Raw genomic sequence first — 72089 nt, 5'->3', positions numbered from 1 at the left:
TCTAAACACCCCTAAAACCTCTATACTCCACCTCAATCACACTAATGTTGAGCGTCGGAGAGGTAAACAGGGGCACCCCCCCTGTTTCCCCTTTGTAGTTCACGTGTTCTCTACTCCTTTTCAGGTACTCTGACGAACTCAAGGGACATCCACAGCTAAGGGACGACTCGGGATACCGGGTCCGACACGCTCGAGTCAAGACGAGACCACTTGGTCCGGCCTTGGGTCTAACCGTCTTTGGCTCCTAAATAGTTGTCCGAAAAACAGCGACAACACGCGTGTTTGACACTATTAAACATTCGACGAAAGCGCGGCATTGGAGGAATGTACCATAACGACTGAAATATATTTAACGAAAATCAGTAATAAATAATGAATATGAGCTACATGTATTTCCTAATCAAGTGATGAAAATGTACGTACCTTAACTGGAACTCCTTTAACCCCGTTACATGGAATTTTACCCTTCTTCCACCGTGACTCTTTGCACGTCGGACATTCATCTAGATCTTCATACTCATGTCTATATAAAACACAATCATTTGGGCACGCATGGAATTTTTCGTACTTCATGCCTAATGTAACCAAAGTCTTCTTTGCTTCATACATACATAAAGGTACTTTATTGTCTTTCGGAAATGCTTCTTTCAGTGTTTCCAACAATAGAGTAAAACTAGTGTTTGTCCAACCCCCCGACGCCTTCAAATGAAATAATGTAACTAAAAATGACAACTTCGAATAGCTTGTACACCCTTCATATAATGGTGTCTCCGCGTCATTCATCATGGACTCAAACAATTCTGGTCGCTCAACAAAATCGTCCTCCAAATCATTCACCATTCCGCACATATCATCAATATCATCTTCAACATCATCCTCATTTGCCGTAGAACGAAAAACCTCACCATGGTAGAACCATCTTTGATACGAGGTCATTATTCCATATGCAAACAAATGGGTCCGAACGACATCAATCGAAAAATGTCTATGATTTCCACATTTAATACAAGGACAACGAATAGATTTCAAATCTACCATGTTCTCTCTAGCAAAATCACAAAACTCATCTACACCTTTCCGATATATCTCATTCAATCTATTCTCCCACATCCACTTTCTCATATTCATAGAAAAACCCTAATTATACAAAAAAATTTCAATTCTAATTAGTAAACTATCAAGAGAACAACAATTAGAACAAGTTAAAGAAGAACTTACAAGATTTGAATGTGTAGATGAGGTTATGAGAATTTTTTCGAGTGAGGTTATGAGAGAGTTCAAAGTGAAAAAGACCAGAAATGAGAATTTATATCACCAGTCTCGTGTCACTCGCCGCGGCGACATTTCTACTTCGCCGCGGCGAGACATTCTACAACGCTTCCAAAAGTGTTGTAGAATGTCCTCGCCGCGGAAAAAATATGCGTTCGCCGCGGCAACAAATCACGCCGCGGCGAGGTACAAATCCCGCCGCGGCAGAAGTCCTGCGCCTTATTTGGCCGTGTGACTCATGTGGATAAGGAGGGAATATTTGCTCATGAATATGTGATATTCTATAAAAGAGAAAACTACCTTATTGAAGGTGAAACCTCTCCTATAAATAGAGCCCTCATTCTTCACATATCATTCATCCCAAGTTTTAGAGATTGAGATCTTCTCTCTCTAGCTTGGCCGCCCATTCCCTTTCTCTCTCTAAGTTTTCTTTCATTATTGTTTTGGCACCTAGGTCCTCATTTGACCTAGTAATTTTAGCTCTTTGACTTTGAGACTTTTTCTCGAGTCGTCGTGTTTAAAAGTGCCCACTCACTAATTCCTTTTCTCTCGAGTGATTTTATTGATAGAAGCTTTCGTGGTTGCTCGAGTTGTCGAGGAAAGAAGAGAAACGTGCTGCGAGGGGCAACGAATGTTTTCAACCTTCCGAAGGCTCATCAACGTTCAAGCTTCTCAAAGGTTAGTAAATTCTTTAATGCTCATAATAGTTTTTATTTACATGTACTTTCTCTATGTCTAGGTTTGTAAAATCGTTTTACTCGTTTAAAAGAAAATTTTTAAATTCTGCCGCTTGCTCAAAGCGTTAAACTTTTTCTTAACCCTAGATCAATTCCAACATCCATAGGCCGGAAAATCGTTGATAGCCCACATTAACATTGCCCTTAAGTTGAACGAAACTCCACGGTAAGCGTCTTTGACTTCCATCCCTTTCTCCCATAACATCTTCAAATCATCAACCAACGGTGCCAAATAGACATCGATATCATTTCCTGGTTAATTCGGTCCTAAAATCGATAGCGTTAACATCAGGAACTTTCTCTTCATACACATCTTTGGAGGGAGATTATAGTTCACAAGTATAACCAGCCAAACAATGTATTTACTGCTCATCATGCTGAACGGGTTCATACCATCAGAAGCAAGACCAAGACGCGAATTTCGAGTATCAACACTGAAATCCTTATACTCTAAATCGAATGATTTCCACTGTGCAGCATCAGCAGGAAGCGGGAACACGTCGACGCCGCGGCGAAAATCTTACCGAGAGGACCATGTTCCAGACATATAGTCTCGATGCGGCATCATACATTTTACGCCGCGGCGAATGTATTCCTCGCCGCGGCGAAAATTAGTTGTCGCCGCGGCGAGGATTCTACAACGCTTGTTTAAGCGTTGTAGAAAGGTGTCGCCGCGGCGAGGACATCTAGGGTTACCTCGCTGCGGCGATGGTACATTTTCGCCGCGGCGAAAATTTTCTGGGTAACCCTCGCTGCAGCGAAAATTTGTTTTCGCCGCGGCGAGGATCCTACAACGCTTACTATAAGCGTTGTAGAAGCATCTCGCCATGGCGAGAAATATACATCGCCGCGGCGAGATCCTACTGTTGGAATCGATCTAGGGTTTAAGAAAATAATTAACGCTTCGGTAAGCGGCGGAATTTTAAAAATTTTCTTTTACAAGTAAAACAAATTTTACTAACCTAGACAAGTGCAAGTACATGTAATTAAAAACTAATATGAGCTAGAAGTTTACTAACCTTTCTTGAAGCTTGAACTTTGAAGAAGCTTTTGGAAAGTTTGCAACGCTCGTCTCCTCGCAGCACGTCTCTCTTTCTTTCCTCGGCACCTCGAGCAACCACGAAAGTTTCTATCACTAAATCACTTGAAATAAAGGAATTAGTGAGTGGGCACTTTTAAACACTACGACTTAAGAACGAGTCTCGAAGTCGCAGAGCTAAACACTAGGTCGAGTGAGGACCTAGGTGCCAAGACAAGAAAAAATCGAAAATAAACTAGAGAGAGAGAGAGGATTTTCGGCCAACAATGTCTAGAGAGAGAGTCTCTCAATCTCTAACTTGTGTGGAATGAATGGAATGAGAAGAATGAGGCTCCTATTTATAGGAGAGGTCTTACCTTTAATAAGGTAGTTTCCTCTTCTATAGAATATCACATATTCATGAGCAAAATAACCCTTATTTCTTATTCCATTTAGGCGCCCAAGGCAGCCTTCTAGAAGGCTAGGATTTGTTTCGTTTTTTGTTCCTTGGCTTGCCTATTACTCTCTTGGCCGAAATACCTTGTGCATCCTTATGCAAATTTGTTTCCTCTTTTTCTTTTGGCAAGTATCTAAATACATCTATGCACAAAATAATTTCCCTTTCTCTTTGGGTAGTGGGCGCCTATTATGTCTAGAAAAAGGCTTCTAGAATTTTCTTCACTTGTTCATGACAACATAAGAAAAGGCCCATTTAGAATTTTCAATAAAATTCTTATGAAATGAAATTAATTCACAAGGCCCAATGATCAAGTCATGGCCGAGTGACATTAAGTCATCAAATGAACTTGTCAAAAAATTTATTGACATTCATTTCATCCTTTGTCTCAAAAGACAAAAATACCCTTTTAACTATTTTCGTTCTTGTTTTGACTTAGCTTCCAGTTTAACTATTCCTATCGATGTGATTCGTGACAGTGACCTCATGGACCCAAATGAACAAAGCTTGAGCTAAACACTTGGACTCAAAAGTTCACAAACCTTTTCCAAGTTTAGCTTAATGCCAACTGACTCCACTAAAGAGCTGACACTGAAAATCTCTCGGTTCAAATGAATTTATTTTCTACTCAAGAATTCGACCTAATTATGATGAGCGGATCCACTGAATATTATCTATGTTTACCCTTCATGAATGTCATCAGCTAGTCGGGATTTACTAAATTACCATTTTACCCTTCTAGCTGTTATTTCCTCAACTCCTTTGTCGCTTGTGAATAAGTTAGAAACAATGTATTGACGAGGAGCTAACAAGTCACATTGTTTCATCCAAAAGAGTCAGGACTCAATTTGGACACTGGCCAGTTCATTTATTCACACTCCAAGGAACAAAGCATGAGGTGACATACATTGCGTTTCAGCAATCTTGTACATGAATTCCATATCTATGAGAACTTCACAAAGTTACTCATGACATTCTCACAACTTAGTACTTCACCAATAGGCCCTGTTCGGAATCACATAGTGAGTCCGAAATCTGACTTTCTCAAATGAGAATACTAAGGTGTGAAATGACATGTCTCATTTCAGGATTAAGGTAAGCATGATGCAATTCATACATAGTGACTTCGAGACATAAGAGGTTAAATGGTTTGTTCTTATCTTGTCTCTAGAAGTGCACTGGTCAATTCAGTACCTTCGGAAGATACCTAGAAGAACTATAGAGTCTCCAACTCTCAATGCCTCATAACCAGACATCATAGATTCTTCTAACAATCGTACTGAGGTCAATAGTCCTTTGACCCTAAGATTGCGAATATATCGTTTTAAGCAAACTACGAAGAGTTTGTTCATGCAAATCTACATTTGTCTCTTCGTAAGTTGTTAAGTTTGTTTATGGACTAAAATACTAAGGTTTTATCATAAAGCTTCAAACAAAGAAAGAATGAATGAACGTTTCAACTTTATTAATGAATGAATAGGCAATTACAAGCAAGAGTCTTCATGAGACTTTATTACATCAAATGTACAAAATAAAGATTACAACTCTTCTTGTGGGCACCATTGACAACAAACTCCCACTTGACTCAAAGAAGATGTGTGTAGTCTTTCATGCCTAATCCCTCACGATGTTGGTCGAAGACCTTGTTCGCTAGGGCCTTGGTGAATGGATCTGCGAGGTTGTCCACCGTTGAGATCTTATTCACTTCCACGTCTCCGCACTGCACGATCTCTCGAATCAAATGGTATTTCCTCTCAATATGCTTAGAGCGCTTATGGCTTCTAGGTTCCTTTGAGTTAGCGACAGCCCCACTATTATCACAATAAAGGGTCATGGGCTCGTCGACGTTTGGAACAACTTCCAAATACTTAAGGAATTTTCTAAGCCATACAGCCTCTTTGGATGCTTCACAAGCAGCCACATATTCTGCTTCCATTGTGGAGTCAGCAATGCAAGATTGCTTAATACTCCCCCACACAACAGCTCCACCATTAAGGATGAACACAGATCCTGAAGTGGATTTCCTGGAATCCTTATCCGCTTGAAAATCGGAATCGGTATATCCCGTCATAGTCAGGTCAGTACCTGAGTATGTAAGCATCAAGTTCCTAGTTCTTCGAAGATACTTAAGAACATGCTTAATAGCAATCCAGTGCTCGGGTCCAGGGTTGGATTGGAAACGGCTAACTACGCCAACGGCGAAACAGATGTCAGGTCTAGTGCAAAGCATAGCGTACATAAGGCTTCCTACGGCAGATGCGTAAGGAATTTTCCTCATGTCTTCAATCTCTTGTGCAGTCTTGGGAGACTGGTCTTTAGAGAGTGAAACTCCATGCCTAAAGGGTGTTTGGCCATTCTTGGAGTCTTGCATCGAGAAGCGATCCATTACCTTATCAATATAAGATGCTTGAGAGAGCGACAGGGTCCGGTTTTTCCTATCTCGAAAGATTTGGATCCCCAGAATGTACGCGGCTTCTCCTAGATCCTTCATATCGAATTGCTTTGCCAGCCAGACCTTAACCTCAGATAACTTACCCACGTCATTACCAATGAGTAGTATATCATCGACATATAGTACCAGAAACACAACTTTGCCTTCGTGTATTAACTTGTAAACACAAGGCTCATCTATTGACTGTTCAAAGCCGAAGCTCTTTACAGTTTCATCGAATCTAATATTCCATGACCTAGATGCTTGCTTTAGTCAATAAATGGATTTAAGCAACTCACAAACCTTGGTCTCTTGACCTTTATCCACGAAACCGTCTGGTTGAGCCATGTAAATGCGCTCGTCAAGATTGCCATTCAGAAAGGCTGTCTTGACATCCATTTGCCAGATCTCATAGTCAAGAGCTGCAGCTATGGATAGGAGTATTCGGATGGATTTAAGCATTGCGACTGGCGAGAAGGTTTCTTCATAGTCAATCCCTTCTTGTTGGGTATAACCCTTCGCCAAAAGTCGTGCTTTGAACGTCTCGACGTTCCCATCAGGACCCCTTTTCTTCTTGTATATCCACTTACACCCTACGGGTTTAATCCCTTCAGGAAGGTCTACAAGTTTCCAGACTTTGTTGACATACATCGAGTGCATTTCAACTTTCATGGCGTCAAGCCAAAGGTTTGATTCAGAACAAGCCATCGCTTGGCTATAGGAAACAGGGTCATCCATGTAAGAGACGGCTACAAGAGAGTCTCCATAAGACATGTACCTGTCAGGCTTTTGAGTAGCCCTCCCACTACGTCGAAGTACAACTTGACGAGATTCTGATGAGTTAGGTTGTGTTTCAGTTGGGGTAAGAACAGTTGTTACAGATGAGGTAGAAGCTTCCTCACCCAACTTTTCTTCAAGCACAATTTTGCTTCTAGGTTTTGCATCTTTCATAAAGTCCTCCTCGAGGAAACGAGCATTCGTGCTAACGAAAGTCTTATCGTCCTCGGGACTATAGAAAGTAAAACCTTTGGTTTCCTTCGAATATCCTACAAACAGGCATAATTCTGACCTACTAGCCAACTTGCTAGTCTTTTGCCTCAACACGTGTGCAGGGCAACCCCAAATTCGGATGCGGCCAAGATTCACTTTACGGCCAGTCCATCGTTCATAAGGATTACCAGGAACCGTTTTGGACGGAACTTGGTTCAGAATGTAGGCGGCTGTTTCGAGGGCATATCCCCAAAAGGAAGGAGGGAGTGATGAGTAACTCATCATTGATCTAACCATCTCCATTAGAGTTCGGTTCCTTCTCTCTGACACTCCGTTTTGTAGAGGTGTGCCAGGTGCGGTAAGCTGAGAAGCGATACCTTCTTCTTTAAGAAAGTCATCGAACTCTCCAGACATATACTCACCACCTCGATCAGATCGAAGGGTTTTGATCACTTTGCCAGTTTGCTTTTCCACTAAAGCCCTAAAGACCTTAAATACGTTAAAGGTCTCGGATTTGTGTTTGAGCAAATAGACAAACCCATATCGTGAGTAATCATCAGTGAAGGTAACGAAGTAATCGTATCCTCCACGTGCCTATTGGCTGAGCGGACCACATACATTAGAATGTATTAGTTCCAGCAACTCAGTGGCTCTTCGACCCTTATCGGAGAAAGGTCGCTTAGTCATTTTTCCTTCTATGCAGGACTCACAAGTAGGTAGTGAACCTATTGCAGAGGCTTGGAGTAGACCGTCCCTCACAAGTCTCTTAATCCTATCTAGACTGATATGACCAAGTCTCAAGTGCCAGAGGTATGTTGATTTTGTTAGATCGGAGGATTCAGAAAGTTTGATCCTCTTTGGCTCCCTAATTAGATCGTTATCTATTTCGGTGTCTAAAAGAGAAGGTTGAGTGGGATAGATGTAAAAAAGAGCATTCTTCATACACGCATTAGTGACAAAAGAATTATCAGGAAACGAAATACGAATTCCATTCTTAATAAACTTTAAACAATAATCTTGCTCACGAAGACGAGCAAAGGATATTAAGTTCTTCCCAAAGGTAGGAACAAAATAAACATTATTTAAGTTTAAACTGCGGTCTTCAAAAGACAGCGTCACGGATCCCACAGCCTTCGCGGACACCAGGCTCCCATCACCCCATTTGAAACAGAACTCGCCTTCCTCTAAGCTTTTGGTTTTCTTGAAACCATTCAAGGAACAACAAATATAGTTAGTAGCAGCGGAGTCAAGAATCCACGTTGATACATTATCAGCTACTAAGCATGCTTCGGTAACTAGTACAACACTATGTTCCTTTGCTTTGAGATAGGCAGGACAGTTCTTTTTATCGGCCTTGTGAGGTCTCTTCTTAGTTCCAGAGGCGGAGGCTTTTTGCTCAGTAGCATGTGCCTCTCCTTGATTCCTCTTTCTCTTGGTGAGACCTACAGCAGTGTGAAGTTCCTTCATAAGCTTGGTAGCAGTGTACTCTAGCTTGTTTATGGAGTACTTCATCTTGGAGGTATCAAGAGATGTGGGGAGAATTTCTAAGATCATATCTATGACATTCTTCCCATCACTCTCAGATCCTAGGATTTCCATTTTATTCAGAAAACTAATGATCAGTATCATAAAGTCTCCAACAGGAGTCCTAGCCTTCATATGACAGTTCATAAACTGTCGGACTGCTTGTAGCCTTGTTTGACGCCTTTGCCCTCCAAACATCTCAAGGAGATTGTAGAGCATGTCAGCGGCAGTCTCGATGTCACGATGTTGCTCTTTCAGCATATTGGTCATAGATGCCAAGATATAGCACCTCACAATCTCATCGGATCGAAGCCAGGCCGCTAAGGCGTCATTGTCCTCTTGAGTTGAATCATCATTCGTCAGAGGAGGACACGGGGTGGTGAGTACCCATTTGTGCTTGTTAACGGTAGGTATTATGTCGAGGTTACATTTCGAATCTACGTAGTTTTCGTTTTCGAGTTTATTCGAGGAAAGAAAGAAAGAGAGAGAGTTGGGAGACATATTGCCTATAAAAGTTGAAACAAGTTTATGATTAGTCTTTGGTTTAGGATTTAAGTTTTATTAAGACTTTTATAAAATCCAAAGGTGTTATAAACCAAACGATAATTTACTCCCTCAAGAGAAGGCCGCAAAAAATCTCCTTTTATAAGTAAATGACACATCATTAATGCTAAGCCAAGATGTCAATACATCTATTTTGACTAGCCACCTTGTAAATTGGTTTGATCACTCACATCCTTTCGCAGGGCCTCGAGGGAGGATTACTAGGGATTGAGCCTAAGTGTGCAACCAACCACTTAGTCCAAAAGATCAACTTTGAAAAACAATCCCCCAAGGGGAGGCCTTGCCATCATCGTCTCACTCTCGGACGTAGCTCATTGAGCAATGATCAGAGCAAAGCGCCCTTAAGTACTCTCATTTAAGAGAGGGCCACGAGGGTGACTCTTAGTCCGGCGACACTTGCACTTTTCATTAGTGTTGGGGATCGTGGGTTACAAACAACAAGTATAACCCTCCCACTTAGTTTTTGGAGTTGGTTCATCGACTCTTATAAGTTCGGAAACAGATTTCCTAGTTAGAGAGCGACAGAGCGGACAACTAGAAGAGAATCCTAGATCGACATGTTCAGAGTAGTATTAGTGCATAAAGGCACAAGGTACATACTCGATCTTTTCCTATTTTCTATTTCGGGAAAGTGCATGAGGGAAGTGTGAACTTCAACTCACTCGAACACTTGAAAGTTTGAGATTACACATCTTTTTATTTTTCGGCTTGTCTACAAAGAGACCTCCCACTCAAATTTTCAAGAGCATATAGATTTTGAACATATGTGATATAGATATAGTTTTGAAAACATTTTGAAAACTTATTTGATTTGGATGACAAAATATTTTCAAGTTTGAAAGTGAAAACGGTTTTTCAAAATTCAAACTAGTTTTGTAAAAACTCAATTTCAATTAATCTTTCAAAAATCAAAACTTTTAATCTTACACATCATGTTTATAATCACATGAAAAACATTTTTTCTCAAGAAAATTTTCTCATTAGAGTTCTATAACTCATGGTAGTGGGGTTTGAAAATCCGGATTTCTAAAAACTGGAGTTTCAGACAGCCGCGCACCTCGGAGTAAAATCGCCATATCTGGCGGCTCCGATGTCCTTTTGAGCCGAAACCGGTGGCATTGGACAGAGGACAGACAGAGCTTTAATTTGAGTCTATAATCATTAAATTTAGATTTCTGAGCAGAGAGTTATGCCACTTTTAATGCGGGTTTACTCCAGCTCAAAGAAAAAGAAATAATTAAAGCTTGGTCATTTTTAGGTGCGAAAAAGAATCGAGTGTAACGGAACGTTTTATGAAGGTTGTTAAAACTTTTATTTGTGTTTTATTAGCAAGGTAATAACAACGCATAAAAGAAATAACAACAAGCATAAAACGATTCAAGTAAAAATAAGAAACTAGCAAGATAACAAAACTAGTCACAAAATTTTTACTCGAAATTTCTCAATCCTTTAAAACACGTTTTTCAATATAAAAAATTAAAAACTTTTAGAACTGATTCTAATGTGTTTTAAAAACATCCCAAACTCATAGAAAATCAACATGCTTTTTAATTTAAAGACAAGAGCAATAAATTAAAAAAAAATCTAAGATTACAATTCTAACTTGTCACAAAATTAGTAAACTTTCGAAAACGATTTTCAAGCTCATAATTTTAAAATACATGTACATGCTAATCTTTGACCATAGCTCTGATACCATTTGTTGTAATCGATCTAGGGTTTAAGAAAATAATTAACGCTTCGGTAAGCGGCGGAATTTTAAAAAATTTCTTTTACAAGTAAAACAGTTTTTACTAACCTAGACAAGTGCAAGTACATGTAATTAAAAACTAATATGAGCTAGAAGTTTACTAACCTTTCTTGAAGCTTGAACTTTGAAGAAGCTTTTGGAAAGTTTGCAACACTCGTCTCCCCTCGCAGCACGTCTCTCTTTCTTTCCTCGGCACCTCGAGCAACCACGAAAGTTTCTATCACTAAATCACTTGAAATAAAGGAATTAGTGAGTGGGCACTTTTAAACACTACGACTTAAGAACGAGTCTCGAAGTCGCAGAGCTAAACACTAGGTCGAGTGAGGACCTAGGTGCCAAGACAAGAAAAAATCGAAAATAAACTAGAGAGAGAGAGAGGATTTTCGGCCAACAATGTCTAGAGAGAGAGTCTCTCAATCTCTAACTTGTGTGGAATGAATGGAATGAGAAGAATGAGGCTCCTATTTATAGGAGAGGTCTTACCTTCAATAAGGTAGTTTCCTCTTCTATAGAATATCACATATTCATGAGCAAAATAACCCTTATTTCTTATTCCATTTGGGCGCCCAAGGCAGCCTTCTAGAAGGCTAGGATTTGTTTCGTTTTTTGTTCCTTGGCTTGCCTATTACTCTCTTGGCCGAAATACCTTGTGCATCCTTATGCAAATTTGTTTCCTCTTTTTCTTTTGGCAAGTATCTAAATACATTTATGCACAAAATAATTTCCCTTTCTCTGTGGGTAGTGGGCGCCTATTATGTCTAGAAAAAGGCTTCTAGAATTTTCTTCACTTGTTCATGACAACATAAGAAAAGGCCCATTTAGAATTTTCAATAAAATTCTTATGAAATGAAATTAATTCACAAGGCCCAATGATCAAGTCATGGCCGAGTGACATTAAGTCATCAAATGAACTTGTCAAAAAATTTATTGACATTCATTTCATCCTTTGTCTCAAAAGACAAAAATACCCTTTTAACTATTTTCGTTCTTGTTTTGATTTAGCTTCCAGTTTAACTATTCCTATCGATGTGATTCGTGACAGTGACCTCATGGACCCAAATGAACAAAGCTTGAGCTAAACACTTGGACTCAAAAGTTCACAAACCTTTTCCAAGTTTAGCTTAATGCCAACTGACTCCACTAAAGAGCTGACACTGAAAATCTCTCGGTTCAAATGAATTTATTTTCTACTCAAGAATTCGACCTAATTATGATGAGCGGATCCACTGAATATTATCTATGTTTACCCTTCATGAATGTCATCAGCTAGTCGGGATTTACTAAATTACCATTTTACCCTTCTAGCTGTTATTTCCTCAACTCCTTTGTCGCTTGTGAATAAGTTAGAAACAATGTATTGACGAGGAGCTAACAAGTCACATTGTTTCATCCAAAAGAGTCAGGACTCAATTTGGACATTGGCCAGTTCATTTATTCACACTCCAAGGAACAAAGCATGAGGTGACATACATTGCGTTTCAGCAATCTTGTACATGAATTCCATATCTATGAGAACTTCACAAAGTTACTCATGACATTCTCACAACTTAGTACTTCACCAATAGGCCCTGTTCGGAATCACATAGTGAGTCCGAACTCTGACTTTCTCAAATGAGAATACTAAGGTGTGAAATGACATGTCTCATTTCAGGATTAAGATAAGCATGATGCAATTCATACATAGTGACTTCGAGACATAAGAGGTTAAATGGTTTGTTCTTATCATGTCTCTAGAAGTGCACTGGTCAATTCAGTACCTTCGGAAGATACCTAGAAGAACTATAGAGTCTCCAACTCTCAATGTCTCATAACCAGACATCATAGATTCTTCTAACAATCGTACTGAGGTCAATAGTCCTTTGACCCTAAGATTGCGAATATATCGTTTTAAGCAAACTACGAAGAGTTTGTTCATGCAAATCTACATTTGTCTCTTCGTAAGTTGTTAAGTTTGTTTATGGACTAAAAGACTAAGGTTTTATCATAAAGCTTCAAACAAAGAAAGAATGAATGAACGTTTCAACTTTATTAATGAATGAATAGGCAATTACAAGCAAGAGTCTTCATGAGACTTTATTACATCAAATGTACAAAATAAAGATTACAACTCTTCTTGTGGGCACCATTGACAACACCTACAACGCTTATAATAAGCGTTGTAGGAGCGTCTTAAAATCTGAAAATTTCAAATTTTTTTAACTACCCGCCCATTTCATATCTATACTTAGCGTTTTTTTTTCAATTTTCCCTCATTTCTCATTCCTTTCATTTCTTCTCATCTCTCTCTCCACTACTCATCTCTCTCGTCCCTCTCTCTCTCTCCGCCACTCTCTTGCCCCCCCGCCCCTCTCTCCCCAGCACTCTCTCTCTCTCGGCCCCTCTCTCTCTCTCCGTCCCTCACCTCGCTGAGCCCCCGCACCCTCGCCCCGCGCGCTCTCTCCCATTCTCCGACCCTCACCTCACTCATCTCTCTCGGCGCCCCCGCCCCCTCCCTCACCTCGCCGTGCGACCACGCCGCCCTCCGGCCCTCACCTCGCTCGCGCCCACCCTCGTCGCGCGCCCTCACCTCGCCGCCTTCGGCCATTACCTCTCCGGCCCTCATCTCACCACCTTCTCGTCGCCGCCCTTGTGCTCGTCCAACTCCGGGTAATGTTTTTGAACATTGTTACATGGACTTATTTAGTGTGAATTCGATATTGATTTGAAATTAGGAGATATTGTATTGGATTTGAGTTTATTGAATTTAAGTTTGATATTGATTTGATTTGAGAAATATATTTGATATTAGATTGAATTGGGATTGAAATTGTGTTTTTGTTTAGAATCGGATTGGATTTGTGTTTATATTGTGATTGGAGTTGAGTTTATATTGGATTTTTGTTACATTTGAGTTGAAATTTTGATTACATTTGAGTTGAAAATTGAAATTATGTTTTGAATTTTGTTTATTAGATTCAATGTCGTCCACCACTACTACTTCTAGCGGTAGTGGTAAAAGAAAAATTAGAAGACAACTAGCGCTTAACTCCAATGAACAAGGAAAACGAAGAAACACTCTTATGGGTCGGGTTAATAAGGCTAAAACACTTGGTAAAAAATCCCGGTATAATTTGATGATAAAGGGCAACCAATCGGTAAAGAGGGTGATGAGTTGTCGAGTTACTTTGGCGTGTTAGCAAGAGAACACGTTCCACTTTCGATGCGTGATTGGAGATGTAAAGACAACGCCCAAATTAAAGAACGGATTTGGAACGAAATGCAAGAAGGATTTACGATTCCTATCGAACAAAAACACGATTGCCTTATGAGAGTCGGAGAAGCCGCAAGGTTATTTCGTCATGAGATATACAACGATCTACTCAAAGACATAATCAACGAACCAATCGCCTTAAAGAGACCGGCTTGTATTTTGAAATACTATACAAGTATCACCGACGAAGATTGGATAGCATTTGTTAAGTATAGACGAACCGAAATGTTCAAACAAACATCGGAACATGGGAAATCAAATATCGGAAAAAGTGTGTACAAATCTCGAATGGGCCGAAATGGATATCGAAAGCTTGATCAAGAAAAGGTTAGATTCATTTTTTCTCTTAGTTATTTCAAATGTTGCAATTATTTTTTAATTTATTATATAATTACTTCTTACTAGCATGACGAAACGGGGGAATGGCCTACGAAAGAGGAACTTTGGATTGACTCGCGAATGAAAGACGTAGATAACTACAAGGATGAGAAAGACAAATTGATGGGAGAAAAAATTGTAAGTTCTTTACCTTTGTTATAACAATTAACCTTGTAATTTTATCTTCAAATAATTTTATGTGAAGAAAACGTTATCACAACAAGCATCGCAAGGGACATGGTTGCCGGAATCGGGAAAGAGTGTTTTGCAAGAAGCTTTGGGAACGTCGCGAGTTTGCGGTCAATCCAAACACACGTCGCGTTTTAAGTACTTTGTTCCTCCAACGCCCAACGAAGAAGTAATGAAGATGCGTCGGGAAATGAGCGAGTTAAAGTCTTTGGTGATGAAGGCCTTCGGTGGAAATGGTAGCATTAATGTCGAGTCGCCTAGTGTCGAGCAAGTGGAAGAGAATCTCAACGCGAAGGTTGTTGATGATAAAGAGATGGCAAATGTTGAAGAACACGTCAATGAAGCGGTCTCTTTAGGTATGTTTAATTTTTTTTTTATCTATTTATTAATGATAAATGTTTTGGTATTAAGTTATTGATAAAATTCTTGATTTGCTTAGAACACGACGGTGTTGATGATCGTCCAAAGATCGATCCTATCATTGTTGATGATCCTCCGAAGATCGATCCTATTGTTGTGGAAAAACCCAATAGTGTTCGTGCTAGTTGCTCTTTGAATCCAACCACGCCGGTGACACCGAGTTCGGATGAAAGCGTCGAGTGTCTTCTTTTCATTGATGACACCGAGTTCGGAGGCACAATTCATGTTGCAAATGGGCGAGCGTACATGAATGGAGGCGTAGTTCATTTCTCACATTTGGAGGAAGGAAATTTACGCGTGGCCGTTTTGGGGGTTTTGATTAAAAAAGCAAAATTGCCAATTCCCACCGAAGAAGCTCAAACCATTGAAGATGCTATAGGCGGGTTTGTCTCGTGGCCGAAGAGACTCATGGAAATGGACACGGGAATAGAGAGTCGCGGTCCGGTTGTCAAACAACTCTCAAAGCTCGGTTTTGAGAGTGAAGCTAGCATCGATGATGCTAAGAAGATTCCGTACAAGGTGATTAATCCCAAGTATCGATTGCTCGCTCAACATGCCAACAAAGTAATGTTACCGGAAGGGGATGTGATTATGGTCAATGTTAGTCCAAGTCTCGCGGCTATCCCGATTCCGGTGTCATTTGAAGACATTTCCGATTTTTTGCAATACTTGGAAATTGGCGCGGGGAGCATAACGGTTTATATGGAGTAAGAGTTTTCTTTATATGCGTTTTTTAATATCAATATTCAATATTTAGTGTTTTGATCAACTAAATATTTGTTTGTCATAGCTATCTACGCTCGAGGCTAGAAAAGGCGAAGAAGACTCGAAATTATTGTTTTATAAATCCGAGCTTAACTTTGTACATCGAAAATGAAGACGAGGAGGCTTATTTGTCAAAACGAGTCAAGGACGTTGGAAACGTGGTACGAGATTGCAAATTTGGTGAATTAGTTTTGATGCCGTATAACAAAGGTGCGCATTGGATACTCGTTGTCCTCGACCTTTGGAGAAATAGCGCTATGTTCTTTGACCCGTTGAGAAATAAAATCCCAACCGATTTAAATCGATTGATAAAAAGGTAATATTTTGATTTCTTGAATAATTTTTATTATAAATCGTTCTAGATGTTTTTTCTCTTATAATCTCCGTGTTATATAGGGTTCTTGTTGATTTCAAGCTCGAGCATCAAAACGCCCATAGTAACGGGCAATCAACGTACATCAAGGCTTGGGACGCTCCGAGATAAACGGGAAACACGGAATGCGGGTATTTTGTGATTTCTTATATGCATTATATAGTAGTAGGAGGTGTAGGAAAATTAGAAAATAAGAAATCCTATACAAAGGAGGATTTAGAGAGAGTTAGGGAAGAATGGGTAAGTTATGTACAAACATTTATTAACTGTGATGATTAGCTAGTTTTTTTTTTATTGAATTATGGATTGGTTGTAGATGTATATATTAGATTTTGAATGTTTTGAAGATGAGGATATTTGAAGATGAATGTATATATTAGATATTTTTTTTATTGAAGATTATTTTCAGGTGCTAGTATCATGTAAAAACAGATTTTGGATTGAAAATAAATGATTCTCGCCGCGGCGAACTATACTTCTCGCCGCGGCAAGTAATTCGAGCCGCGGCGAGAAATATTACTCGCCGCGGCGAGAAAAGATACCGAGAGCAGGCAAATTAGAAATCTTAGTCTCGCCGCGGCGAGATTTTTTCTTCGCCGCGGCGAGTTTTTTAAAAAAAAATTCATCGCCTTCCTACAACGCATAATTATCCGTTGTAGAATATGTCGCCGCGGCTAAGATTTGACGTCGCCGCGGCGAAGTGTAATATTCGCCGCGGCGAGTTGATTCTACAACGCTTGACAATCCGTTGTAGAATGTTGTCGCCGCGGCTCGGAACGTACCTCGCCGCGGCAACTAACTCGCCGCGGTGACGTATATTTCTCGCCGCAGCAACGTGATTCTACAACGGATTGAAGATCCGTTGTAGAATATGTCACCGCGGCGAGAAATATACTTCGCCGCGGCGAGATGTTTGAAAATATTTAAAAATTACACAATGGATTCTAACTGTTGTAGAAGCTTCTACAACGCTTAAAAATCCGTTGTAGAATCTTAGTTTCTACAACGGATAATTAAGCGATATAGAAAGCTGTTGGATTTTACAACGGATTTTTAAGCGTTGTAGAAGCTTCTACAACGCAGGATTCTACAACGCTTAAGAATTGTTGTAGAATCATTCTACAACTGTTTTTAAGCGTTGTAGAATCCTAGTTTTGTATTAGTGTATATTCGCAATATAAGGTGGGTCAAAGGACTATTGACCTCAGTACGATTGTTAGGAGAATCTATGATGTCGGGTTATGGGACATTGAGAGTTGGAGACTCTATAGTTCTTCTAGGTATATTCCGAAGGTACTGAAGTCACCAGTGCACTTCTAGAGACAAGATAAGAACAAACCATTGAACCTCTTATGTCTCGAAGTCACTACGTATGAATTGCATCATGCTTACCTTAATCCTGTAATGAGACATGCCATTCCACAGCTTACGTATTATCATTTGAGAAAGTCAGAGTTCGGACTCACTATGTGATTCTGAACAGAACCTTTTGGTGAAGTACTAACTTGTGAAGATGTCATGAGTAACTTTGTGAAGTTCTTATAGATATGGAATTCATGTACAAGATTGCTGAAATGCAATATATATCACCTCATTCTGTGTTCCTTGGAATGTGAATAAATGAACTGGCCAGTGTCCAAATTGAGTCATGACTCTTTTGGATGAAACAATGTGACTTGTTAGCTTCTCGTCAATACATTGTGTCTAACTTATTCACAAGCGACAAAGGAGTTAGGGAAATAACAGCTAGAAGGGTAAAATGGTCATTTTGTAAATCTCGACCAGCTGATGATATTCATGAAGGGTAAAAATAGATAATATTCAGTGGATCCACTCATTACAATTAGGTTGAATTCTTGAGTGGAAAATAAATTCATTTGAACTGAGAGATTTTCAGTGTCAACTCTTAAGTGGAGTCAGTTGACATTAAGCTAAGCTTAGAAAAGGTTTGTGAACTTTTGAGTCCAAGTATTTAGCTCATGCTTTCTTCATTTGGATCCATGAGGTCACTGTCACTAAGCATATCAAGTAGGAATAGTTAAACTAGAAGCTAAGTCAAAACAAGAACGAGACAAGTTTTACGAAAATTGTCAAAAGGGTAATTTTGTCTTTTTGGACATATGATGGTACGAATGTCAATAAATAAGTTTTTGACATGGTCATATGATTACCTAAATCACTCGGCCATGATGTCTTCATTAGGGCTTGTGGATTAATTTCATTTCAAAGATTTTTACTTGAAAATTCTTAATGGGCTTTTCTTATGTTGTCATGAACAAGTGAAGAAAATTTAGAAATGCCTTCTAGAAGGCCTTCTTGGCCGTCCAGCCCAAAGGAGAAAAAGGGTGATTATTTTGTGCATAAATGTATCGAGATACTTGCCAAAAGAAAAAGAGAAAACAAATTTCCTCTATGAGGAAGGTGGGATTTCGGCCAAGGCTAAGGGGGAAGCAAAAGAGGAAACAAATCCAAGGCTTCTAGAAGCCTTATTTGGCCGTGTGACTCATGTGGATAAAGAGTGAATATTTGCTCATGAATATGTGATATTCTATAGAAGAGAAAACTACCATATTGAAGGTGAAACCTCTCTTATAAATAGAGCCCTCATTCTTCACATTTCATTCATCCCAAGTTTTAGAGATTGAGATCTTCTCTCTCTAGCTTGGCCGCCCCTTCCCTTTCTCTCTCTAAGTTTTCTTTCATTATTGTTTTGGCACCTAGGTCCTCATTTGACCTTGTAATTTTAGCTCTTCGACTTTTAGACTTGTTCTCGAGTCGTCGTGTTTAAAAGTGCTCACTCTCTAATTCCTTTTATGTCAAGTGATATTAGTGATGGAAGCTTTCGTTGTTGCTCGAGTTGTCGAGGAAAGAAGAGAAACGTGCTGCGCGGGGAGACGAACGTTTTCAACCTTCCGAAGGCTCATCAACATTCAAGCTTCTCAAAGGTTAGTAAATTCTTTAATGCTCATAATAGTTTTTATTTACATGTACTTTCTCTATGTCTAGGTTTGTAAAATCGTTTTACTCGTTTAAAAGAAAATTTTTAAATTCTGCCGCTTGCTCGAAGCGTTAAACTTTTTCTTAACCCTAGATCAATTCCAACATCCATAGGCCGGAAAATCGTTCATAGCCCACATTAACATTGCCCTTAAGTTGAAAGAAACTCCACGGTAAGCGTCTTTGACTTCCATCCCTTTCTCCCATAACATCTTCAAATCATCAACCAACGGTGCCAAATAGACATCGATATCATTTCCTGGTTGATTCGGTCCTAAAGTCGATAGTGTTGACATCAGGAACTTTCTCTTCATACACATCATTGGAGGGAGATTGTAGTTCACAAGTATAACCAGCCAAACAATGTATTTACTGCTCATCATGCTGAACGGGTTCATACCATCAGAAGCAAGACCGAGATGCAAATTTCGAGTATCAACACTGAAATCCTTATACTCTAAATCGAATGATTTCCACTGTGCAGCATCAGCAGGATGCCTCAACATACCATCATTGATATGCTTTTCGGAGTGCCAAACCATTGTTGGAATTGATCTAGGGTTTAAGAAAAAGTTTAACGCTTCGGTAAGCGGCATAATTTTAAAAATTTTCTTTTACAAGTAAAACAGTTTTTACTAACCTAGACAAAGAGAAAGCACATGTAAATATAAACTATTATGAGCATAGAAGTTTACTAACCTTTCTTGAAGCTTGAACTTTGAGAAGCTTTTGGAAAGTTGCAACACTCGTCTCCCTCGCAGCATGTCTCTCTTTCTCTCTTCGGCAACTCGAGCAACCACGAAAGTTTTTATCACTAAATCACTCGAAATAAAAGGAATCAGTGAGTGGACACTTTTAAACACTACGACTTAAGAACGAGTCTTGAAGTCGCAGAGCTAAACTCTAGGTCAAATGAGGACCTAGGTGCCAAAACAATAAAACGAAATTGACTAGAGAGAGAGAGGAGAGGGGCGGCAAAGGTTCTACAGAGAGAGTTTCTCAAATCTCTAAAACTTTGGATGAATCAAATGTGATGAATGAGGCTCCGATTTATAGGAGAGGTCTCACCTTCAATAAGGTAGTTTCCTCTTCTATAGAATATCACATATTCATGAGCCAATTTCCCTTTTCCTTCATAGAGGTGCACGGCCAAGACAAAACAAGTAAGTCCATGGATTTGTTTCCTCTTTTGTTTGCTTCTCCCTTCTATAGAATATCACATATTCATGAGCCAATTTCCCTTTTCTTTCATAGAGGTGCACGGCCAAGACAAAACAAGTAAGTCCTTGGATTTGTTTCCTCTTTTGTTTGCTTCTCCCTTGACTCCTCTTGGGCGCCCACCTTGTTTCCTCTTAGGGGAAATTTGTTTCCTCTTTTCTTTTGGCAAGTATCTTGATACATTTATGCACAAAATATTCTCTCTTTCTCTTGGGTGTGTTGGGCGCCTATTATACTCTAGAAAGGCCTTCTAGAAGCTTTTCCATTAGTTCATGACAACATGGAAAAGGCCCATTAAGAATTTTCATTAAAATTCTTATGAAATGAAATTAATCCACAAGACCCAATTGAACTAACTTGGCCGAGTGATATCAAGTCATCAAATGACCTTGTCAAAAAATTTATTGACATTCATTTAATCCTATGTCTCAAAAGACAAAAATACCCTTTTGACAATTTTCGTTCTTGTTTTGACTTAGCTTCCAGTTTAACTATTCCTACTCGATGTGATTCGTGACAGTGACCTCATGGATCCAAATGAACAAAGCTTGAGCTAAATACTTGGACTCAAAAGTTCACAAACCTTTTCCAAGTTTAGCTTAATGTCAATTGACTCCACTAAAGAGTTGACACTGAAAATCTCTCGGTTCAAATGAATTTATTTTCTACTCAAGAATTCAACCTAATTATGATGAGTGGATCCATAGAATATTATCTGTGTTTACCCTTCATGAATATCATCAGCTAGTCGGGATTTACAAAATTACCATTTTACCCTTCTAGCTGTTATTTCCTCAACTCCTTTGTCGCTTGTGAATAAGTTAGAAACAATGTATTGACGAGGAGCTAACAAGTCACATTGTTTCATCCAAAAGAGTCAAGACTCAATTTGGACACTGGGCAGTTCACTTATTCACACTCCAAGGAACAAAGCATGAGGTGATATACATTGCATTTCAGCAATCTTGTACATGAATTCCATATCTATGAGAACTTCACAAAGTTACTCATGACATTCTCACAACTTAGTATTTCACCAATAGGCCTTGTTCGGAATCACATAGTGAGTCCGAACTCTGACTTTCTCAAATGAGAATACGTAAGGTGTGAAATGGCATGTCTCATTTCAGGATTAAGGTAAGCACGATGCAATTCATACGTAGTGACTTCGAGACATAAGAGGTTAAATGGTTTGTTCTTATCTTGTCTCTAGAAGTGCACTGGTCAATTCAGTACCTTCGGAAGATACCTAGAAGAATTATAGAGTCTCCAACTCTCAATGCCTCATAACCAGACATCATAGATTCTTCTAACAATCATATTGAGGTCAATAGTCCTTTGACCCTTAGATTGCAAATATATCGTTTTAAGCAAACTACGAAGAGTTTGTTCATGCAAATCTACATTTGTCTCTTCGTAAGTTGTTAAGTTTGTTTATGGACTATGGACTAATGTTTTATCATAAAGCTTCAAACAAACAAGAAAGAATGAATGAACGTTTCAACTTTATTAATGAATAAGCAATTACAAGCAAGAGTCTTCATGAGACTTTATTACATCGAATGTACAAAATAAAGACTACAACTCTTCTTGTGGGCACCATTGACAACAAACTCCCACTAGACTCAAAGAAGATGTGTGTAGTCCTTCATGCCTAATCCCTCTCGATGTTGGTCGAAAACCTTGTTCGCTAGGGCCTTTGTGAATGGATCTGCTAGGTTGTCCACCGTTGAGATCTTCTTCACTTCCACGTCTCCGCGCTGCATGATCTCTCGAATCAAATGGTATTTCCTCTCAATATGCTTAGAGCGCTTATGGCTTCGAGGTTCCTTTGAGTTAGCGACAGCCCCACTATTATCACAGTAAAGGGTCATGGGCTCGTCGACGTTTGGAAAAACTTCCAAATACTTAAGGAATTTTCTAAGCCATACAGCCTCCTTGGATGCTTCACAAGCAGCCACATATTCTGCTTCCATTGTGGAGTCAGCAATGCAAGATTGCTTAATACTCCTCCACACAACAGCTCCACTATTAAGAATGAACACAGATCCCGAAGTGGAATTCCTGGAATCCTTATCCGCTTGAAAATCGAAGTCGGTATATCCCGTCATAGTCAGGTCAGAACCTGAGTATGTAAGCATCAAGTTCCTAGTTCTTCGAAGATACTTAAGAACATGCTTAATAGCAATCCAGTGCTCGGGTCCAGGGTTGGATTGGAAATGGCTAACTACGCCAACAGCGAAACAGATGTCAGGTCTAGTGCAAAGCATAGCATACATGAGGCTTCCTACGGCAGAGGCGTAAGGAATTTTCCTCATGTCTTCAATCTCTTGTGCAGTCTTGGGAGACTGGTCCTTAGAGAGTGAAAGTCCATGCCTAAAGGGTGTTTGGCCCTTCTTGGAGTCTTGCATCGAGAAGCGATCCATCACCTTATCAATATAAGATGCTGGAGAGAGCGACAGGGTCCGGTTTTTCCTATCTCGAAAGATTTGGATCCCCAGAATGTACGCGGCTTCTCCTAGATCCTTCATATCGAATTGCTTTGCTAGCCAGACCTTAACCTCAGATAACTTACCCACGTCATTACCAATGAGTAGTATATCATCGACATATAGTACCAGAAACACAACTTTGCCTTCGTGTATTAACTTGTAAACACATGGCTCATCTATTGACTGTTCAAAAGCCAAAGCTCTTTACAGTTTCATCGAATCTAATATTCCATGACCTAGATGCTTGCTTTAGTCCATAAATTGATTTAAGCAACTCACAAACCTTGGTCTCTTGACCTTTATCTGCGAAACCGTCTGGTTGAGCCATGTAAATGCGCTCGTCAAGATTGCCATTCAGAAAGGCTGTCTTGACATCCATTTGCCAGATCTCATAGTTGAGAGCTGCACCTATGGATAGGAGTATGCAGATGGATTTAAGCATCGCGATTGGCGAGAAGGTTTCTTCATAGTCAATCCCTTCTTGTTGGGTATAACCCTTCGCCACAAGTCGTGCTTTGAACATCTCGACGTTCCCATCAGGACCCCTTTTCTTCTTGTATATCCACTTACACCCTACGGGTTTAATCCCTTCAGGAAGGTCTACAAGTTTCCAGACTTTGTTGACATACATCGAGTGCATTTCAACTTTCAAGGCGTCAAGCCAAAGGTTTGATTCAGAACAAGCCATCGTTTGGCTATAGGAAACAGGATCATCCATGTCGGAGACGGCTACGAGAGAGTCTCCATAAGCAATGTACCTGTCAGGCTTTTGAGTAGCCCTCCCACTACGTCGAAGTACTACTTGACGAGATTCTAATGAGTTAGGTTGTGTTTCAGTTGGGGTAAGAACAGTTCTTACAGATGAGGTAGAAGCTTCCTCACCCAACTTTTCTTCAAGCACAATTTTGCTTCTAGGCTTTGCATCCTTCATAAAGTCCTCCTCAACGAAACGAGCATTCGTGCTAACAAAAGTCTTATCGTCCTCGGGACTATAGAAGGTAAAACCCTTGGTTTCCTTTGGATATCCAACGAACAGACACAATTCTGACCTACTAGCCAACTTGCTAGTCTTTTGCCTTAGCACGTGTGCAGGGCAACCCCAAATTTTGATGCGTCCAAGATTCACTTTACGGCCAGTCCATCGTTCATAAGGAGTACCAGGAACCGTCTTGGACGGAACTTGGTTCAGAATATAAGCGGTTGTTTCGAGGGCATATCCCCAAAAGGAAAGAGGGTGTGATGAGTAACTCATCATTGATCTAACCATCTCCATAAGAGTTCGGTTTCTTCTCTTTGACACTCCATTTTTTTGAGGTGTGCCAGGTGCGGTAAGCTGAGAAGCGATACCTTCTTCTTTAAGAAAGTCATCGAACTCTCCAGACATATACTCACCACCTCGATCAGATCGAAGGGTTTTGATCACTTTGCCAGTTTGCTTTTCCACTGAAGCCCTAAAGACCTTAAATACGTTAAAGGTCTCGGATTTGTGTTTGAGCAAATAGACAAAACCATATCGTGAGTAATCATTGGTGAAGGTAACGAAGTATTCGTATCCTCCACGTGCCTGTTGGTTGAGCGGACCGCATACATCAGAATGTACTAGTTCCAGCAACTCAGTGGCTCTTCGACCCTTATCAGAGAAAGGTCGCTTAGTCATTTTTCCTTCTATGCAGGATTCACAAGTAGGTAGTGAACCTATTGCAGAGGCTTGGAGTGGACCTTCCCTCACAAGTCTCTTAATCCTATCTAGACTGATATGACCAAGTCTTAAGTGCCATAGGTTTGTTGATTTTGTTAGATCGGAGGATTCAGAACGTTTGATCCTCTTTGGCTCCCTAATTAGATCATTATCTATTTCGGTATCTAAAATAGAAGGTTGAGTGGGATAAATGTAGATAAGAGCATTCTTCATACATGCATTAGTGACAAAAGAATTATCAGGAAACGAAATACGAATTCCATTCTTGATGAACTTTAAACAATAATCTTGCTTAAGAAGACGAGCAACGGATATTAAGTTCTTCCCAAAGGTAGGAACAAAATAAACATTATTCAAGTTTAAAGTGCGGTCTTCAAAAGACAGCGTCACGGATCCCACAACCTTCGCAAACACCAGGCTCTCATCACCCCATTTGAAACAGAACTCGCCTTCCTCTAAGCTTTTGGTTTTCTTGAAACCATTCAAGGAACAACAAATATAGTTAGTAGCAGCGGAGTCAAGAATCCACGTTGATACATTATCAGCTACTAAGCATGCTTCGGTAACTAGTACAACACTATGTTCCTTTGCTTTGAGATAGGCAGGACAGTTCTTTTTATCGGCCTTGTGAGGTCTCTTCTTAGTTCCAGAGGCGGAGGCTTTTTGCTCAGTAGCATGTGCCTCTCCTTGATTCCTCTTTCTCTTGGTGAGACCTACAGCAGTGTGAAGTTCCTTCATAAGCTTGGTAACAGTGTACTCTAGCTTGTTTATGGAGTACTTCATCTTGGAGGTATCAAGAGATGTGGGGAGAATTTCTAAGATCATATCTATGACATTCTTCCCATCACTCTCAGATCCTAGGATTTCCATTTTATTCAGAAAACTAATGATCAGTATCATAAAGTCTCCAACAGGAGTCCTAGCCTTCATATGACAGTTCATAAACTGTCGGACTGCTTGTAGCCTTGTTTGATGCCCTTGCCCTCCAAACATCTCAAGGAGATTGTAGAGCATTACGGCGGCAGTCTCGATGTCACGACGTTGCTCTTTCAGCATATTGTTCATAGATGCCAAGATATAGCACCTCACAATCTCATCGGATCGAAGCCACGCCGCTAAGGCGTCATTGTCCTCTTAAGTCGAATCATCATTCGTCAGAGAAGGACATGGGGTGGTGAGTACCCATTTGTGCTTGTTAACGGTAACTATTATGTCGAGGTTATGTTTCCAAACAACGTAGTTTTTGTTTTCGAGTTTGTTCGAGGAAAGGATGATTGAGAGATGGTTTAGAGACATGTTGCTTAATTAAGTTGAAACAACTTTATGATTAGTCTTAGGTTTAGGATTTAAGTTTTATTTAAGACTTTGTAAAATCCAAAGGTGTTATAAACCAAACGATAATTTACTCCTTCGAGGGAAGGCCGCAAAAAATCTCCATTTATAAGTAAATGACACATCATTAATGCTTAGCCAAGATGTCAATACACCAAATTTTGACTAGCCACCTTGTAAATTGGTTTGATCACTCACATCTTTTCGTAGGGCCTCGAGGGAGGATTACTAGGGATTGAGTCTAAGTGTGTAACCAACCACTTAGTCCAAGAGATCGACTTTGAAAAACAATCCGCCGAGGGGAGGTCTTGTCTCATTGTCTCACTTTCGGACTTAGCTCATTGAGCAATGATCAGAGCAAAGCGCCCTTGAGTGCTCTCATTTAAGAGAGGGCCATGAGGGTGACTCTTAGTCTGGCGACACTTGCACTTTTCATTAGTGTTGGAGGTCGTGGGTTACAAACAACAAGTATAACCCTCCCACTTAGTTTTTGGAGTTGGTACATCGACTCTTATAAGTTCGGAAACGGATTTCCTAGTTAGAGAGCGACAGAGCGGACAACTAGAAGAGAATCCTAGATTTTCATGTTTAGAGCAGTATTAGTGCATAAAGGCACAAGGTACATACTCGATCTTTTCCTATTTTCTATTCGGGAAAGTCCATGAGGGAAGTGTGAACTTCAACTCACTCGAACACTTGAAAGTTTGAGATTACACATGTTTGTATTTTTCGGCTTGTCTACAAGGAGACCTCCCACTCAATTTTTTAAAAGCATATAGATTTTGAACATATGTGATATATATATAGTTTTGAAAACATTTTGAAAACTTATTTGATTTGGATGACAAAATATTTTCAAGTTTGAAAATGAAAACGGTTTTTCAAAATTCAAACTAGTTTTGTAAAAATTCAATTTCAATTAAACTTTCAAAAATCAAAACATTTTAATCTTACACATCATTTTTATAATCTTATGAAAAAAAAATTTGCTCAAGAAAATTTTCTCATTAGAGTTCTATAACTCATGGTAGTGGGGTTTGAAAATCCGGATTTCTAAAAAACTGGAGTTTCAGCACAGCCGCGCACCTCGGAGTAAAATCGTCATAATTGGCGGCTCCGATGTCCTTTTGACCCGAAACCAGTGGCATTGGACAGAGCACAGACAGAGATTTAATTTTATTTAAGAATCATTAAATTTTGATTTCTGACCAAAGAGTTATGCCACTTTTACTGCGGGTTTTACTCCAGCTCGAAGAAAAAGAAACAATTAAAGCTTGGTCATTTTTAGGTGCGAAAAAGAATCGAGTGTAACGGAACGTTTTAGGAAGTTGTTAAAGATTTTATTTGTGTTTTATTAGCAAGGTAATAACATGGTATAAAAGAAATAACAACATTCATCAAACGATTCAAGTAAATAAAAGAAACTAGCAAGACAATATAACTAGTCACAAAATTTACTCGAAAAATCTCAAACCTTTAAAACACGTTTTTCAATATAAAAAATTAAAAACTTTTAGAACTGATTCTAATGTGTTTTAACAACATCCCAAACTCATAGAAAAACAACATGATTTTTAATTTAAAGGCAAGAGCAATAAATTAAAAAAATCTAAGAAAACAATTCTAACTTGTCACAAAATTAGTAAACTTTCGAAAACGATTTTCAAGCTCATATTTTTAAATACATGTACATGCATATCTTTGACCACAGCTCTGATACCATTTGTTGGAATTGATCTAGGGTATAAGAAAAAGTTTAACGCTTCGGTAAGCGGCGGAATTTTAAAAATTTTCTTTTACAAGTAAAACAGTTTTTACTAACCTAGACAAAGAGCAAGCACATGTAAATATAAACTATTATGAGCATAGAAGTTTACTAACCTTTCTTGAAGCTTGAACTTTGAGAAGCTTTTGGAAAGTTGCAACGCTCGTCTCCCTCGCAGCACGTCTCTCTTTCTCTCCTCGGCAACTCGAGCAACCACAAAAGTTTCTATCACTAAATCACTCGAAATAAAAGGAATCAGTGAGTGGACACTTTTAAACACTACGACTTTAGAACGAGTCTTGAAGTCGCAGAGCTAAACTCTAGGTCAAATGAGGACCTAGGTGCTAGAACAATAAAATGAAATTGACTAGAGAGAGAGAGGAGAGGGGCGGCCAAAGTTCTAGAGAGAGAGTCTCTCAAATCTCTAAAACTTTGGATGAATCAAATGTGAGGAATGAGGCTCCTATTTATAGGAGAGGTCTCACCTTCAATAAGGTAGTTTCCTCTTCTATAGAATATCACATATTCATGAGCCAATTTCGCTTTTCCTTCATAGAGGTGCACGGCCAAGACAAAACAAGTAAGTCCTTGGATTTGTTTCCTCTTTTGTTTGCTTCTCCCTTGACTCCTCTTGGGCGCCCACCTTGTTTCCTCTTAGGGGAAATTTGTTTCCTCTTTTCTTTTGGCAAGTATCTTGATACATTTATGCACAAAATATTCTCTCTTTCTCTTGGGTGTGTTGGGCGCCTATTATACTCTAGAAAGGCCTTCAAGAAGCTTTTCCATTTGTTCATGACAACATGGAAAAGGCCCATTAAGAATTTTCATTAAAATTCTTATGAAATGAAATTAATCCACAAGGCCCAATTGAACTAACTTGGCCGAGTGATATCAAGTCATCAAATGACCTTGTCAAAAAATTTATTGACATTCATTTATTGAGCTAAATACTTGGACTCAAAAGTTTACAAACCTTTTCCAAGTTTAGCTTAATGTCAACTGACTCCACTAAAGAGTTGACACTGAAAATCTCTCGGTTCAAATGAATTTATTTTCTACTCAAGAATTCAACCTAATTATGATGAGTGGATCCACAGAATATTATCAGTGTTTACCCTTCATGAATATCATCAGCTAGTCGGGATTTACAAAATTACCATTTTACCCTTCTAGCTGTTATTTCCTCAACTCCTTTGTCGCTTGTGAATAAGTTAGAAACAATGTATTGACGAGGAGCTAACAAGTCACATTGTTTCATCCAAAAGAGTCAGGACTCAATTTGGACACTGGCCAGTTCATTTATTCACACTCCAAGGAACAAAGCATGATGTGATATACATTGCATTTCAGCAATCTTGTACATGAATTCCATATCTATGAGAACTTCACAAAGTTACTCATGACATTCTCACAACTTAGTAGTTCACCAATAGGCCTTGTTCGGAATCACATAGTGAGTCCGAACTCTGACTTTCTCAAATGAGAATACGTAAGCTGTGAAATGGCATGTCTCATTTCAGGATTAAGGTAAGCACGATGCAATTCATACGTAGTGACTTCGAGACATAAGAGGTTAAATGGTTTGTTCTTATCTTGTCTCTAGAAGTGCACTGGTCAATTCAGTACCATCGGAAGATACCTAGAAGAACTATAGAGTCTCCAACTCTCAATGCCTCATAACCAGACATCATAGATTCTTCTAACAATCATATTGAGGTCAATAGTCCTTTGACCCTTAGATTGCGAATATATCGTTTTAAGAAAACTACGAAGAGTTTGTTCATGCAAATCTACATTTGTCTCTTCGTAAGTTGTTAAGTTTGTTTATGGATTATGGACTAATGTTTTATCATAAAGCTTCAAACAAACAAGAAAGAATGAATGAACGTTTCAACTTTATTAATGAATAAGCAATTACAAGCAAGAGTCTTCGTGAGACTTTATTACATCGAATGTACAAAATAAAGACTACAACTCTTCTCGTGGGCACCATTGACAACAACCATGTTCTTTACGTGTTTGACACTATTAAACATTCGACGAAAGCGCGGCATTGGAGGAATGTACCATAACGACTGAAATATATTTAAAGAAAATCAATAATAAATAACGAATATGAGCTACATGTATTTCCTAATCAAGTGATGAAAATGTACGTACCTTGACTGGAACTCCTTTAACCCCATTACATGGAATTTTACCCTTCGTCCGCCGTGACTCTTTACATGTCGGACATTCATCTAGATCTTCATACTTGTGTCTATATAAAACACAATCATTTGGGCATGCATGAAATTTCATGTCCTTCATGCCTAATATACCCAAAGTCTTCTTTCAGAAAGGCTTCTTTCAGTGTTTCCAATAATAGAGTAAAACTAGTGTTTGTCCAACCGCCGACGCCTTCAAATGAAATCATGTAACTAAAAATGACAACTTTGAATAGGTTGTACACCCTTCATATAATGGTGTCTCCGTATCATTCATCATGGATTCAAACAATTTCGATCGCTCAACAAAATCGTCCTCCAAATCATTCATCATTCCGCATATATCATCAATATCATCTTCCACATCATCATTATGGTCGTTTGTCGTAGAACGAAAAACCTCACCATGGTAGAACCATCTTTGATACGAGGTCATTATTCCGTATACAAACAAATGGGTCCGAATGACGTCAATCGAAAAATGTCTATGATTCCCACCATGAATACAAGGACAACAAATATATTTCACATCCACCATGTTCTCTCTAGCAAAATCACAAAACTCATCTACACCTTTCCGATATGTCTCGTTCAATCTATTCTCCCACATCCACTTTCTCATCTTCATAGAAAAAACCATAATTATATAATAAAATTCCCATTCTAATTAGTAAACTATCAAGAGAACAACATTTGGAACAAGTTAAACAAGAACTTACAAGATTTGGATGTGTAGATGGGACTAGTAAATGAGGACGAGCTAGAATGAGTCAAAAAGGTGTTTGAAATCATTTTTCCAGTGAGATTATGAGAGTTCAGAGTAAAAAAGATGAGAAATAAGAATATATATCATCAGTCTCGTGTCACTCGCCGCGGCGAAATTTCTACTTCGCCGCGGCGAGGACTATTATTGGTCATTTTTTGGAAAACCGGAAAAACAAGAAACACATGACACCGATCGGGCTTCGCCGGCCGGATTGCTTATCGGGCCCTGGCCCGTGCATGCGCCGGCCACCCTCGCGCCATGCACCCTCGGCCCACCGGCCCGCACGCACCCTAGAGCCCCATGCGCCCCAAGCCCAACGGCCCACATGCGCCCCAGCGCCCTCAGCCCTTCGGCCCGCGCGCGCCCCAGTGCCCCCGGCCCTCTCGCGCACGTCTCGCTACCTCGCCCGCGTTCGCCCTGATCCCTCTCCCGCGCTCGGTCGTACGCCCCAACGCCGACCAGAAATCCCACAGCGGGCGCCGGCACATCCCGGTCGGGATGCCGGCCTGATCGCCCTCCCGGCCGGGCCCCCAGGACCATACGCCCTGTGCCCGATAGGGCCTCACGTCGTGCCCGTGCGTGCCATCCGCATGGCCGAGCGTCGTGTCCCGCCTGCCCCACGCCATGGCCAAGGTGTTGTTAATGGTGCCTACAAGAAGAGTTGTAGTCTTTACTTATGTACATTTGATGTAATAAAGTCTCACGAAGACTCTTGCTTGTAACTGCTTATTTATTAATAAAAGTTGAAACGTTCATTCATTCTTCCTTGTATGATTGAAATTTTATGATAAAACCTTAGTCTTTAGTCCGTAAACAAACATAACAACATATAAAGAGACAAATGTAGATTTGCATGAACAAACTCCTCATGGTTTGCTTAAAACAATATATTCACAATCTAAGGATCAAAGGACTATTGATCTCAGTACAATTTGTTACCGGTCGTTTTTGGGAAACCGAAAAAACAAAAACATGTCGGGCCGGTCGGACCACCCGATGAGTCCCGGCCCACCGGGCCCGTGCACATGCTTACGCCACTGGCCCACCGGGCCCGCGCGCACACCAACACCCCCGGCCGACTGGTCCCGCGCGCGCACCAGCGCCCTGGCCCACCAGCCCTGCGCGCGCACCAGCGTCCCGGCCCACTGGGCCCGTACGCGCACAACCGCCCCGGCTCACCAAGCCCGCGCGCGCTCCTCGCGCCCCGGTCCTCCGGCCCGCGCATGCTCGTCGCGCCCCGGCCCTCCGGCCCACGTGTGCCCATCGCGTCCCGACCCTCTGGCCCGCGTGCTCCTCCGCCCTGGCTCCCTGGCCGGGCACCCCTGCTGCCTCGGCCGAGCACCCTGCTACCTCGACCGGGCGCTCCTGCAACCTCGGCCCCTTGGCCGGGCGCCCCTGCTGCGTCGGCCGGGCGCTCCTACTACCTCGGGTGAGCGCCCTGCTGCCTCGGCCGGGCACCGCTGCTGCCTCGGCCGAGCGCCCTGCTGCCTCGGCCGAGCGTCCATGCTACCTCGACCGTACACCCCGCTCCTGTCCGGGCGTCACACTCCGCGCCTGTCCAGGCGTCGCGCCCCGCGCCCATTCGAGTGTCACGTCCCGCGCGCCCCGTGCCCGGCCGTCTGAGGGGCCTCAAAGGGGGCCGGCCCAAGACCTCCTCCAAATCTATAAATACCCCCCGTTGGCGGGGGGACCTTGATACACATTTCTCTTCTTCACTTGGACCTCCATCCTGCGTCCTCTGAAGAACTCTCATCTCCTCCCGCGCTATTGTGACATTCCAAGAAATTGGAGGACCCCCCTCCACGAGAGGGAGCGCGATCCTCTTCTGCGACCTGAGTCTCTACAGTGCACAAGCTGCGCTCCCGCTTCTTGGCCCTTGAGTTAAAACTCCGAGCTACGAGACAAGCGACCCCTCTAAAGTCTTCACTAGAAGCTATGAGCCGGGTCCTTCTCTAAAGCCTTGGATTCTCAACCTCTGAGCCCAAGATCGCCCCCCCACATTCATATTGAACTACGTTTTGACCTAATCCCGATAAATGGGTACGTAGGCAGCCAACCTTTGGCATGGTCACACCCTCCAAAACATACCTCAGGGTCTGCAGAGTGCAACTCGGCCCAGGAGTTCACAGATTTGGCCCGGGTGTGATCACTTGGTCCGGGCTTGGATCAAACAGCCAGAGGTAATTAATCATTGTTCATTTTCGTGCGACAACATTTTGGCGCTAGTGGGAGGGGACTTCCCGACTTATACAACCCAAAATCCCTTCTACAGCTCGACCCCTTCTTTCTCGACTTGAGAAAGACATGAGTGGTCAACCACCCGTTCGTTCTGAGGGCGTGAATAACCCCGAGAACGCGACTGGAGTGAAGAAATACTTCTTGCATTCCCTAGCGCAAGGCGATAAGGAGTCTCTCAATGACGAGAGCCACACTCCTTCGCCGCCTCCATCTCAGGATAGCCGGGACGACCGCATCGTCGAGATGGAGGAGAAGATCCACCAACTAAGGGTGGCCAATGCAAGGTACCACCGCCAATTGGCGGGGAAGGTGCCTATGTAAGGTGTTCCTCACGAGGAACCTGAAGACCTCATGGACGAGGGACATGACTATGACGCCGACTATGAAGGCTTGGAGATTTCGGCGAACGTCGAGACTTCTCTCACCAATGATGGGGAACTCCCCATAGAGATTGAAGCCGGTCCATCGAATCCACCGCCTAAAACGAAAGCAATACCAATCTTCTCCCAAGAGGAAACCTCCCGACGATCAGCCCTTGACCGACTTGGTCATAGAGGAAATTTCAGGGAAGGTCAAACGACTCGGCGGGTGAGGCGTGTGGCTCGAAGCTCACGCCCCTATGCCACTGAGCCAGATCTTAGGGATCGGATTACCACCCAACGGAACGACCGTGGCAAAGACCTCCGAGAGAGGTTAAGTGCTCACAAGGGTCACAACCCTACGGCCTCAATCAATGTGGACCCTCGCACGGCTCAAGGGTTGAATGAAAGGCACCAGGCGACTCCTCCCGAACAGGGAGTGACCCCCAACACTGGCCTCGATGTCGTCACCATGATTCACAACCTTCGTAGTGAAGTACGCGATCTGCGTGAAGGCGGCTTGGGCGGTGATACATATGGGGTCGTTGAAGAAAATTCCTCGCCCTTCTCGGCCCAAATCCTTGCTGAGGTGTGGACAGGAAACTTCAAACTCCCGAATCTTCCCCCCTACAATGGGGAAACAGATCCTACTTATCACATCCAACATTACGAAACATGGATGACGATGCAGGGCGTCTCACTCGGGGCTCTATGCCAGGCTTTTAGTCTTACCCTCACCGGACCAGGTTTTGAGTGGTTTAAGAATTTAAGACCAGGGAGCGTCCAGTCGTTCAAAGACTTGAAGGACATGTTCCTAGCACGATTTGCTACATCGATGGTTCAAAAGAAAACCAAGATGTACTTATGGTCAATCAGGCAAGAGAATAACGAGTCCTTGAGACAGTATCTCACACGGTTCACCACAGAATCGACTAAGGTCAACCGCTTTGACGACAGCGGCACAATTACAGCCATCATTGAGGGCTTGCGCACTAGGGACTTCCTAAAGTCCGTCGTTGGCCGAGTCCCTTCTACGATATAGCCGAGTTAATGAACTAAGCCAAGACCTTCATGGAGGTTGAAGATTACCTCGACGGCTGCAGGAGCAATAACCAAAGCTCCCGCCGACGGGATGAGTCCGGCAATGAGCCGAGCAACTCCCGCAAGAGAGTGAATAAGGGAGGTCAAGCCCTCGATAGCCGATCCCCTACATCTCAAAAGCCGCGTCTTGCGAACAACTTCAGAGACTATTCATATTACACACCTTTGAACGCCCCGGTAGAAGCAATCTACGTTGTGGCGCGTGAAAAGTTTACCGCTCCGACTCTAATGCAAGGCGACCTCGCGTCTCGTGACCGGTCCCGTTATTGTGAGTTCCACTAGGATTATGGTCACATGATCGCTCAATACTTCCAACTCAAGTGGCAGATTGAGACATTAATCCAAAGAGGCGAGCTCAAAGAGTTCGTTCTCCGAATGATAGGTGCTGGAAGAAAGGGTTAACACGATCTACCAGGTAGAAGACGACTACCCGTGTGATAAAAAAGATGCAAGACAGCTCGAGGAACTAGACCCCCACGTCGAAATCGAGAGATTGAAAGTTGACACCCCCGATGATGTCACTTCGATCGTTCTCGACGAAGCTAAGCCTGACCAGGTGGTGAAGATCGGTGCACAATCCCTCTCGCTATCAAAACTCAACTCGCGTCCTTCCTTCGGGAATTTATGGATGTTTTTGCATGGACACATGCAGACATGCCTGGTATAGACCCCGGTGTGATTGTGTACCGGTTGAACGACGACAAAAACATCGCCAAGAAAGTACAAGCTAGACGCACGTTCAACCCTGAACGATATATAGCGATAAATGAAGAATTCGAAAAGCTTCTCTCAGCGGGCTTCATCCGAGAAGCCAAGTACCCCAAGTGGGTGGCCAACGTGTTCATGGTTAAAAAGCCTAATGGGAAGTGGCGCATTTGTATAGATTACAAAGATCTTAACCTAGCAACTGGTCGATGCCATGGCAGGACATGAGCTACTAAGTTTCATGGACGCTTATTCGGGCTATAACCAGATACGAATGCACGAGCCTGATCAGATCAAGATGACCTTTGTCACTGATCGAGGCCTCTACTGCTACAAGGTCATGCCTTTTGGCCTTAAAAACGCAGGAGCTACTTACCAACGATTGGTAAACCGAAGGAAGGCGAGACGCTCTATGTCTACCTCGCCGTCTCCGAACGAGCCGTAAGCGCTATGTTAGTCCGCGAAGAGGATAAGGTCCAATGGCCTATCTTCTACGTGAGCAAACCCTTACTCGACGCCAAAACGCGTTACACAAAGATGGAGAAACTCTCTCTCGCTCTCCACGTAGCTGCCAAAAAGCTACGTCCCTACTTCCAGGCTCACCCTATCGCTATCCGAACAGGGCACCCCAGTGGTAAAGCTCTTCAAAAGGGAACATCGACTCGCATGGCGATCTGGTCCCAAGAATTGAGCGAGTACGGAATCGAGTTCCACTCGAGACCGGGAATAAAGGCTAAAGCCCTAGCCGATTTCGTGGCAGAATTCTCCTATACTCCCGACATGGGAAGAACAGAAGATGACTCGACCGACGACTTGTCGGCTCGAAAGAGAAAGGTCGACCCTACGGGTCCCATCTGGGAATTACACGCAGACGGAGCATCCAATGCCCAAGGAGTCGGCGCCGGCGTAATTTTAACCAATCCCGACCGGAAGAAGTTACGCTACGCCCTCCACTACGGATTCCAAGCCTCCAACAACAAGGCCGAGTACAAAGACCTCATCGTGGGACTAGAGCTCGCTCAAACGCTTAATGTACAGAGCTTAAGAATACACTGCGACTCGCAGTTGATCGTGAATTAGGTTAAGGGCGACTACATCGCCAAAGAACCTAATATGATAGCCTACTTGGCAAAAGCAAATGGCAAGCTTAAAGCCTTCTCTTGGTTTGAGATCATACAGATCCCCAGAGAAGAAAACGTCGGGGCTGCTGCTCTCGCTTGCCTCGGCTCCGTTATCGCCGAAGACGGGTTAGGAACTATCCCGGTCGAGTCTTTCTCGTGACCATCCATCTCACGTGATGAGGTTGGAACGATTGAGAGGACCGCTCATCCGACTTGGATGACTTCGCTTTCGGACTTCTTGCGAAGAGGGGCACTTCCCGAAAACCGCAAAGAAGCCGAAAGGCTGAAAGCCCTCGCATCTAAATATGTGTTGAGAGGCGAAGCCCTATACAAGCGCGGGTACTCTACCCGCTGCTTCGATGCCTCGATAGCGTTGAGTCGACCAAGGTCCTCCGCGAAATTCATGAGGGCATTTGTGGGAACCACTCCACTGGGAGATCCCTCGCGCTCAAAGCGCTCCGACGGGACTATTTCTTGCCCTCGATGAAGAAAGACGACTACAACTGGGCGAGAAAGTGCGACAAGTGTCAAAGTTTCTCTAGTGTTCCAAGGCAACCGCCTTCTCCCCTGGGTAGCATCGTCGTATCACGTTCCTTTGCAAAATGGGGCGTTGACTGTTGTCAATGGTACCCATGTTGTCAATGGTGCCCACAAGAAGAGTTGTAGTGTGTCTTTATTTTGTACATTTGATGTAATAAAGTCTCATGAAGACTCTTGCTTGTAATTGCCTATTCATTTAATAATAAAGTTGAAACGTTCATTCATTCTTTCTTTGTTTGAAGCTTTATGATAAAACCTTAGTCTTTTAGTCCATAAACAAACTTAACAACTTACGAAGAGACAAATGTAGATTTGCATGAACAAACTCTTCGTAGTTTGCTTAAAACGATATATTCGCAATCTTAGGGTCAAAGGACTATTGACCTCAGTACGATTGTTAGAAGAATCTATGATGTCTGGTTATGAGGCATTGAGAGTTAGAGACTCTATAGTTCTTCTAGGTATCTTCCGAAGGTACTGAATTGACCAGTGCACTTCTAGAGACAAACCATTTAACCTCTTATGTCTCGAAGTCACTATGTATGAATTGCATCATGCTTACCTTAATCTTGAAATGAGACATGCCATTTCACAGCTTACGTATTCTCATTTGAGAAAGTCAGATTTCGGACTCACTATGTGATTCCGAACAGGGCCTATTTGTGAAGTACTAAGTTGTGAGAATGTCATGAGTAACTTTGTGAAGTTCTCATAGATATGGAATTCATGTACAAGATTGCTGAAATGCAATGTATGTCACCTCATGCTTTGTTCCTTGGAGTGTGAATAAATGAACTGGCCAGTGTCCAAATTGAGTCCTGACTCTTTTGAATGAAACAATGTGACTTGTTAGCTCCTTGTCAATACATTGTTTCTAACTTATTCACAAGCGACAAAGGAGTTGAGGAAATAACAGCTAGAAGGGTAATATGGTAATTTAGTAAATCCCGACTAGCTGATGACATTCATGAAGGGTAAACATAGATAATATTCAGTGGATCCGCACATCATAATTAGGTTGAATTCTTGAGTAGAAAATAAATTCATTTGAACCGAGAGATTTTCAGTGTCAACTCTTTAGTGGAGTCAGTTGGCATTAAGCTAAAACTTGGAAAAGTTTTGTGAACTTTTGAGTCCAAGTGTTTAGCTCAAGCTTTGTTCATTTGGATCCATGAGGTCACTGTCACGAATCACATCGAATAGGAATAGTTAAACTGGAACCTAAGTCAAAACAAGAACGAAAATTGTCAAAAGGGTATTTTTGTCTTTTGAGAGATAGGATGAAATGAATGTCAATAAATTTTTTGACTTGGTCATTTGATGACAAGTAACACTCGGCCATAATATGATTAATTGGTCCTTGTGGATTAATTTCATTTCATAAGATTTTTTATTGGGCCTTTTCCATGTTGTCATGAACAAATGGAAAAGCTTCTAGAAGGCCTTTCTAGAGTATAATAGGCGCCCAAAATACCCAAGAGAAGGAGAGAATATTTTGTGCATAAATGTATCAAGATACTTGCCAAAAGAAAAAGAGGAAACAAATTTCCCCTAAGAGGAATCAAAGCGGGCGCCCAAGACATGGACAAGGCAAGTAAAATAGGAAAAAATCTTGTTTCTAGAAGGCTGCCACACGTCCAAGAAGGGAATGGGAAATAAGGGATTTTTGCTCATGAATATGTGATATTCTATGGAAGAGGAAACTACCTTATTGAAGGTGAGACCTCTCCTATAAATAGGAGCCTCATTCCACACATTTCATTCATCGAAGTTTAAGAGATTTGAGAGACTCTCTCTCTAGAACTTGGCCGCCCCTCTCCTCTCTCTCTCTAGTCAATTTCGTTTTATTGTTTTGGCACCTAGGTCCTCATTTGACCTAGAGTTTAGCTCTGCGACTTTAAGACTCGTTCTTAATTCGTAGTGTTTAAAAGTGCCCACTCACTGATTCCTTTTATTTCGAGTGATTTAGTGATAGAAACTATCGTGGTTGCTCGAGTTGCCGAGGAAAGAAAGAGAGACGTGCTGCGAGGAGAGACGAGCGTTGCAACTTTCCAAAAGCTTCTCAAAGTTCAAGCTTCAAGAAAGGTTAGTAAACTTCTATACTCATAATAGTTATTAATTACATGTACTTGCTCTTTGTCTAGGTTAGTAAAAAACCGTTTTTACTTGAAAAGAAAATTTTTAAAATTCCGCCGATTACCGAAGCGTTAATTATTTTCTTAAACCCTAGATCGATTCCAACAACCCACAAGAAGAGTTGTAGTCTTTATTTTGTACATTTGTTGTAATAAAGTCTCACGAAGACTCTTGCTTGTAATTTCTTATTCATTAATAAAAAGTTGAAACGTTCATTCATTCTTCCCTGTCTGTTTGAAGCTTTATGATAAATGTTGTCGCACGAAAATGAACAACTATTTAAAACCTCGGGCGGTTCGATCCAAGGCCGGACCAAGTGATCGCACCCGGGCCAGGAGTGTGAACTCGATAGTCTCGAGCTAGGGTTTTCTCCGATCAACCCGCCTCTCGGGAGAGGTAGGGGGTGAGGAGGAAGAGTGACCGTGCCTTGGTTGTCGGCTACCTACGTACCCGTGTGTGGGATCAGGTCAGAACGTAGTTCAAGCGTATGTAACGCGGTGTGAGGCGCGGAGCCTTGGTGGAGAAGCGTGCTCAACGAAGGAGACGAGGCGCGAAGGAGTCCTCGGCGACGTCTCAGACCTTCGGAGATCGCGTATGCGAGAGAGAATGTGTGTTTTCTCTCTTTTGGAGACGTGGAAGACTCTAAGTCAAGAGTTCCTTGTTGTGGCGGAGATTCCGGACGCGTAGGCGATTCCTAGTTGGAAATGCCGGACGCGTAGGCGATTTCTTGTCAGAAATGGTGGACGCGTCTAGCGTGCTAGACGCGTAGGCGATTTTCAGTCGAAAACCGTTGGAGCGCTCGTGGGCTCAAGATTAATCGTTCGATCAAGAGAGGCGGCACTCGGGAGTCCCCGGAAAGCGCTTCAGAATCTCTGAGAACGAGAAATCGTGGAGAATCTGCTTCAGGCCAAGGATGGCATCCAGAGAAGCAGAGAGAAGTCTCAAGTTCCTTGAGAAAGAATGGGATGGATTTCCCCTCAATGGGAGGGGGTATTTATAGGTGTTTGGGGGCCTTAGAAGGCTTCTTTTTCGTCCATGTGGGACTAGGAACGCATGTGGCATCAAGCGGAGGCGCACGGTGCGCGCGGCGCACAAAGAGCGGCGCACAACGCGCGGCGTGCGGCGCAGGGGGCGTGGCGCGCTTGTCATCTGGCGGCGGCGCGCGGGTGCGCGGCGCATGGAGCGCGCGGCGCGGGCGCGTCTTGGCGCGGCGCGCGCCTGCCTGGCGCGGCGCGCTGCCTTGATGGCGTGGCGCGCTGCTTGCTGCGCGGCTGGCTGGCGCAGCTTGCTGTGCGCGCGGCGAATGGCTCATCTTGCCGGACTCTTGCGGGCCTTTAGGGGTCTTCGAATACCATTCTTGCCATGCGAAATATGAAGGTTTCTACTCGACGAGAGTGGCTCGACTTGAGGAACGACTCGAGGCTCGACTAGAGGAGAACGACTCGAGGCTCGACTCGAGGAATAACCCGAGGCTTGACTCGAGGAGCGACCCGAGGCTCGACTCGAGGGACGACTCGAGGCTCGACTCGAGGAGAACGACTCTAGGCTTGACTCGAGGAACGACTCAAGGCTCGACTCGAGGAACGACTCGAGGCTCGACTTGAGGAGAACGACTCGAGGCTCGACTCGAGGAACGTGAGGATTTGACATGAGGACTTGTTAGTCGACTCGTGACAGAAGGCTTGCCGCTCTTCAGGACCTCCGGCCTGACCATCGGCCCTTTGAACGGCGTGTCTTCTTGGCGTCTCGGGTTTTCCGAAAACGACCGACAACATTAGCCCCCCAAGTTTATCGTTCGGGAGGCCCCGGGCGGTGAACTTTTAGTTGTTTCCGCCGGGTGTTTGAGGAAAATTTATCTCCCAGGGTTTCGCTGTCGCGAAGCTTTTGTGAACATAGAGAATATTCTTGCGAATGCTAGTGCTCTCTCTCGATTTTCCGTCTCTCTCGACACGAGTGTGTGATTGACACGTGGAGGAGGATCCAAGCGGATAGGAGACGTAGCTTGACGTGGGCGAGGCAGACGCGTTTGCGTCCATCGCTCTAGCCCCGGAGCAAAGGGGACATGCGTGGGCAAGCGGGACACGCATTTGTGTAGAGGCGGCCCGACGTGTCGCGGCTCGTTGATTTTTTGGCGAAGTCATGCCCAAGTCTTTTTTCGATGGCATTTTGTTTGATAATATCATCAACCCGGAGTCCATGGGACTCGACGGTGACTAGCAGGGCGACGATTGTGTAATCGTGACTTATTAGGGGAAGATCATGGCTTCCGTCTCGGCCAGCTTGGAAGGCGACTGCACTTTTGCATTTTGCAAAGGCGTGCTCATTCCGAGGTCTCGGAGACGGAGGTTGATGCTGCGGGCTGATGCTTCGAGAAGACGGAGTGGCACCTGGCGGAAGGCTCTGCCGCACCGGAGGGCTTCGACTGCTTGGGGATAAACGCTAAAAGTTTGACCACGCATCAAGCATAAGTCTGTCTCACGGCGCATCCGCCATTCCCGCCTTGGTGACGCTTCTTCGTCTGCGTTCGGAAGATCGGCCCTTATTCCCTAGGCGCGAGCGCGGGTCTCTGCTTTGGCTAACTTGTTCTTCAGGTTGCTCCAGCTGTCTATTCGATGAGCGGGACTCGACTCGAGGAGAACGATTCAAGGCTCGACTCGAGGTGCGAAGCTCGACTCGAGAAGAATGACTTGACTCGAGGAGCGAAGCTCAACTCGAGGAGACTGACTCGACTCGAGGAGCGAAACTCGACTCGAGGAGTATGACTCGACTCGAGGAGCGAAGCTCAACTCGGGGAGACTGACTCGACTCGAGGAGCGAAACTCGACTCGAGAAGGATGACTCGACTCGAGGAGCGAAGCTCGACTCGAGAAGAATGACTTGACTCGAGGAGCGAAGCTCAACTCGAGGAGACTGACTCGACTCAAGGAGCGAAACTCGACTCGAGCAGGATGACTCGACTCGAGAAGCGAAGCTCAACTCGGGGAGACTGACTCGACTCGAGGAGCGAAACTCGACTCGAGGAGGATGACTCGACTCGAGGAGCAAAGCTCGACTCGGGGAGACTGACTCGACTCGAGGAGCGAAACTCGACTCGAGGAGGATGACTCGACTCGAGGAGCAAAGCTCGACTCGAGAAGAATGACTTGACTCGAGGAGCGAAGCTCGACTCGAGAAGAATGACTTGACTCGAGGAGCGAAGCTCAACTCGAGGAGACTGACTCGACTCGAGGAGCGAAACTCGACTCGAGGAGTATGACTCGACTCGAGGAGCGATGCTCAACTCGGGGAGACTGACTCGACTCGAGGAGCGAAACTCGACTCGAGAAGGATTACTCGACTCGAGGAGCGAAGCTCGACTCGAGAAGAATGACTTGACTCGAGGAGCGAAGCTCAACTCGAGGAGACTGACTCGACTCAAGGAGCGAAACTCGACTCGAGCAGGATGACTCGACTCGAGGAGCGAAGCTCAACTCGGGGAGACTGACTCGACTCGAGGAGCGAAACTCGACTCGAGGAGGATGACTCGACTCGAGGAGCAAAGCTCGACTCGGGGAGACTGACTCGACTCGAGGAGCGAAACTCGACTCGAGGAGGATGACTCGACTCGAGGAGCAAAGCTCGACTCGAGCAGGACGACTCGACTCGAGGAGCGAAGCTCAACTCGGGGAGACTGACTCGACTCGAGGAGCGAAACTCGACTCGAGGAGGATGACTCGACTCGAGGAGCAAAGCTCGACTCGGGGAGACTGACTCGACTCGAGGAGCGAAACTCGACTCGAGGAGGATGACTCGACTCGAGGAGCAAAGCTCGACTCAAGAAGAATGACTTGACTCGAGGAGCGAAGCTTAACTCGAGGAGACTAACTCGACTCGAGGAGCGAAACTCGACTCGAGGGGGATGACTCGACTCGAGGAGCGAAGCTCAACTCGGGGAGACTGACTCGACTCGAGGAGCGAAACTCGACTCGAGGAGGATGACTCGACTCGAGGAGCGAAGCTCGACTCGGGGAGACTGACTCGACTCGAGGAGCGAAACCCGACTCAAGGAGGATGACTCGACTCGAGGAGTGAAGCTCGACTCGAGAAGAATGACTTGACTCGAGGAGCGAAGCTCGACTCGAGGAGACTGACTCGACTCGAGGAGCGAAACTCGACTCGAGGAGGATGACTCGACTCGAGGAGCGAAGCTCGACTCGGGGAGACTGACTCGACTCGAGGAGCGAAACCCGACTCAAGGAGGATGACTCGACTCGAGGAGTGAAGCTCGACTCGAGAAGAATGACTTGACTCGAGGAGCGAAGCTCGACTCGAGGAGACTGACTCGACTCGAGGATCGAAACTCGACTCGAGGAGGATGACTCGACTAGGGGAGCGAAGCTCGACTCAAGAAGAATGACTTGACTCGAGGAGACTGTTGTCAATGGTGCCCACAAGAAGAGTTGTAGTCTTTATTTTGTACATTTGATGTAATAAAGTCTCATGAAGACTCTTGCTTGTAATTGCCTATCTATTCATTAATAAAGTTGAAACGTTCATTCATTCTTTCTTTGTTTGAAGCTTTATGATAAAACCTTAGTCTTTTAGTCCATAAACAAACTTAACAACTTACGAAGAGACAAATGTAGATTTGCATGAACAAACTCTTCGTAGTTTGCTTAAAACGATATATTCGCAATCTTAGGGTCAAAGGACTATTGACCTCAGTATGATTGTTAGAAGAATCTATGATGTCTGGTTATGAGGCATTGAGAGTTGGGGACTCTATAGTTCTTCTAGGTATCTTCCGAAGGTACTGAATTGACCAGTGCACTTCTAGAGACAATATAAGAACAAACCATTTAACCTCTTATGTCTCGAAGTCACTATGTATGAATTGCATCATGCTTACCTTAATCCTGAAATGAGACATGCCATTTCACACCTTAGTATTCTCATTTGAGAAAGTCAAAGTTCGGACTCACTATGTGATTCCGAACAAGGCCTATTGGTGAAGTACTAAGTTGTGAGTCTGTCATGAGTAACTTTGTGAAGTTCTCATAGATATGGAATTCATGTACAAGATTGCTGAAATGCAATGTATGTCACCTCATGCTTTGTTCCTTGGAGTGTGAATAAATGAACTGGCCAGTGTCCAAATTGAGTCCTGACTCTTTTGGATGAAACAATGTGACTTGTTAGCTCCTCGTCAATACATTGTTTCTAACTTATTCACAAGCGACAAAGGAGTTGAGGAAATAACAGCTAGAAGGGTAAAATGGTAATTTAGTAAATCCCGACTAGCTGATGACATTCATGAAGGGTAAACATAGATAATATTCAGTGGATCCGCTCATTATAATTAGGTGAATTCTTGAGTTGAAAATAAATTCATTTGAACTGAGAGATTTTCAGTGTCAGCTCTTTAGTGGAGTCAGTTGGCATTAAGCTAAACTTGGAAAAGGTTTGTGAACTTTTGAGTCCAAGTGTTTAGCTCAAGCTTTGTTCATTTGGATCCATGAGGTCACTGTCACGAATCACATCGATTAGGAATAGTTAAACTAGAAGCTAAGTCAAAACAAAAACGAGACAAGTTTTACGAAAATTGTCAAAAGGGTATTTTAGTCTTTTTGGACATAGGACGAAATGAATGTCAATAAATTATTTTTGACATTGTCATATGATGACAAATGAAATAAATATTACTCAGCCATATTAGTGTAATTGGGCCTTGAGGATTAATTTCATTTCATAGAATTTTACTTGAAAATTCTTAATGGGCTTTTCTTATGTTGTCATGAACAATTGAAGAAACATCTAGAAGCTCCTTCTAGAAGCTCAAATTTCGTCCAACCCAAGGAAAATAAGGCTGAATTTCGTTCATGCCATAGTGGGAAAGAGAGTTTATTTTGTGCATTGATGTATGAAGATACTTGCCAAAAGAAAAAGAGGAAACAAATTTCCTTTAGAAGGAAAGTGCATTTTCGGCCAACTAAGAGAGAACAAATGAGGAAACAAATCCAAGGACTTGCATGACATGTCATGAACGTCCAACATGGGTAGAAAAGAGGAAATAAGATTTGCTCATGCCTCCCCTATAAATAGAGGCCTCATTCCTCTCATTCTAGTCATCCCACATAAGTTAGAGATTGAGAGCTTCTCTCTCTAGACCTTGTGGCCGATCCTCTCTCTCTCCCTCTAGTTATTTTAGGTTTTTTTTGGCACCTAGGTCCTCATTTGACCTAGTGATTTTAGCTCTTCGACTCTGAGACTTGTTCTCGAGTCGTCGTGTTTAAACGTGCCCACTCACTAATTCCTTTATTTCGAGTGATTTAGTGATAGAAACTTTCGTGGTTGCTTGAGGTGCCGATGAAAGGAAGAGAGACGTGCTGCGAGGGAGACGAGCGTTGCAACTTTCCAAAAGCTTCTCAAAATTCAAGCTTCAAGAAAGGTTAGTAAACTTCTTAGCTCATATTAGTTTTTAATTACATGTACTTGCACTTGTCTAGGTTAGTAAAAACTGTTTTTACTTGAAAAAGAAAATTTTTAAAATTCCGCCGCTTCCCGAAGCGTTAATTATTTTCTTAAACCCTAGATCGATTCCAACAAATGGTATCAGAGCTATGGTCAAAGGAATGCATGTGCATGTTTTAAAATTATGAGCTTGAAAATCGTTTTCGAAAGTTTACTAATTTTGTGACAAGTTAGAATTGTAATCTTAGATTTTTTTTAATTTATTGCTCATGCCTTTAAATTAAAAACCATGTTGTTTTTCTATGAGTTTGGGATGATGTTAAAACACATTAGAATCAGTTCTAAAAGTTTTTAATTTTTTATATTGAAAAATGTGTTTTAAAGGTTTGAGAATTTTCGAGTAAATTTTGTGACTAGTTTTGTTTTCTTGCTAGTTTCGTTTTTTTACTTGAATCGTTTTATGCATGTTGTTATTTCTTTTATTCTATGTTATTACCCTGCTAATAAAACACAAATAAAAGCTTTAAACAACATCTTAAAACGTTCCGTTACACTTGATTCTTTTTCGCACCTAAGTAAGACCACGCTTTAATTTATTTCTTTTTCTTCGAGCTGGAGTAAACCCGCATTAAAAGTGGCATAACTCTCTGCTCAGAAATCTAAATTTAATTATTCTTGAATCAAATTAAAGCTCTGTCTGTCCTCTGTCCAATGCCACCGGTTTCGGCTCAAAAGGACATCGGAGCCGCCAGATATGGCGATTTTACTCCGAAGTGCGCGGCTGTCTGAAACTCCAGTTTTTTAGAAATCCGGATTTTCAAACCCCACTACCATGAGTTATAGAACTCTAAAGAGAAAACTTTCTTGAGCAAAAATGTTTTTCATATGATTATAAACATGATGTGTAAGATTAAAATGTTTTGATTTTTGAAAGTTTAATTGAAATTGAATTTTTACAAAACTAGTTTGAATTTTGAAAAACCGTTTTCACTTTCAAACTTGAAAATATTTTGTCATCCAAATCAAATAAGTTTTCAAAATGTTTTAAAAACTATATCTATATCACATATGTTCAAAATCTATATGCTCTTGAAATTTTGAGTGGGAGGTCTCCTTGTAGACAAGCCGAAAAATAAAAAGATGTGTAATCTCAAACTTTCAAGTGTTCGAGTGAGTTGAAGTTCACACTTCCCTCACGCACTTTCCCGAAATAGAAAATAGGAAAAGATCGAGTATGTCCCTTGTGCCTTTATGCACTAATACTGCTCTGAACATGTCGATCTAGGATTCTCTTCTAGTTGTCCGCTCTGTCGCTCTCTAACTAGGAAATCTGTTTCCGAACTTAAAAGAGTCGATGAACCAACTCCAAAAACTAAGTGGGAGGGTTATATTCGTTGTTTGTAACCCGCGATCCCCAACACTAGTGAAAGATGCAATAACGTGGGACTAAGAGCCGCTCTTGCGACCCTCACTTAAATGTGAGTACTCCAAGGCGTTATTGCTTCGATCATTGCTCAATGAGCTACGTCCGAGAGTGATGCAATGATGGCAAGGCCTCCCCTTGGGGGATTGTTTTTCAAAGCTGATCTTTTGGACTAAGTGGTTGGTTGCACACTTAGGCTCAATCCCTAGTATCCTTCCTTAAGGCTCTGCGAAAGGATGTGAGTGATCAAACCAATTTACAAGGTGGCTAGTCAAAATGATGTACTGACATCTTGGCTTAGCATTAATGATGTGTCATTTACTTATAAATGGAGATTTTTTGCGGCCTTCTCTTGAGGGAGTAAATTATCGTTTAGTTTATAACACCTTTGGATTTTATAAAAGTCTTAAATAAAACTTAAATCCTAAACCAAAGACTAAATCATAAACTTGTTTCAACTTCTATAGGCAATATGTAAAGGATAAACTTTTGAATCTCGCCGTTTGTAATTTACGGTTAATAAATGAGCTTTCGTGTGTTACAAGTAAGTTCTTGAATGAATTATAGACGTTGAAGTTTATCGAGTTAATTTAAATTATCTTAAGGTGATGGAAAATCTCGGAATAAATAAAGGATTTATCGAGTTCGTCTCGAATAATAAATTATTTTCCGAGGAAATATGCCGGAATTTAATTTAAGAAATAAATTCTCAAGGACGAGAATTATTTCCGAGAAACCTTAAATATATTTAAATTAATCAAGAATGAACGAGGAAAGTCTCGGTTTGAATAACTTAATTAAAAGTTCGAGCGAGTACGGGTTTTAGTCACAAAATTTTGTGACAAGGACGTGATTGTAACGTGTTTGGAGCTATTTGAGAATAAAAACGTGAGAGTGGGGTTGATTTTAGAAGATGGAGGAAAAGTGAATTTAATAAATAAATAATTTATTTTCCTTCTTCTCCAATGTTCTTTCCCCTTCTCTTTTCTTCTTCACGTGCAAAGAAGAAACTTATCTTCTTCTCTTCCTCACTATCGCGCGACCTGCAAGAAAGAAGGAACAAAGAAAAAAAAAATTCAATCGCCGCCGCTCACCACCAGCCGCGCCACTCAGCCACCACCACCTCGTCCTTTCTTCTTTCTTCCTCGTCTTCCTCTCCTTCGTCGCTCTGCCTCTCGCGCAACTCACAGCCACCGCGCGCGCGCCTCGCCGAGGAGAAGAGTCGCCGCCGTCGAGTCGCCGTGGCCGCTGACCGAGGAAGGACACCGGAAATCAAGTGAGAACGTGCCGAGGAGATCGATTTCATAGCAAGCAAGGTGAGGAAATTTCTTCTCCGAAATCAATTTTGAAGTTTAGGGATTTGGAATTTGATTTGGGGATTTCGAGTTCTAAGGGGATTCTTGAGGAATTGAATGTGATTTATGGATGTTTGAGCTTGATTGGTGATGTTGATAATTTGAATTGGAGTATTGAACTCGAATATCTTGGATTTAGTTTGAATTTTTGGCCGAATTTCATGGAGTGGTTTGGAGATTTGAATTGTTGGGGCTCTTGAATTTCTGGAGTTGTTTGATGATTATAAGACATTTATGTGACTGTTAAATGTTTGGGTAAGGAGTTAAAGTCATGTATTGATGTGGTTTGATTTGGAATTTGATGATGGCCGTGTGGTTCTTTGTTGTGGCCGTGAGTTTACTTGGCCGTGAGACTTGTTTTGGGTATGTGATTCATTTTGATTATCGTGATTTGATTTGGAATTGATGAAAGGGATTTGAGATGTGATATATGTAGGCTCGGTTTTTATGAGTGGTTTTTGAGATAGAAATGTGAAGTTTATGTCAACTAAAGTGATTTGTTGACAAGTTATATGGTTTATTGACATGTTTGAGAATTTATGACAAGTTGGAAATGTTGTGACGTTGAGGTTTGAGTTAGATGTTCGTTTCGAGTCGGGAACTTGATTTTGGGAATTGATCGCGATGTTTGTTTTCTGAATTTCACAGCTCAGTCACAGATCGGATAGAATCGAGCGAGAGCCGGCAGAACTGAACGCGTCGAAGCCGAAGTATAGTGAATTCAGAAAAAGTTTTTAAAGCTCGATCTCACTCGTGAGTCGTTTATCGCTTTGTAGCGTTAGACTCGAGTCTTGATTTTTGGATTTGAGATTTGTATTCAAGGATTATCAATTATTTAATTAAGAGATGTTCGAGAATTTAATTTTGGTTAATTCATTTAGAATTCTCGGTTTGTACTATTTTCGGATTATTTCTTTAATTTATTTAAGACTCGTTAAAATAAGGATTTGGATTTTATTTCGTACTCATTCTCTGGTACGAATTCGTACGAGTCTTGAATAAGTTTAAATTCCGAAAAGCCGGGAAATAAGTGAATTAAATTCTCGAACCCCTGAACCGACTCGCAATGAATCCCGATAACGAACCTTAAGCTTGTCATCACCTTCCGGATCATTGACTGATGAGATTTCAACTTTGGGTTTTAGTTTCTCGACGCTTCAGAACGTGATAACGCTCCAGGACGTGTAGAGTGTCGGGAAGCGTGAAAAGCAAGGGAACTCCGGAAGTCAATAGATTTTCAGACGATCTTTTCCGGGTAAGTGTGGAGACTTAAGTCAACTACATACCAAGGGAATAACCCTGTTTACTTGCATTATTGTTTGTTAGTAAACAAGAATAGGAAAAGCTTTAAAATCGAATAATCTCAAAGATTAAGGCTTCGGCCGCTTTTCCTGAAAACTTAGCGTGAGTTCGCTCAATAAGTTCAAACATGAGATTTGTGAAACCCAGCCTCTGATATGTGATATAATTTCCTTAGCTGTGATGACCCGTTAGAACGGGGGAGACAGGAGAGCCGTGTTTAACTCTCGAATTCAAATCGAGGGTAGAAGTACCGGGAATCATATCCCGAGTCTTCAACCTAAAACACTAACGAGCATAAAAGGGAAATGAAATTTGTTTCAGGATTTATCCTGAGTCGCTCTCCTGTAAGTAGCATAGGTGTGTACTCTGAGTGCAGCAGAGTACCCGAACCTTAAAGAATTGTTGCGTCGATGGTACCAAAACGAAATGAACCTTGACGGGCTATGAGGGCCTGGGGGTTGCGCCGACGCCGAATGAAGTTGGTACCATTAGTGGATCCCAGACAAACGTTAAAACTCTTAGGCCGCCGGACGACTGCTGCTCGAAGTCTAAGGCTGGTCTCTTGTCGTTCTGAAGGTTATAGCGGGGGATGTGTGTAACCTTAAAGACGACAAGTTCTAGTTAAAGTGTATACACAAGAGTCATGCTCTAGACTTGTTAGATTTGCATCCATGCATTATTATTTGCTTGTTTGCACGTCACATGATATCACATGGCATTTAGTCGCTTTATTTTCTAAGTTAGACTCCCACTTGCTGAGTCAATCGACTCATAGTTTTATGACCCTTGGTAATGTAGAGAAGGGCAAGACGGCGATGTGAATAACAGAACTGAAGACGAAGACCGGACGTGTATCTCTTGACCTTTGGGCTAGTGGAGACTCACTCGGGATCAACCTCTTCTATAGTTATAACTATATTTTGTTGAACCCCTTCCGTAAACTACGCTCCTAAAACTATTTCCTGTAATTATACGTAAACCCAAGAGCGGTTATGTAAATATTTAGAGTCGTAGTGAGACTCAAAGTTTGAATTGAGAAAAACGAAAAATTTACCCAGGTTTTATATAACGACTTATAATACTTATATGTTATCGTATTATGTTTAATATAAGTATTGCGTTGATTATGGTTATATAATGTTATTCCTGTGGATATGAGATATATTATTATAGTGACGTTGTGACTTGTGACGTAACCCACCGTCGCGGCTCGTGAACCGGCGACGAGAGGTCGCGGGTCGTGACAGGTTTTGTGGTATCAGAGCCCAGGTTTAACCTTTCATGTAGACTTGAGATACACGTTCTGGTACGAATTGTGGGATCATGCTGAGCTTGTTGTTGCCTTCTTTGTTCGAAGGACGCAGATAGTTAGTAAACAGCGACATGAGTACCCTTTTTGAAACCCGTCCGACTAAGCCTTGGGAAAGGCTAGTCTCTTTTTGGGAGTCTATAGATTTGTGTAGATAGTGATAGTTGCCATGTGACGTGTAAATGGTGGATGCACGAATGCAGGTTGCATATATCTTTTTTTACTTGAAATAGATATGAGAAATGTTTATGAGATCTCGTTTTGAGATATGATCGTGTGTTGATATGTTCTTTTCTCGCATTCTCGATGTTATGATTTGAGATTTGATTATGCTTTCTACCAGGTGAAGGTTAAGAAGGCATGGGCCCTAGGCGAGACCCAACAAATGCCGAGAATGTTACAGCGGCGGATCTCGCGGAGATCAGACGCACGCTGGAGAGACAAGCTGCTGACGCGACCCAAAGAGATGAGCTGAATCTAAGGCTCGCGCAGCAGCTGGAGGAGCAGAACCGCACGATCGCAGAACTCTTAACGAGGCTGAATGCGCCGCCTCCACAACACCCAGCGCCTCCAGTTCCAGAAGAACGACAAGAGAATCCACCGCCAGTACATATGGAGCCTCTTGAGGAGCTCAATTTCCAGATTCCTGACGTCGTTCCTCCTGTGAGCGAGCCGGTATACGAGAGGTTTCGTAAGCAGAAGCCTCCGACGTTTGACGGCCATGGGGATCCAGCTGCAGCGGAGAACTGGGTTAAGAAGATGCAGCAGATCCTCAACTACATGCAGCTGTCCGATACCGAGAGAGTGGCTTGCGCTGTGAATCAACTGGAGGATGAGGCTAGGGGCTGGTGGGAGGTGATGGCGTCGACTGAGGATGTTCACTCAATGACGTGGGTTCATTTTCTCAATCTCTTTCACGGGAAGTACCTGAGTGAAGCTAACCTGTCGAACAAGGTACGCGAATTCATGAGCCTACACCAGGGTTCAATGTCAGTATCAGAATATACGACAAAGTTCGACACGTTAGCCAGGTTCGCTCCTTCCCTAGTCCCTACTGATCAGGCTAGAAAGATGAAATACATGCACGGGCTCAATGTGGATATCGTGAGCCAAGTGGATAGCGGAGATGATGGACCTCGTTCTTACGCCAACGCCGTGCAAAGAGCTTTGCGGATTGCTGGTTGGCGCGAGGGTAATCGAACTCCGGCACCGAAACCAATTGCTGCGACACCTTCAGAAGCTGCGGGCCTAAAGCAGAGCGAATCGAGAAAAAGATTCAGATCCCCATCAAGATGGGAGAGTCGGCCACAGCGAGGAGACGGAATGAGGTCCCAACAAGGCTTGAGTTATCGACCTCAAGGAAGTTCTGGAAATCAATCACAGTCGATGAACCAGAACAGAGGACGTGAAGATAGCGGACAGTCAGGGCCGCCCAATAAGAAGCCTATGACCTCTGGAAGTAATCAGATGACCGTGTGCCGAAGGTGCGGCAGATCGCACGAGGGAGAGTGTTATGCTCGTGCGCTGGTGTGTTTCAGATGCGGGAAAGAGGGACATCTGTCCCGAGTATGTGAGAATCCAGAAGTGAAGACCCCTGCACCCAAAGAGCAACCGAAAGCCAATGCCAGAGTCTTCTCCATCCGTGAAGATGAAGTGCGAGCAGGATCGTCCACCGCTATCACAGGTCAGATTTTCGTGCATTCCTTCTCTGCATATGCATTATAGATTCAGGAACCACGCATTCATTCATCGCATCTAGGAAGTCTGATCAGTTAGGTGAGCATCAGAAGGAATTCTCGTACCCGTTCGTTACGGCTACGCCTTCTGGAGAAAAGTACCAGTCATTATGTTGGTATAAAGATGTGCCCATCTGAGTTCATGACCGGATGATGAAAGCAGACTTGATAGAATTGGAAATGGTAGACTATGACGTAATTCTTGGAATGGACTGGTTAAATACCCACCATGCAATCATAGATTGCCGAAAGAAGTTGGTTCTGTTCAAGAATCCAGGACTTGGAACGCTGTAGTTCCAAGGTTCCTCTCGAAAATCGAGTTTTTCGATCGTATCGGCGCTGAAAGCCGTGAAGATGATGCATCAGGGTTGCACTGGTTACCTTGCAAGCGTGGTAGACGTCACGAAGACAGTCAAACCACAGCCGCATGAGATTCCAGTTGCTAGAGATTTCCTTGATTTTTTTTTAGGGAGCGCCTGTCTTGTTCGTTAAGAAGGCAGATGGTTCCTTACGGCTCTGTATTGACAACCGTGGGTTGAACCAAGTAACGATCAAGAACAAGTATCCGTTGCTACGGATCAACGATCTTTTTGATCACATGAGCGACATTGTTCTCAAAGATTGTCTTGCGTTCGGGATACCATCAATTGAAGGTTCGAGATGAAGACATCTCAAGGTCGTCAGAAAAACTACGCTGACAGACATAGAAGATCTCTAGAGTTTGGAGCCGGAGAGAAAGTTTTTCTGAAGATCTCACCCATGCGAGGAGTTATGAGGTTTAGAAGGAAAGAGAAGCTCAGTCCAAGGTATGTTGGACCTTTTGAGATCATTGAGCGTGTAGGCAAGACAACTTATCGCTTGGCGTTGCCGCCGTATATGCCCAACCTTTATAATGTATTCCACGTGTCCATGTTACAGAAGTATGTGTTTGACCCTTCGCATGTTCTACAAGAGCAAGAGGTTGAGATCTCTCATGAAGTCAGATATGTAGAGCCAGCTGTAGCGATTCTTAATCGCAAAGATAAAGTCTTAAGGAACCAGACCATCCCTTTGGTCAAGGTTTTGTGGAAGAGGCATGCTGTAGAGGAAGCTACATGGGAGCTCGAGAGTGAGATGCAAAAGAAGTACCCTACTCTATTTTAAGTTTCGAGGACGAAACTCTTTTAAGGGGGTAGGGATTGTAAAGGATAAACTTTTGAATCTCGCCGTTTGTAATTTACGGTTAATAAATGAGCTTTCGTGTGTTACAAGTAAGTTCTTGAATGAATTATAGACGTTGAAGTTTATCGAGTTAATTTAAATTATCTTAAGGTGATGGAAAATCTCGGAATAAATAAAGGATTTATCGAGTTCGTCTCGAATAATAAATTATTTTCCGAGGAAATATGCCGGAATTTAATTTAAGAAATAAATTCTCAAGGACGAGAATTATTTCCGAGAAACCTTAAATATATTTAAATTAATCAAGAATGAACGAGGAAAGTCTCGGTTTGAATAACTTAATTAAAAGTTCGAGCGAGTACGGGTTTTAGTCACAAAATTTTGTGACAAGGACGTGATTGTAACGTGTTTGGAGCTATTTGAGAATAAAAACGTGAGAGTGGGGTTGATTTTAGAAGATGGAGGAAAAGTGAATTTAATAAATAAATAATTTATTTTCCTTCTTCTCCAATGTTCTTTCCCCTTCTCTTTTCTTCTTCACGTGCAAAGAAGAAACTTATCTTCTTCTCTTCCTCACTATCGCGCGACCTGCAAGAAAGAAGGAACAAAGAAAAAAAAAATTCAATCGCCGCCGCTCACCACCAGCCGCGCCACTCAGCCACCACCACCTCGTCCTTTCTTCTTTCTTCCTCGTCTTCCTCTCCTTCGTCGCTCTGCCTCTCGCGCAACTCACAGCCACCGCGCGCGCGCCTCGCCGAGGAGAAGAGTCGCCGCCGTCGAGTCGCCGTGGCCGCTGACCGAGGAAGGACACCGGAAATCAAGTGAGAACGTGCCGAGGAGATCGATTTCATAGCAAGCAAGGTGAGGAAATTTCTTCTCCGAAATCAATTTTGAAGTTTAGGGATTTGGAATTTGATTTGGGGATTTCGAGTTCTAAGGGGATTCTTGAGGAATTGAATGTGATTTATGGATGTTTGAGCTTGATTGGTGATGTTGATAATTTGAATTGGAGTATTGAACTCGAATATCTTGGATTTAGTTTGAATTTTTGGCCGAATTTCATGGAGTGGTTTGGAGATTTGAATTGTTGGGGCTCTTGAATTTCTGGAGTTGTTTGATGATTATAAGACATTTATGTGACTGTTAAATGTTTGGGTAAGGAGTTAAAGTCATGTATTGATGTGGTTTGATTTGGAATTTGATGATGGCCGTGTGGTTCTTTGTTGTGGCCGTGAGTTTACTTGGCCGTGAGACTTGTTTTGGGTATGTGATTCATTTTGATTATCGTGATTTGATTTGGAATTGATGAAAGGGATTTGAGATGTGATATATGTAGGCTCGGTTTTTATGAGTGGTTTTTGAGATAGAAATGTGAAGTTTATGTCAACTAAAGTGATTTGTTGACAAGTTATATGGTTTATTGACATGTTTGAGAATTTATGACAAGTTGGAAATGTTGTGACGTTGAGGTTTGAGTTAGATGTTCGTTTCGAGTCGGGAACTTGATTTTGGGAATTGATCGCGATGTTTGTTTTCTGAATTTCACAGCTCAGTCACAGATCGGATAGAATCGAGCGAGAGCCGGCAGAACTGAACGCGTCGAAGCCGAAGTATAGTGAATTCAGAAAAAGTTTTTAAAGCTCGATCTCACTCGTGAGTCGTTTATCGCTTTGTAGCGTTAGACTCGAGTCTTGATTTTTGGATTTGAGATTTGTATTCAAGGATTATCAATTATTTAATTAAGAGATGTTCGAGAATTTAATTTTGGTTAATTCATTTAGAATTCTCGGTTTGTACTATTTTCGGATTATTTCTTTAATTTATTTAAGACTCGTTAAAATAAGGATTTGGATTTTATTTCGTACTCATTCTCTGGTACGAATTCGTACGAGTCTTGAATAAGTTTAAATTCCGAAAAGCCGGGAAATAAGTGAATTAAATTCTCGAACCCCTGAACCGACTCGCAATGAATCCCGATAACGAACCTTAAGCTTGTCATCACCTTCCGGATCATTGACTGATGAGATTTCAACTTTGGGTTTTAGTTTCTCGACGCTTCAGAACGTGATAACGCTCCAGGACGTGTAGAGTGTCGGGAAGCGTGAAAAACAAGGGAACTCCGGAAGTCAATAGATTTTCAGACGATCTTTTCCGGGTAAGTGTGGAGACTTAAGTCAACTACATACCAAGGGAATAACCCTGTTTACTTGCATTATTGTTTGTTAGTAAACAAGAATAGGAAAAGCTTTAAAATCGAATAATCTCAAAGATTAAGGCTTCGGCCGCTTTTCCTGAAAACTTAGCGTGAGTTCGCTCAATAAGTTCAAACATGAGATTTGTGAAACCCAGCCTCTGATATGTGATATAATTTCCTTAGCTGTGATGACCCGTTAGAACGGGGGAGACAGGAGAGCCGTGTTTAACTCTCGAATTCAAATCGAGGGTAGAAGTACCGGGAATCATATCCCGAGTCTTCAACCTAAAACACTAACGAGCATAAAAGGGAAATGAAATTTGTTTCAGGATTTATCCTGAGTCGCTCTCCTGTAAGTAGCATAGGTGTGTACTCTGAGTGCAGCAGAGTACCCGAACCTTAAAGAATTGTTGCGTCGATGGTACCAAAACGAAATGAACCCTGACGGGCTATGAGGGCCTGGGGGATGGCGCTGAGTACTCATTTATCGGGAAGTCGACCAAGAGTCGCACCCGATCTTAATGCCAGGTTATGAGGACCTGAAGGACGCACCTTGACGGGCTATGAGGGCCTGGGGGTTGCGCCGACGCCGAATGAAGTTGGTACCATTAGTGGATCCCAGACAAACGTTAAAACTCTTAGGCCGCCGGACGACTGCTGCTCGAAGTCTAAGGCTGGTCTCTTGTCGTTCTGAAGGTTATAGCGGGGGATGTGTGTAACCTTAAAGACGACAAGTTCTAGTTAAAGTGTATACACAAGAGTCATGCTCTAGACTTGTTAGATTTGCATCCATGCATTATTATTTGCTTGTTTGCACGTCACATGATATCACATGGCATTTAGTCGCTTTATTTTCTAAGTTAGACTCCCACTTGCTGAGTCAATCGACTCATAGTTTTATGACCCTTGGTAATGTAGAGAAGGGCAAGACGGCGATGTGAATAACAGAACTGAAGACGAAGACCGGACGTGTATCTCTTGACCTTTGGGCTAGTGGAGACTCACTCGGGATCAACCTCTTCTATAGTTATAACTATATTTTGTTGAACCCCTTCCGTAAACTACGCTCCTAAAACTATTTCCTGTAATTATACGTAAACCCAAGAGCGGTTATGTAAATATTTAGAGTCGTAGTGAGACTCAAAGTTTGAATTGAGAAAAACGAAAAATTTACCCAGGTTTTATATAACGACTTATAATACTTATATGTTATCGTATTATGTTTAATATAAGTATTGCGTTGATTATGGTTATATAATGTTATTCCTGTGGATATGAGATATATTATTATAGTGACGTTGTGACTTGTGACGTAACCCACCGTCGCGGCTCGTGAACCGGCGACGAGAGGTCGCGGGTCGTGACACAATATGTCTCGCAAACATCTGTCAATCTTCCTTTCCTCGAACAAACTCGAAAACGAAAACTCGTAGATTCGAAACGTAACCTCGACATAATAGTTACCGTTAACAAGCACAAATAGGGTACTCACCACCCCGTGTCCTCCTCTGACGAATGATGATTCAACTCAAGAGGACATAGACGTCTTGGCGGCCTGGCTTCAATCCGATGAGATTGTGAGGTGCTATATGATGGCATCTATGAACAATATGCTGAAAGAGCAACATCGTGACATCGAGACTGCCGCCGACGTGCTCTACAATCTCCTTGAGATGTTTGGAGGGCAAAGGCGTCAAACAAGGCTACAAGCAGTCCGACAGTTTATGAACTGTCGCATGAAGGCTAGGACTCCTGTTAGGGACCATATGATGCTGATCATTAGTTACCTAAATGAAATGGAAATCCTAGGATCTGAGATTGATGGGAAGAGTGTCATAGATATGATCTTAGAAACTCTCCCCGCATCTCTTGATTCCTTCATACTGAACTACTCCATTACAAAGCTAAAGTACATTGTTACCGAGCTTATGAAGGAGCTTCTCACTGCTGTAGGTCTCACTAAGAGAAAGAGGAATCAAGGAGAGGCACATGCTACTGAGCAAATGGCCTCCGCCTCTGGAACTAAGAAGAGACCTCACAAGGCCGATAAAACGAACTGTCCTGCCTATCTCAAAGCAAAGGAACATAGTATTGTACTAGTTACCGAAGCATGCTTAGTAGCTGATAATGTATCAACATGGATTCTTGACTCCGCTGCTACTAACCATATTTGTTGTTCCTTGAATGGTTTCAAGAAAACCAAAAGCTTAGAGGAAGGCGAGTTCTGTTTCAAATGGGGTGATGGGAGCCTGGTGTCTGCAAAGGCTGTGGGATCCGTGACGCTGTCTTTTGAAGACCGCACTTTAAACTTGAATAATGTTTATTTTGTTCCTACCTTTGGGAAGAACTTAATATCCGTTGCTCGTCTTCTTGAGCAAGATTATTGTTTAAAGTTCATTAAGAATGGAATTCGTATTTCGTTTCCTGATAATTCTTTTGTCACTGATGCATGTATGAAGAATGCTATTTTCTACATCTATCCCCCTCAACCTTCTCTTTTAGACACCGAAATAGATAACGATCTAATTAGGGAGCCAAAGAGGATCAAACTTTCTGAATCCTCCGATCTAACAAAATCAACATACCTCTGGCACTTAAGACTTGGTCATGTCAGTCTAGATAGGATTAAGAGACTTGTGAGGGATGGTCCACTCCAAGCCTCTGCAATAGGTTCACTACCTACTTGTGAATCCTGCATAGAAGGAAAAATGACTAAGCGACATTTCTCCGATAAAGGTCGAAGAGCCACTGAGTTGCTGGAACTAATACATTCTGATGTATGTGGTCCGCTCAACCAACAGGCACGTGGAGGATACGAATACTTCGTTACCTTCACTGATGATTACTCAAGATATGGGTTTGTCTATTTGCTTAAACACAAATCCGAGACCTTTAACGTATTTAAGGTCTTTAGGGCTTTAGTGGAAAAGCAAACTGGCAAAGTGATCAAAACCCTTCGATCTGATCGAGGTGGTGAGTATATGTCTGGAGAGTTCGATGACTTTCTTAAAGAAGAAGGTATCGCTTCTCAGCTTACCGCGCCTGGCACACCTCAACAAAACGGAGTGTCAGAGAGAAGAAACCGAACTCTTATGGAGATGGTTAGATCAATGATGAGTTACTCATCACTCCCGCTTTCCTTTTGGGGATATGCCCTCGAAACAGCCGCTTATATTCTGAACCAAGTTCCGTCCAAAACGGTTCCTGGTACTCCTTATGAACGATGGACTGGCCGTAAAGTGAATCTTGGCCGCATCCGAATTTGGGGTTGCCCTGCACACGTGCTAAGGCAAAAGACTAGCAAGTTGGCTAGTAGGTCAGAATTGTGCCTGTTTGTAGGATATCCGAAGGAAACCAAAGGTTTTACTTTCTATAGTCCCGAGGACGATAAGACTTTCGTTAGCACGAATGCTCGTTTCCTCGAGGAGGACTTTATGAAGGATGCGAAACCTAGAAGCAAAATTGTGCTTGAAGAAAAGTTGGGTGAGGAAGCTTCTACCTCGTCTGTAAGAACTGTTCTTACCCCAACTGAAACACAACCTAACTCAACAGAATCTCGTCAAGTAGTACTTCGACGTAGTGGGAGGGCTACTCAAAAGCCTGACAGGTACATGTCTTATGGAGACTCTCTTGTAGCCGTCTCTGACATGGATGATCCTGTTTCCTATAGCCAAGCAATGGCTTGTTCTGAATCAAACCTTTGGCTTGACGCCATGAAAGTTGAGATGCACTCGATGTATGTCAACAAAGTCTGGAAACTTGTAGACCTTCCTGAAGGGATTAAAACCGTAGGGTGTAAGTGGATATACAAGAAGAAAAGGGGTCCTGATGGGAACGTAGAGACGTTCAAAGCACGACTTGTGGCGAAGGGTTATACCCAACAAGAAGGGATTGACTATGAAGAAACCTTCTCGCCAGTCGCGATGCTTAAATCCATCCGCATACTCCTATCCATAGCTGCAGCTCTCGACTATGAGATCTGGCAAATGGATGTCAAGACAGCTTTTCTGAATGGCAATCTTGACGAGCGCATTTACATGGCTCAACCAGACGGTTTCGTGGATAAAGGTCAAGAGACCAAGGTTTGTGAGTTGCTTAAATCCATTTATGGACTAAAGCAAGCATCTAGGTCATGGAACATTAGATTCGATGAAACTGTAAAGAGCTTCGGCTTTGAACAGTCAATAGATGAGCCTTGTGTTTACAAGTTAATACACGAAGGCAAAGTTGTGTTTCTGGTACTATATGTCGATGATATACTACTCATTGGTAATGATGTGGGTAAGTTATCTGAGGTTAAGGTCTGGCTAGCAAAGCAATTCGATATGAAGGATCTAGGAGAAGCCGCGTACATTCTGGGAATCCAAATCTTTCGAGATAGGAAAAACCGGACCCTGTCGCTCTCTCAAGCATCTTATATTGATAAGGTGATGGATCGCTTCTCGATGCAAGACTGCAAGAGGGGTCAAACACCCTTTAGGCATGGAGTTTCACTCTCTAAGGACCAGTCTCCCAAGACTGCACAAGAGATTGAAGACATGAGGAAAATTCCTTACGCCTCTGCCGTAGGAAGCCTCATGTATGCTATGCTTTGCACCCGACCTGATATATGTGTCGCCGTTGGCGTAGTTAGTCGTTTCCAATCCAACCCTGGACCCGAGCACTGGATTGCTGTTAAGCATGTTCTTAAGTATCTTCGAAGAACTAGGAACTTGATGCTTACATACTCAGGTACTGACCTGACTATGACGGGATATACCGACTCCGATTTTCAAGCGGATAAGGATTCCAGGAAATCCACTTCGGGATCTGTGTTCATCCTTAATGGTGGAGCTGTTGTGTGGAGAAGTATTAAGCAATCTTGCATTGCTGACTCCACAATGGAAGCAGAATATGTGGCTGCTTGTGAAGCATCCAAAGAGGCTGTATGGCTTAGAAAGTTCCTTAAGTATTTGGAAGTTGTTCCAAACGTCGACGAGCCCATGACCCTTTATTGTGATAATAGTGGGGCTGTCGCTAACTCAAAGGAACCTAGAAGCCATAAGCGCTCTAAGCATATTGAGAGGAAATACCATTTGATTCGAGAGATCGTGCAGCGCGGAGACGTGGAAGTGAAGAAGATCTCAACGGTGGACAACCTCGCAGATCCATTCACCAAGGCCCTAGCGAACAAGGTCTTCGACTAACATCGTGATGGATTAGGCATGAAGGACTACACACACCTTCTTTGAGTCAAGTGGGAGTTTGTTGTCAATGGTGCCCACAAGAAGAGTTGTAGTCTTTATTTTGTACATTTGATGTAATAAAGTCTCATGAAGACTCTTGCTTGTAATTGCCTATCTATTCATTAATAAAGTTGAAACGTTCATTCATTCTTTCTTTGTTTGAAGCTTTATGATAAAACCTTAGTCTTTTAGTCCATAAACAAACTTAACAACTTACGAAGAGACAAATGTAGATTTGCATGAACAAACTCTTCGTAGTTTGCTTAAAACGATATATTCGCAATCTTAGGGTCAAAGGACTATTGACCTCAGTATGATTGTTAGAAGAATCTATGATGTCTGGTTATGAGGCATTGAGAGTTGGGGACTCTATAGTTCTTCTAGGTATCTTCCGAAGGTACTGAATTGACCAGTGCACTTCTAGAGACAATATAAGAACAAACCATTTAACCTCTTATGTCTCGAAGTCACTATGTATGAATTGCATCATGCTTACCTTAATCCTGAAATGAGACATGCCATTTCACACCTTAGTATTCTCATTTGAGAAAGTCAAAGTTCGGACTCACTATGTGATTCCGAACAAGGCCTATTGGTGAAGTACTAAGTTGTGAGTCTGTCATGAGTAACTTTGTGAAGTTCTCATAGATATGGAATTCATGTACAAGATTGCTGAAATGCAATGTATGTCACCTCATGCTTTGTTCCTTGGAGTGTGAATAAATGAACTGGCCAGTGTCCAAATTGAGTCCTGACTCTTTTGGATGAAACAATGTGACTTGTTAGCTCCTCGTCAATACATTGTTTCTAACTTATTCACAAGCGACAAAGGAGTTGAGGAAATAACAGCTAGAAGGGTAAAATGGTAATTTAGTAAATCCCGACTAGCTGATGACATTCATGAAGGGTAAACATAGATAATATTCAGTGGATCCGCTCATTATAATTAGGTGAATTCTTGAGTTGAAAATAAATTCATTTGAACTGAGAGATTTTCAGTGTCAGCTCTTTAGTGGAGTCAGTTGGCATTAAGCTAAACTTGGAAAAGGTTTGTGAACTTTTGAGTCCAAGTGTTTAGCTCAAGCTTTGTTCATTTGGATCCATGAGGTCACTGTCACGAATCACATCGATTAGGAATAGTTAAACTAGAAGCTAAGTCAAAACAAAAACGAGATAAGTTTTACGAAAATTGTCAAAAGGGTATTTTAGTCTTTTTGGACATAGGACGAAATGAATGTCAATAAATTATTTTTGACATTGTCATATGATGACAAATGAAATAAATATTACTCAGCCATATTAGTGTAATTGGGCCTTGAGGATTAATTTCATTTCATAGAATTTTACTTGAAAATTCTTAATGGGCTTTTCTTATGTTGTCATGAACAATTGAAGAAACATCTAGAAGCTCCTTCTAGAAGCTCAAATTTCGTCCAACCCAAGGAAAATAAGGCTGAATTTCGTTCATGCCATAGTGGGAAAGAGAGTTTATTTTGTGCATTGATGTATGAAGATACTTGCCAAAAGAAAAAGAGGAAACAAATTTCCTTTAGAAGGAAAGTGCATTTTCGGCCAACTAAGAGAGAACAAATGAGGAAACAAATCCAAGGACTTGCATGACATGTCATGAACGTCCAACATGGGTAGAAAAGAGGAAATAAGATTTGCTCATGCCTCCCCTATAAATAGAGGCCTCATTCCTCTCATTCTAGTCATCCCACATAAGTTAGAGATTGAGAGCTTCTCTCTCTAGACCTTGTGGCCGATCCTCTCTCTCTCCCTCTAGTTATTTTAGGTTTTTTTTGGCACCTAGGTCCTCATTTGACCTAGTGGTTTTAGCTCTTCGACTCTGAGACTTGTTCTCGAGTCGTCGTGTTTAAACGTGCCCACTCACTAATTCCTTTATTTCGAGTGATTTAGTGATAGAAACTTTCGTGGTTGCTTGAGGTGCCGATGAAAGGAAGAGAGACGTGCTGCGAGGGAGACGAGCGTTGCAACTTTCCAAAAGCTTCTCAAAATTCAAGCTTCAAGAAAGGTTAGTAAACTTCTTAGCTCATATTAGTTTTTAATTACATGTACTTGCACTTGTCTAGGTTAGTAAAAACTGTTTTTACTTGAAAAAGAAAATTTTTAAAATTCCGCCGCTTCCCGAAGCGTTAATTATTTTCTTAAACCCTAGATCGATTCCAACAGAGACTGACTCGACTCGAGGAGCGAAACTCGACTCGAGGAGGATGACTCGACTCGAGGAGCGAAGCTCAACTAGGGGAGACTGACTCGACTCGAGGAGCGAAACTCGACTCGAGGAGGATGACTCGACTCGAGGAGCGAAGCTCGACTCGAGAAGAATGACTTGACTCGAGGAGCGAAGCTTAAGTCGAGGAGACTGACTCGACTCGAGGAGCGAAACTCGACTCGAGGAGGATGACTCGACTCGAGGAGCGAAGCTCGACTCGAGAAGAATGACTTGACTCGAGGAGCGAAGCTTAAGTCGAGGAGACTGACTCGACTCGAGGAGCGAAACTCGACTCGAGGAGGATGACTCGACTCGAGGAGCGAAGCTCAACTCGGGGAGACTGACTCGACTCGAGGAGCGAAACTCGACTCGAGGAGGATGACTCGACTCGAGGAGCGAAGCTCGACTCGAGAAGAATGACTTGACTCGAGGAGCGAAGCTCAACTCGAGGAGACTGACTCGACTCGAGAAGCGAAGCTCGACTCGAGGAGGACGACTCGACTCGGGGAGCGAGGCTCGACTCGAGGAGAATGACTTGACTCAAGGAGCGGGGCTCGACTCGAGGAGAACGACTCGACTAGAGGAGCGGGGCTCGACTCGAGGAGAATGATTTGACTTGGGGAGCAAGGCTCGACTCGAGGACAGTGATTTGACTCGAGGAGCGACGCTCGACTCGAGGAGAATGACTCGATTCGAGGAGCGAAGCTCAACTTGAGGGGAATGACTTGACTCGAGGAGCGGGGCTCGACTCGAGGAGAACGACTCGACTAGAGGAGCGGGGCTCGACTCGAGGAGAATGATTTGACTCGGGGAGCAAGGCTCGACTCGAGGACAGTGATTTGACTCGAGGAGCGACGCTCGACTCGAGGAGAATGACTCGATTCAAGGAGCGAAGCTCAACTCGAGGAGAATGACTCGACTCAAGGGGTGAAGTCTCAGCTAGTTCAGGCCGAGCGAGGTTCTTGCTCAGAGGCAGAGTTCGCGAGGCTTTGCGAGTAGCTTCAATTGGCTCGCACGGAATGGGGAGTCTCCTAAGGCGAGTATGATCGCACTCGGTTAGCGGTTAGTCATCATATGCGATGCCTTGCGGTGACTTAGAGCGCGTCGTTAGAGACGGCTCTGTACGTTGTTTTTTAGGCATCGTAGGCACGTCGTGAGGGATGGCCTAGATGCGGCATGTAGGTCACTTAGGTGCGTCGCGAGGGACGACTTGGTTGCGCCATGTGGACGTCTTAAGTGCGCCATGTAGGCGTCTTAGGTGCGTCGCGAGGGACGATTTGGTTGCGCCATGTAGGCGTCTTACGTGCGCCATGTAGGCGTCTTAGGTGCATCGCGAGGGACGACTTGGTTGCGCCATGTAGGCGTCTTACGTGCGCCATGTAGGCGTCTTAAGTGCGCCATGTAGGCGTTTTAGGTTGCGCCATGTAGGCATCTTATGGGTTGCGCCTTTACGCGTCTTACGTGCGCCATGTAGGCGTCTTAAGTGCGCCATGTAGGCGTCTTGGGTTGCGCCATGTAGGCGTCTTACGGGTTGCGCCTTTACGCGTCTTACGTGCGCCATGTAGGCGTCTTAGGTTGCGCCATGTAGGCGTCTTATGGGTTGCGCCTTTACGCGTCTTACGTGCGCCATGTAGGCATCTTAAGTGCGCCATGTAGGCGTCTTAGCCTGCATCTCTGGGATGGCTTATGGCGCGCCGCGGAGGCGTCTTAGCCTGCATCTCTGGGATGGCTTATGGCGCGCCGCGGAGGCGTCTTAGCCTGCATCTCGGGGATGGCTTACGGCGCCCTGCGGAGGCGTCTTTAGCCTGCATCTCGGGGATGGCTTATGGCGCGCCGCAGAGGCGTCTTAGCCTGCATCTCTGGGATGGCTTAGGGCGCGCCGCGGAGGCGTCTTAGCCTGCATCTCGGGGATGGCTTACGGCGCGCCGCGGAGGCGTCTTAGCCTGCATCTCGGGGATGGCTTACGGCGCGCCGCAGAGGCGTCTTTAGCCTGCATCTCGGGGATGGCTTATGGAGCGCTGCAGCGGCGTCTTTAGCCCGCATCTCGGGGATGTCTTACGGCGCGCCACTGAGGCGTCTTACGTGCACGCTCGTTCCCGTTTTATGTTCGGGTGTTTTGTTTTGATGGAGCGTGCTTTCTTTTTGTGGAGCGTACTTTCTCGAGGATTTTGAGCGTACTTACCATTGCCTATGTCACTAGCCCCCCGAGTTTTGGGTTTACAAGTGTAATCTTTGACGATTGAAAATCTATGATAAAGTGGATTTTGAAAGAAAAACACCGAACTTTATTAATATTGCAAAAAATTTGAAATCCTAAAACATTGGCTCGTAGGCCTTATTGAATGTTTAGAAAGCAAAGAAATAAAATGGGGGGAAGCGCTGGCTACTGGTAGTACTTTCTCAAGTGTTCCACATTCCACAGGCGATGGATCGGTGTCCGTGTCTTTGATGTAGCGTATCTAGTCCTGTACGACTTGACAGAATTTGGGATATTTGGGATGAAGACGTTGGCTCCTTGCACTTGAGTGTCATGCAGAGGTCTTCGCGGAGGACCTTGGTCGACTCGACGCTATCTCTGATTCGGGAGATCGTGTTAACCGTCTTTCTAGCGGTTTTTCCATTGTTTCCTTGGATGTGGCATATTCTGGCTTGGGATTGATCTCCAGCCATAGTGCCGATCCCGTCCTTGGTGGGGAACTTCACCAGTAGGTGGTATGTTGAAGTAATGGCCCTTAGTCGGTTCTGCGTGGGTCGCCCAATGATTACATTGTAGGGCGACTCTTGATCGACCACTAGGAATGGGACCATGTGAACGACTTCAATGCCTCCGGGAGTTCCGAAGGTGACCGGCAAATCGATGATGCCTTCGGTCATGACTCTCTCCCCAGTGAACCCGAATAGAGGCGTTTGGGTCGGAGTTGGGCGTAGCCCCCCGAGCTTCATGCGCTCTAAGGTGGACTTGAATATTATGTCGGCAGCACTGCCGTTGTCGATGAGAACCCTTTTCACCAAGTTATTAGCCACTTGGGCTTTGAGCACAATCGCGTCATTGTGCGGATGCACAACTCGCTTGGCCTCTCCGTTGGTGAAGTACATCGTCTCGTGAGGTACGGACGGAGGTTCCTCGTAGGTGAGGTTGACGTGCATAGCATGGACCGCCCAGTATGGTTGTCACAACGTGGAGTTGTGGATTGGCGTCGGCGGTAGCCGTGGTTCGGTCGGCAGAAGCGACTGTTCCTCTTCCCTTGCCAGATTGTGGTCCTTTTGTGGTGGGGCCCGCAGTGCTAATCATGCGTAACACGAACTCTTTCAGCTCACCCCGTTGGATCAATGCCTCGATCTGCCTTTTAAGACTGTGGCACTCGGAGGTCAGGTGACCGTATTCCTGATGGAACTCGCAATATCTAGACCGGTCGCGAGTCGCGGGGTCTTTGCTCATTGGAGCCGGGGGAGTGAACTTGTCACGCGCCAAAGCCAGGATTTGATCCGGCGTCGTGTTCAACAGTGTGAACGACGAGTAGCCCTTAAAGTCTTCCGCAAGTCGCGGCTTCTGGGGCATCGGAGGTCGGCTATTAAAAGTCTGACCTCCTCTGTTTCGCCTTTTACGGGAGCTGCCTTGCTCGTTGCTAGGCTCGTCTCGGTGGTGAGGGTTTTGATCATTGCCCTTGCGACCATCGAGGTAATCTTCGACTCCCATGAAGGTCTTGGCTCGAGTCATTAACTCGGCCATGGTAGAAGGGACACGGCCGACGATGGACTTAAGGAAGTCACTTGTGCGCAAGCCTTCAGTGATGGCAGTGATTGCGTCTTTGTCGTCAAAGCGGTCGACCTTATTCGATTCTTCAGTGAATCGGGCGAGGTATCGTCTAAAAGACTCGCCATCCTCTTGCCTGATTGACCACAGGTACATCTTGGTCTTCTTTTGGACCATAGACGTAGCGAACCATGCTAGGAACATGTCCTTCAGGTCTTTGAACGATCGGATGCTTCCCGGCCTTAAGTTTTTGAACCACTCGAAGCCGGGTCCGGCGAGGGTAAGACTAAAAGCTTGGCACATGGCGCCGGGAGCGACACCCTGCATCGTCGTCCAGGTTTCATAGTGCTGGATATGGTAAGCGGGATCCGCTTTTCCATCATATGGAGCAAGGTTCGGGAGTTTGAAATTTCCCGTGCATGCCTCGGCCAATATCTGAGCCGTGAAAGGCGATGAATTCTCCTCGACGACCCCATAGGCACTTCCGCCTATTCCGTGTTCTCGAAGATCTCGTACTTCATTTCGAAGATTATGGATCATAGTGATCACATCGAGACCGGTAGTCGGAGTAACTCCCTGTTCGGGAGGAGTCACCTGTCGTCTTTCATTTGACCCTTGACCCGTGCGGCGGTTCCCGTTAGTTGGGGCCGCTACGGGGATGTTTGGCCGAGAGCTTAGTCGCTCTCTTAGGTCATCGCCACGCTCGATGCGTTGAACAGTGAGATGGTCCCTAAGATTAGGGCTTGTCGTACGGAGGTGCAAGCTTCGTCTGCGACGGCGCACTCTCCGCGTGCCCTGACTTTCCGTGACATTCTCCCTTTGACCAAGTCGGTCGAGGGCTGAACGTCGGGAGTTCCCCTCTTGAGGAGCAGTCGGTGCATCGCCTGTTCGGGGTAAGGGATTTGATGGTCCGGTTTCAAACACGGCGGGGTGTTCCCCATCCTTCGTGAGAGAAGTCTCGATATCCTCCGAATCGCCAGTACCCTCGTAATCAGGGTCGCGGTCGCGGCTTTCCTCGTTGAGGTTCTCAGGATCCCCGTTGGGGATTACCGTGTCACGCATAGGTTGCTTCGCAGCCAGTCGGCTGTGGTACCTCGCGTTCTTCGCCTTTAGTTGGCGAACATTCTCCTCCAACTCCATGATGCGGTGGTCCCTGCTATCTGGAGATGGAGATGGTGAGCGGTCGAGCTCTCTTCATGGAGCGACTCTTCGTCACCATGCGCTCGGGAGCGGAAGAAGTATTTTTTGGTCCCAGTGATGTTTTCGGGGTTGTTCACGCCCTCAGAACGTACGGGTGGTTGGCTACTCATCGTTTCTCAAGTTCGAGAAGGTTGAGTTCGCAGAAGAAAAGAAGAAGATGAACAGAAGGGATTTCGGGCTGAATAGGTCGGGAAGTCCCCTCCTTCTAGCGCCAAAATGTTGTCCCACGAAAATGAACAACTATTTAAAACCTCGGGCGGTTCGATCCAAGGCCGGACCAAGTGATCGCACCCGGGCCAGGAGTGTGAACTCGATAGTCTCGAGCTAGGGTTTTCTCCGATCAACCCGCCTCTCGGGAGAGGTAGGGGGTGAGGAGGAAGAGTGACCGTGCCTTGGTTGTCGGCTGCCTACGTACCCGTGTGTGGGATCAGGTCAGAACGTAGTTCAACCGTATGTAACGCGGTGTGAGGCGCGGAGCCTTGGTGGAGAAGCGTGCTCAACGAACACTACAACAAATCTCACCATTACCGACGATTTTTTTCGTCGCTAATAACCCCATAATCGTCGCTAAATCTCTTTAGCGACGATTTTAGCGACGATTTTTATCGTCGCTAAATGTCCGTGCCTAAATATATTTAGCGACGAATTAATCGTCGCTAAACATTTACCGACGATATTAGCGACGATTTTGTCGTCCCTAAATGTTTAAACGAGATTTTTTTTTAATTCTTTAGCGACGACTTAATCGTCGCTAATTCCCGCGGGTGAATTTCGCGCGCGAATTAGCGACGATTAAGTCGTCGCTAATACGTTAATTTTTTAATAATTAGCGACGACTTTGTCGTCGCTAATTACAAACTTTTTTTTTCGATTTCTAAAATTATTAATTTTTATCGTCGTTAATTATTTATTTTTTATTTTGTTTTTCGTTTATGAAATTCTAACATTAAAAATCAAATAAAAATCAAATTATATTATCGAAATGAACTTATATATAAAATACGGTTACGATTTCGATTATCGACAAATATGCAAATAAAAATCTACTATATACAAAATATGTAATAAAACACTAGTCGTGACCTTTGCTTCGTCGTCCCGCCACTCGTTTTCCCCCGCCTCGACGTGAAACGCTCTTCTGCTGGCGCTGAAACTCGGCATGGTGCGGCACAAAATCCTTGTCAAGACAAGTCACACAACCAAACACGAATCAAACTATAACTTGTCACAAAATCCTTAGACTTGTCATAAAAATTTCTAGACTTGTCATTAAAATTTTCTAACTCGTCATAAAATTTAAATTTCAACTTCAAGATCAACTAGCAAAAAGCCGAGCCCGAACAAAAAAAGAATCAATCTCAAATCATTATTCATTGATTTCAAAACTCAACTGTCAAATCCATTTTCAAATTAATTCCTAATCCAATCACAACTTCAAAAATCGAACGCGAAACGGAATAATCACATTTCATCAATCTCATCAAAATCACAAACAAGCGAATCCTCATCAAAATCACCAAAATAAATAACCCGAGGCTCAGAATCACAAAACGCAATCGGTCAAGACAAGTCCTCGGCCAAAAATAACAACACGGCTAACTCAAATCCTCGGCCAAGATAACACATGGCAAAATGAGCACTCGGCCAAGACAACAAACAAGTCTCAATAATTCGAAATTCACAACAATCATCACAGCCTCATAATCAACAGAATTTTAAATAGCATTCCAAACCAAAATTCGTCAAAAAAAATTCAACAAAAATTAAAACATGCCCTACAATCATCACCCAACCATTAAACACTCTCATAAACGTCTCATGATCACAAACAAGCCTTAAGAAATCAAAAAGCCCCAAAAATTAACAAATATTTATAAAACTAATTTCAATATTTATAAAATTTATAACAAAAATATAATTCATTTATAACTAATTACTTCATTTATAATTTATAAAATTTATAACAAATATATAATTCTAAAAATATAAATTATGTAAATATAACTAATCAAAATAAATTTATAACTAATATATAACTAAAGTTATATATATAAATAACTAATATATATAACTACTATAATAATTCTATAACTAACTAATATATATATATATATATAAAGTTTTAAAAAAAAAAACTTACCGATCAACGGTCAGAGGGAGAGCGCGCGGCCAGAGAGAAGGGGAAGCGGCCAAGGACGGCGTCGGCGGGGAAGCGGCTACGGCGTCGGCGGCGGAGCGGCGGAGTAGTGGCGGAGCGCGGCGGAGGAGCTACAATCGGAGAGAGAGAGGTAAGGAGAGAGCTGTGAGGAGAGAGAGAGAACTGAGGAGAGAGAGAGAGACATACCGGAGAGGATGACTTTAGCGTCGACGGCGTCGGCGGCACACGGCGGAGGAGGGCGCACGGCGGACGAACGGTGGGAGAGGCGAAACTGAGAGAAAACTCGATTTAGGTCAAGGAAAAACGAAATGGGGAAACTGATTCGCGATCTGGTATTTAAAGACATTTAGCGACGATTAACTCGTCGCTAAATGATTAATATTCGTCGCTAAATCATTTCGTTGTAATTAAATGTGAGGGATTTTTCCCTCTTTAAAATTCGTCAAAATTCAAAAACATTTAGCAACGATTAAATCGTCGCTAAATGATTAAAATTCGTCGCTAAATCATTTCGTTGTAATTTAATGTGAGGGATTTTTCCCTCTTTAAAATTCGTCAAAATTCAAAAACATTTAGCGACGATAGTATCGTCGCTAATTGTATAGCGACGAAAAAAAACATTTAGCGACGATATTATCGTCGCTAATTATTTTCCCGGGAACTTAGCGACGACAAAAAAGAATTAGCGACGATAAATTCGTCGCTAATTATCTTTGCCGCCAAACTTTAACATTTTTCGCACCAAAAAATTAGCGACGATAAAATCGTCGCTAAAAGGGTGATTAGCGACGATTTATTAGCGACGATTAAGTCGTCGCTAATAATTTCGTCGCTAAATGTGGTATTTCTTGTAGTGGAAGGAGACGAGGCATGGAGGAGTCCTCGGTGACGTCTCAGAACTTCGGAGATCGCGTATGCGAGAGAGAATGTGTGTTTTCTCTCTTTTGGAGACGTGGAAGACTCTAAGTCAAGAGTTCCTTGTTGTGGCGGAGATTCCGGACGCGTAGGCGATTCCTAGTTGGAAATGCCGGACGCGTAGGCGATTTCTTGTCAGAAATGGTGGACGCGTCTAGGGTGCTAGACGCGTAGGCGATTTTTAGTCGAAAACCGTTGGAGCGCTCGTGGGCTCAAGATTAATCGTTCGATCAAGAGAGGCGGCACTCGGGAGTCCCCGGAAAGCGCTTCAGAATCTCTGAGAACGAGAAATCGTGGAGAATCTGCTTCAGGCCAAGGATGGCATCCAGAGAAGCAGGGGGCGCGGCGCGCGGGTCATCTGGCGCGGCGCGCGGGTGCGCGGCGCATGGAACGGGCGGCGCGGGCGCGTCTTAGCGCGGCGCGCGCCTGCCTTGATGGCGCGGCGCGCTGCTTGCTGCGCGGCTAGCCAGCGCAGCTTGCTGTGCGCGCGGCGAATGGCTCATCTTGCCGGACTCTTGCGGGCCTTTAGGGGTCTTCGAATACCATTCTTGCCATGCGAAATATGAAGGTTTCTACTCGACGAGAGTGGCTCGACTTGAGGAACGACTCGAGGCTCGACTAGAGGAGAACGACTCGAGGCTCGACTCGAGGAACAACTCGAGGCTCGACTCGAGGAGCGACCCGAGGCTCGACTCGAGGAACGAATCGAGGCTCGACTCGAGGAGAACGAATCGAGGCTTGACTCGAGGAATGACTCAAGGCTCGACTCGAGGAACGACTCGAGGCTCGACTTGAGGAGAACGACTCGAGGCTCGACTCGAGGAACGTGAGGATTTGGCATGAGGACTTGTTAGTCGACTCGTGACAGAAGGCTTGCCGC

At 43.2% G+C, this 72089-nt stretch overlaps 1 protein-coding gene and 2 long non-coding RNA genes across 4 annotated transcripts; all 3 read left to right on the top strand.

The window, feature by feature from the left end:
- Window positions 1-47573: 47573 nt before the first annotated feature.
- Window positions 47574-50433, top strand: LOC149397549 (uncharacterized). The gene is made up of 4 exons (XR_016297129.1): window positions 47574-47980; window positions 48668-48772; window positions 49165-49274; window positions 50120-50433. It is a non-coding gene; the product is annotated as an uncharacterized LOC149397549 (long non-coding RNA).
- Window positions 50434-53026: 2593 nt separating this feature from the next.
- On the top strand, window positions 53027-53509 carry LOC149397548 (uncharacterized). Its single transcript, XM_089614253.1, has one exon. It carries the CDS (start codon window positions 53027-53029, stop codon window positions 53507-53509), a length of 483 nt encoding a protein of 160 aa, XP_089470379.1.
- A 447-nt stretch (window positions 53510-53956) lies between these two features.
- LOC149397547 (uncharacterized) lies at window positions 53957-55623 on the top strand. 2 transcript variants are annotated; one of them, XR_016297182.1, is made up of 3 exons: window positions 53984-54388; window positions 55076-55180; window positions 55573-55623. It is a non-coding gene; the product is annotated as an uncharacterized LOC149397547 (long non-coding RNA). The 2 variants fall into 2 exon arrangements; XR_016297180.1 differs by lacking the exon at window positions 55573-55623 and having other exon boundaries at window positions 53957-54388; window positions 55076-55393.
- The last annotated feature ends 16466 nt before the right edge of the window (window positions 55624-72089 follow it).

The sequence above is a fragment of the Urtica dioica genome, chromosome 5 (assembly GCF_054948205.1).
Source record: "Urtica dioica subsp. dioica isolate 48M chromosome 5, U.dioica_male_clone48M_v1_H2, whole genome shotgun sequence".
NCBI classification, from domain to species: Eukaryota; Viridiplantae; Streptophyta; class Magnoliopsida; order Rosales; family Urticaceae; genus Urtica; species Urtica dioica.
The sequence above is the reverse complement of the archived record's forward strand: the minus strand, read 5'-3'. Positions and strand labels throughout refer to the sequence as shown.

Bases quoted from the DNA above. Each gene is read 5' to 3' on its own strand.
- LOC149397548 (XM_089614253.1), top strand. From the start codon at position 53,027: ATGAAGACATCTCAAGGTCGTCAGAAAAACTACGCTGACAGACATAGA.